The 72,089-nt window shown below is 37.7% G+C and overlaps 3 protein-coding genes and 1 pseudogene across 3 annotated transcripts; 1 reads left to right on the plus strand and 3 right to left on the minus strand.

Moving 5' to 3' along the window:
* Positions 1–15,221: 15,221 nt before the first annotated feature.
* LOC127102786 (glycosyl hydrolase 5 family protein-like) lies at positions 15,222–20,165 on the plus strand (annotated as a pseudogene).
* On the minus strand, positions 19,547–24,114 carry LOC127105188 (pentatricopeptide repeat-containing protein At2g17140). The gene is made up of 3 exons (XM_051042352.1): positions 21,471–24,114; positions 20,703–20,853; positions 19,547–20,086 (listed from the first exon to the last, which is right to left on the minus strand). Exons 1-2 carry the CDS (start codon positions 23,954–23,956, stop codon positions 20,742–20,744), a joined length of 2,598 nt encoding a protein of 865 aa, XP_050898309.1. The 5' UTR covers positions 23,957–24,114; the 3' UTR covers positions 19,547–20,086; positions 20,703–20,741.
* Positions 24,115–27,813: 3,699 nt separating this feature from the next.
* On the minus strand, positions 27,814–29,739 carry LOC127102787 (pentatricopeptide repeat-containing protein At1g63400-like). The gene is made up of 2 exons (XM_051040119.1): positions 29,379–29,739; positions 27,814–28,154 (listed from the first exon to the last, which is right to left on the minus strand). Exons 1-2 carry the CDS (start codon positions 29,737–29,739, stop codon positions 27,814–27,816), a joined length of 702 nt encoding a protein of 233 aa, XP_050896076.1.
* A 4,217-nt stretch (positions 29,740–33,956) lies between these two features.
* On the minus strand, positions 33,957–37,486 carry LOC127105192 (G-type lectin S-receptor-like serine/threonine-protein kinase B120). The gene is made up of 7 exons (XM_051042357.1): positions 35,939–37,486; positions 35,726–35,836; positions 35,384–35,622; positions 35,092–35,302; positions 34,744–34,981; positions 34,500–34,647; positions 33,957–34,391 (listed from the first exon to the last, which is right to left on the minus strand). Exons 1-7 carry the CDS (start codon positions 37,236–37,238, stop codon positions 34,095–34,097), a joined length of 2,544 nt encoding a protein of 847 aa, XP_050898314.1. The 5' UTR covers positions 37,239–37,486; the 3' UTR covers positions 33,957–34,094.
* Positions 37,487–72,089: the final 34,603 nt, after the last annotated feature.

The following is a 72,089-nucleotide window of genomic DNA, read 5'->3' on the forward strand; positions in this document are numbered from 1 at the left end:
TCTTCTTCAGCCTGATTGCTCGGATTGTCGAAGTCATATGAGGGGTAACCAAATTGTTATCAACGAGATCCGGAGAATTATTTTTCGACTTTGGGACGAGACAAATCAAAAAGGAAAAATGAAAATAAACATTGCCATTTTTATTTGTTTTTAAACTGCAAAAATAAAAGAAAGACAGGGAACACCGTTTTTTGACTGAAAAACATCCATTTATTAATGATGCAGAAATGCAAATTATGAACATGAGGTGGCCCTTACAATGGACCATTACGTGTCGGGCAACACGTATGGCTTTCATGCAAATAAAACTGAAAACAAGAAATATTACTCTTCCGGACGAGTGACAGTGATGATCCTTTAGGCCTTCCAGTTCTGGATTCCCATCCCTGATACGCACGGCTTTATCCAACCACTGAACTTGCAGTCACTGTTGTTCTCTTCCCCCATCACACAGACGTGATCCGAATCTTCAACAACTGCACTCATCATCGCCTGACCATGTGCCGGCATGGGATTGGCATTAACGTTTGGAGATGGTGCAAAGTTAATAGCCTTTGAATCCACCAGGTCTTGGACTACGTGCTTAAAAGCTTTGCAGTCCTCTACGCTGTGCCCGGGAGCACCCGAATGGAATTCACATTTGACATTTTCATCAAAATTGGCTGGCCTTTGATCAGGTCCCATAGGTGCCAAAGTCCTCAACTGTACCAGCCCCATATCTTTCAACTTTTTCAATAGGACAGAGTATGTCACAGGAGGCCTGTCAAAATGCCGATCACTCATCCTCCTCCGTACTGGATATCCTACCCTCGGAGACCTCCGCTGAAATGGCTGACGCTGCTGTTGCTGTTGTGCAGGCTGATTGTCAGCAGGAATAGTTACCGCAGCGGTGTGCTGGTAGTAACGACCCCTACCGTGTCCTCTCTGGGCGTACACGGCACTCGATTCACCCTCATCCTTGTGCTGGTCATTACCAAAAGATTTCTTCGGTCCAGACGATGAAGCGTTTCCTTGCATGTTCCCCATCTTCAGCCAGTCTTCAATCCTCCCCACCTTTTCGGCAATTACTTTCTGCCCCAAGGCGAACTCTTGCATGACATTGATCAGCTCTCCCATCTTCTCTTTCAGTTCGAGGATGTCAGCGTTGGGAGGATCCATCAGTTTGGATTTGTTGCCCCCAGCAGGATATCTGAGCAAACAAGCTATGCGCACCGGTTGACACCTACAAAACAGCAAATGGGTTAATATGCATGAATGCAACATCTATCCATATGAGGAAGACTCTGTCCTTTGATTCTGGTTTCATTGAGACAGACAACATTTTGACATCCACATTCTGAAATTCAAGATGTCTCTCAACCAGATTCTCAATCAATAATGCTCCCCATATGGCTAAACGTAGTTTAGGTGCAGATGAATGCAAACTGAGAATGATGCAGATGAATGAATGCAATGCATTGCCATCCTCCAAGTCATCTGATCATCTGTTGCTCTGAAACCTGGTCTCTGAACTAATCATAACCATCTGAAGAAACAAGTAACCACCAATCCAACTTATGGGTTCCGAAATAAACGGAAGACAGATACATCATCATCATCATCATCAATCTCTGAGCAGATACCCATCATCATTTGAATCGGCCCGGGGAATCCTGAAATAAACGGATCCCCACTGATAAATAACTCGGCCCGGGGAATCCTGAAATAAACGGATCCCCACTGATAAATCACGGACAGCACTCCGGCGTCTCAGAAATAAACGGCCATAAATCCGACTCATAAATAGGACCCACGGAACACAAGTCACCATCTGAGTCACCATCTGAACATGCATCTGAAAGAATCAACCCTCCCCTCACAGGTAAATTCTAATCAGGTCACCCTAAGGCGGATAATAGTCTCGACAATCGGGCAGAGATACTCAATGGGTTTGCCCTTTCGGGTGTGCCATTGCAGCTCTCCTGAGATCGTCTGAACCAAAGATCCGGGAAATGATCGGTCACCAGAGTCAACAGCCCAAAAGAGATAACCCAACCAAAGTGGAAAATCCCACTGGAAGAGCATTTCTCAGATGAACCTCGTCCGGCTTGTGGTATGTCACGTCGCAACATCATGCCCAACCGACATGTGAGCGACGCGAGACCACACTAATCCTAGGTGTATACTCGGGCCTGGGTTTTAGCCCCACTCAGAACACCCACCCCAAACAGAGGAAACACCTGCACCGAGGACGGCAACAACATGATAGTATGATGCATGCAGACATTAATGCAAATATATACACACTGGTTAGAATAATAAATGCAATAAATAACACACAATAAGCAACCCAAACCAATCCTAGAACGCTAGGAGAGACTCGCTTAGGGAAGATGGACCAGCACAGGTCTACATCAGATGACTCCCCAGCAGAGTCGCCAGCTGTCGCATCCTGCGAAAAATCAACCGGCGAAGCTCAAAAGAAAACACACACAGAGCCGCCACTGCGCGTTATTTATCCCAAGATAGGGAAAGGAAACGCTCAGAGAAACCTGGAAAGGAAATGGTCTTGCGACCAGAGAGAAAGGGTAAGGGAGTCGGTTACGCAAGGGGAAGGTATTAGCACCCCTCACGTCCGTCGTACTCGACGGGATCCACGTCCTAGAATAAAGAAAAGGTTGCTAAACATCACACACACACAGGGAACGCAGGTGGGGTTAAGAGAAGGGAGCTCGATAAGGTATCGCACCTTATGCCTACATATCTTGTCTGGAACAAGAATCAGAGCCACTGTAGTTCGGCTTACGCACGCCAAACAACACAAAACAATCAAACAAACAAAGGTGGCAAACATGGAGCCCGACAACCACTTGATGGAATTACGTCGGCATCCGATCCAAAACATACTCAAAAGGGCAAACGTGGAGCCCGACTGCCAATCACTGGGCTTACGTCGGCATCCGAACCAAAACGCACTCAAAAGGGGCAAACATGGAGCCCAACTGCCAATCACTGGGCTTACGTCGGCATCCGAACCAAAACGCACAGTCAGATAACAAGTAAACACACGCAAAAAAGAAAAAGGTTGCCCGGAGTGGTCTCGCACGACCACCTGCCTACATACCTCGTCTGGAACGAGGATCAGGGCGATGTAGTTCCCCTGAAAGGGACTAAATTCTCCTAACCAGAAACAGAGGGGAAAACACGACACTAGGGAGCTGAGACTCGAGCCTAATGTTGTCATGCAAAGTCACCCTAAGTTCAGGTTTCTACCTACTTGCATCAGTGCAATCTAATCCTAACCAGGAAAGAAGAAAGCATACAAGCATACATCATATATCAAATGAGAACAGGCATCTCAAACAAGCATGTCAATCAGAGATTCACAGAGCACACGCTATAACCAAACAAGAGGCTCAATCAAAGGGGTTTGACCGCCGAAGCGAGTCGTCTGTACATGGTTTTGATTTGCTCTTAACCTTGCCATTACGAGGCTAAGGTGAAGCAGATGAAGAGGTGAAGTGAGGATCAGACCTCACAGCTCTTATCCCTAACCAGGGAGAACTTTTGACAAATGAGCATGGGTCCAGAATAGGGGAACCCTTCTATACTCGATGACTCAGACACAATGTGCACGGCACAGGATCTTGGGCTTTTGATCTCAATGCTACAACCATGTAATGGGAGCAAGGAGAAGACTCACAGAATAGTGGGGGGTAGACTGCATACCCCTACCTTCCACCAATTTCCTTATTTAAAGGACTTTCACCTGCTTGGCACGAAAAAATAAACAACCACAATCATTGCCTCTTAAGGAGGACTTCAGACATTTATTTGCCCGACCCGGTAACAGCCGGGTCTCCAGACTACATGAAGCCAAGAGGACCTACCTCAATGCAAGTTGCTTAAGCAACGCAAAGCAAAAGTTCACAAGGAACTGAGCAACTAAAGTACCTGGAAACAATCCAACACAGTTAGTACTCAGACAGACAAAACCAAACAGCAAGTGTTCAATCAATCAAACTATACAACTCAATGCACAACAAGGCAAACTCAAAGCTTAAGCCCAAACTTCACAACCTACAAAACAATGTTATGTTAGTGTACAAACATCAAACAACATCAATTGAATTGATTTGGATCATTCTCCATGTTCATTATGCCTTTGATCCTGAAAAATCAAGCAAACATTAGCAACTAGACCACTAGGCCAAGCCTAGGGTCCAAAGCAAGAAAAAAATCCTTAAACAGCAAGGCATTCACAAACCAAACTCAAATTAATGTCAAACAAGAGCAAACATCATTGGTCTCATGTTTATATCATTCATCATGTTCATGCTATGCACAAAATAAGGCAAACTAGTCCAAATGAGGCACCAAGCGTACAAACAGAATTATTGCATTCAAATCCACATCAAAACAAATCTAAAAATTATCAAATAAATTACACCTAAACAGGGGATCTTCAAGGTATACCATGTCAAATTTGAGCTCAATTGGGCAAATAGAACCATGTCAATGAAAATCAACAAAAACAGTCACAATTTCATGCTTCAAACCACAACATCAATGCATACATCCACTTCAAAAATTCATAACTCAATGAAGACAAAAAAGAAATGGATGAGACCAAAACAGGAATGTCACATCATGTGTCTATTACAAGCATGCCAAATTTCATGATCATACAGTACCACATGAGCATTTCTCAATCAATCTACCAACATGTATCATATGAGCTTGCACAATTGGTTAACAGAAATGAAAAATCACAATCAATTCGAAAATGCAATGAAAAATTCCACAAAAATTCACAAAGCATCTTAACATGTTAACTAACCATCATGCAAAATTTCATTTCATTCTAACAAGTATAGACCACTCAATTAAATCCAGCAAGTTGACATCAAGAGGTGTGACACAAATTGTCACACCTAAGTTCCATAATTTGCTGCTCAATGACCAGGTATCAAAAATTCATGAAATTTACATGGAAATGAGCATCAATCAGTCAAGAATCATCACAAAAATTTTCAAGAATTTATTCAACACTATGAGCATTTCATGAACCAAATGGTAAAATGTATCAATTTTGAGCACATGTGAAATAAGTCTAGGTCAAACAATATTTTTGCCATGCACAACTTTGACCAATAGGTCAAAAAGATCCTAAAGTCAACAACAAAGTCAACACAACAATTTCCATATTTTTCTGATTTTTCTACTATTTTTTATGAATTTTTAAAGGTCATGTGAATTTTTTAGAATTAAACAAATAAATTAAATTAACACAATGGCAGTTTGGTAATTAATTATTGGCGCGGGAGGGAAACACTTTTTCAAATTTTCAAATGATGTTTTGGATCTACAGCGCTTATCTTCATCGTTCTCACCACAACTTTCCCAGAATTTCACAAAATGGATGAACACAAAATCTTCATGAAAATTGGCAAGCTTATAACCGTTCTAACCGTCTAATCGAGCACAACACGAATATCAACTTGATTTTGGCTAAATGTTTCTAAATCAAACGAATCGAAGAAGTTAGGGTTTATGTTCATAACTTCAAACCTAGATTTCTCATGCTACAGTCATCCATTCCTAAAACTAAGGACATCATCATCATCACCGTTTCATGCTCTTCTAAACACATATGAACATTAAACATTTCTTGAGATTCGAATTTGACCAACCTGGAAATGGCAGCTTTGAAACCGATGCTTTTAGAGCTCAATTCTTTAAAACAGCAACAGTAGAGGGATAGAGAAGGTGATTAGAGGTGCTAGCTTCAATTGCCATGGCTTCTATTGCTTGAATTCACCATTTCACCATGGATGCTCTTGAAGATGCAGTCGCGATTCAATGCTCCTCATGCTCCAATCTTCCAAAACAGTTGATGTTGATGATGATGTGAGTTCAGATCAAAAGAAATTTCGAAAAATGGTTGAGAATTGGTGATGAATTTTGGAAATGAAGGTTTTGTGTTCTTGAGAGAAAACTTGAGAATGTGAGAGATTTCAGATCCAACTTGGGGAATTGTGATTTCTGTTATGATTAACAAGTGTTTTTGATTATATATGGTAGCTTAATCATCCACTAATCATGTTAATTAGCCAAATGCAATTGTAAGTGAAATGGCTAATTTTGCAAATGAGGGCAAAAGTGTAATTTCCATATACAGCTCATTGCCACCTGTTAACAGCTCATGCAACCTCCAAATACCATATGTGAGCTGTAGAAACTTGCCTCAACTTCATTGGATGCTTATTTCTCAAAATCACCATGTGACACCATTTGTCCATTTTTAGCACTTTCACTTTTCAAGCCAAATCTCATACCATATGCTTTAGCCATGAAATGATGATTCCAACAAGTTTAAAATGCCATTTATGAGGTGTAGCAAAAAGTCCCATCTCAAAATTCCAATTATTTTGACAGTTGGACAATTTTGCCCCTGGTCCAATTCAACTGTCCAGTTGAAAAGTGACTTTTTGCCTTGGACATTTTTGGACAAATCCAATGATGCACCATGAAAGTACATGTCAAATGGAGTTTGTGCATATAAAGAACTTGCAATTTGGACAAAGTATGTGGAAATTATGGCCTCCTGATTACGGGTCATTTTTGAAATTCACTGAGCCATAACTTTCCAACCATACATTGGATTTTCAAGTTCTTGGACTTTTTGGAAAGGTGAGAACAAGATCTACAACTTTCATGTTGAACAAATTTTCATTTGAATCTTCCTTGGACACGTGGCTTTGAGGTCCAAAACTTTCCATTTTTGGAAACTTCAATTACAAGTCACTTTCTATTTTTGGCAGTTTTTGTCCTGACTTGATTTTCTTCATTCTTAAGCTTTGAGATGTCATTTAACACTTGTTCCAACATGAATGAAGTGTGTCTAACTCATTTCCACCTCCACATCCATCAGATCATGTACAGTTGACCACAGTTGACTTTTCATCTGACAGATGAATTTGTCAATGCATAGATCAATCTGAGCCCCAATCTCCAACTGAAATGGCTCAAGGGTGAAACCCTAACCTCAATAAGCACAATATAATCACAAAATGAACCCCATAACCATCAGAAACCTCATCTCCTGATCCAGCCCTGATTGGCCCAATACAACTGATTAGGGTTGACCAGTGGTCAAAACCCTAATCTCAAGGAATCTTCTTCAATCTCCTGATGACATCCAACCATGATGATGATGATGTATCAATTCAATCAAGATGAAGACCAATATCCATTGAGAATCACAAAACCCTAATCCATAGCCCCAATCCTCAGATGGCCCATGATCAATCAATAAAACCCTGGCTTGCACCTTCTGACTTCCTATCTCCTGATTAAGACTTGGGAAGATGGCTTGCATAATGTAACCACATGATATGCAACATGAAATGCCTAATGTCCTAATAATGAAATGCAAATATGTTAATGCTAGTCCCAAGAGAGGAGGGCAAATTTTGAGGTGTTACAATACCGCTGGACCTTCCACCGAACCTTCACACCAGCCACCATTGGATCATGTCAGCACTCAGAAACCCTAAACATCTCAGGAAAATCATGGGAGACCTCGAAGGCAGACTAACGCACCTTAATGTGGAACAAGGGGACGTTTCGATCGGGGCGGTCATTGAATTTTTTATCAATTTCATGTAATTTTTATTATAACATAAATATATTTTTTTCAATATTTTATTTAATTAATTGTTAAATTAACCAATAAATTTAAAAAAACTAAGATGTATGCGCCAGATGAATTGGCGCATACACCAATGCATACGCTCATGTGCCATGGTTACTAGCGCCTACATGCAATACTTTGAAAGCATGGTCCATCATCAGTGGCGCCTCCTCTTCATGTTAAATGGATGCCCAGTTGATTTGACGCATCTGTTTGAAAATGTGGTTGTTTCGGTAATTTTTTTGAAAAATTGATTATTTCAGAAATTAATTTGAAAAATGTGGTTATTTTAAAAAAATCTTGGTTGTTTATGCTTTGTTAATTTTTTCTCACAAACATATTTGGATGTTATTTAAGGATGACAAAATATTTGTTGGTCTTACTATAAATATAATTTAATTTTGTTATATGGTCTTTATTTTATTATAATTTTTGCAATTTTTTAATAAATTATTTAATAAATATTTTTCACTCCACCAACTACAAATTTAGTCATTTTTCATGTCCATAACTTTGATTTCATCACATGTTTAACATAGTACAACTATAAAAATGAATACTTAACAATTGATATTATTTATTTTTAATTTAATTATAATTTTGATCCTCTATTTTATTTGATATATAAAATTGATTGCTCTTTTTTAAATTTAAATAATTTTGGTCTCTCTCATATTTTTATATTTAAAATTAAAAATATTTTTATTCTTAAATAATAAATTTCTTTTAAAACATGATCAATTATAGTATAGAAATATATTGTAAAACTTATTTTATAGATAAAAATAATGGAGAGTCCACCGATTTTGTGTGAAAAGATTACAAAATCTAATTATATTTATTATCTTGAAACATTGATATTATATTTCTTAAAGTAATATTTTATTTCCAATAAAAATGAAGTAATATGTGATTTTTCCCCTCATTATATGATTATTTCTAGGTGATTTTCTTTGCTTAACCCTTAGTTAAGTGAAAATCTTATTTAATTTTTTTTCATTTTTTATTTAAGCATCTATAACCTTAAAAGTGTTTTTATACGAGGAATGAGTTCATTAGTAGTTCTCCTACGATTTTATACTATTCAGCTTGTAACATCCCTCTTACTATTTTTACTCGTTTTATTTCTTAGTTGGTAGTTTTATCTCAATCTCCATAATTCAGTAACATTCTCTTTCACATGCAAGTCATTTGTGACAGTTTACAACTTCTAAAGCATGAAACATGTGAATGATAATTGCTAAGACAATAAGACAATTTGTCTTTTATTATGTGTATTCATTGTTTTTGACTTGTATGTTTTGTGGCGGAGATTTGTAAATGTGTGGGGAAAATGAATTAGTTAATGATTTCTAGCTGACTTTTTATCTAGAGCATTTGAGTACTGCATCGAGAAGCTACAATGTATTTAGTTTCGGTAGTTGATAGTGTTATTGTTGATTGTCTCTTGTTGGACCATGAGATCAAGTTATCTCCCAGAAACGGATAGCTTCCAGAAGTGTTTTTTCTCTCTACTATGTCTCCAGCATAGTCAGCATCACAATAATCCACTAGCTTGTAGTCTTTAAATTTTCTATAATACAAGCCAAGGTTAATCGTACCGTTCAGATACCTGAAGATCCTCTTAACAGTTGTTAAATGGGATTCTCTAGATCTGATTGGAAGCGAGCACATAAACAGACACTAAATAAAATGTCAGGTCTAGAAGTAGTTAAGTATAAGAGAGAATCAATCATACATCTGTATATATTTTGCTCTACCTTAGCACTTACTTCATCCTTTTAAAGAATACATGTAGGATGCATTAGAGTCTTTGATGACTTGCATTCTGACATGTCAAACTTCTTCAAAAGTTCTTTGGTGTATTTTCTCTTATGGATGTATGTTCCTTCTGGACTTTGATTGATCTGAATTCCTAGAAAGAACTTGAGTTCTCCCATCAGACTCATCTCAAAGTTTGTCTGCATAGACTTAGCAAATTCCTTGCACAAAGCAGCATTAACAGAACCAAATTTGATATCATCTATATAAATTTAAATAACAAGGATATCATTTTTGAATGATTTTCAGAATAAAGTTGTATTAACCTTTCCTGTGGTGAAATCATTTTCTAAAAGAAAATTGCTTAGTCTTTCATATCATGCTCTAGGAGCTTGTTTCAAACCATACAATGATTTCTTAAGTTTGAAAACAAAATCTGGATTTTTAGGATTTTCAAAATCAGGAGGTTGGTGTACATACACTTATTGAGTAATGTAACAATTCAAAAATGCACTCTTAACATCCATATGATATAAGATGTTGCTATGATTAACAACAAAGGAAATTAAGAGGCGAATAGACTTTAACTTGGAAAGTGGTGCAAAGGTTTATGTATAGTTAATCCCCTCTTTCTAACTATGACCTTATACAACCAGTCTGGCCTTGTTTCTTACTACCTCTCCTTGTTTCTGAAGACCCACTTTGTTCCAATAGCGGGAATTCATTTGGGCCTTGGCACAAGATCTCACACGTCATTTCTGGAGAATTGATTAAGTTCTTCTTGCATATCCAAAATCCACTATGTATCCAGAAGCGCTTCATCAACTGGTGTAGGCTCTATAACACCAAACTCATAAGCGTCTCTTCATAAAGTTTGAATGAGGATCCGGTTCTGATTGGTTCAAATTTATCTTCCATAATCAATTCTTCAGAATGAGAAGATCTTTCTTTGTGCTTCCCTCAGAGGAGTTTGAACTTCATCAGCTTCAGGTTGAGTAGCTTTAGAGTCTTTTTTCTTAGCATCTTTTACCTTTAGAACCTGAATAAGTGATCTCCATATCTGCAAATTTCTTAAATAGCTTTGACTTTTCAGAGTCAAGCTTATCATCGAATCTGATATGTTTGAGTCTTAGTGTTATATACTCTAGAGCCTTTTGAGTGTTCAAAGTATCCTAACATGATGCACTTTTGTGCCTTAGAATCAAACTTGTGCAGATTGTCCTTGGTGTTCAACATAAATCAAGAACATCCAAAAGGATGAAAGTATGAAATGTTGGGCTTCTGATTCTTCCACAATTCATAGGGAGTCTTGCCCAAAATAGGTCTTATAGAAATCCTGTTTCGAATGTAACATGTTGTATTGACGCTTGTGCCCAAAAATTCTTAGCCATGTTAGTCTCATTGATCATGGTTCTAGCCATCTCTTGCAGAGTTATATTCTTCCTCCCTACAATCCATTTTGTTATGGAGTTCTAGGGCAGGAGAAATCATGGGAAATGTCATTTGCATCAAAAGGTTTTTCAAAATCTTTGTTTTTAAATTCTTCATCATGATCACTTCTGACTTTAACAATTATGAGATCCTTCTCAATTTGCATTTGAGAGCAGATGGTAGAAAACACATAATGTGACTCATCCTTGTGTCTAAGAAATTTCACCCATGTCGATCTGCTATAGTCGTCACAATGACTAGTCCATACTTTTTACCATTGACAAAAGCAATTTTCATTGGTCCAAAGAGATCAATGTGCATAAGTTCCAATGGTATGGAGGTGGAAACAATATTTTTAGCTTTTAAATATTTTTAGAAAATTTTACTTTCTGACATGCTTCACAAAGAGCATCTGAAGCAAACTTCATATTTGGCAGGCCTCTAACTAAAATAAGCTTATTTAGCGAAGAAATCATCCTCATGCTAACATGGTCCAATCGTATATGCCACATTCATTGCTCTTCATTTACAAACATAATACATTTTACATTTTGAGTTTTCAAATTATAAATTCTTATCTTATAAATGTTGTTCTTCCTCTTTCCATTGAAAATAACTGAGTCATCCTTCTGACTGACAACTTTACAGGACTTTTGATTGAAAATAATGTCATAACCATTGTCACTTAATTGACTTATGGACAAAAGGTTATGCATTAATCCTTTAACTAATAAAACATTAGTAGTGGAAGGGAGAGAACCATTACCTATTATTCGGGAGCCAATGATCTTCCCTTTCTGATCATCTCTGAAACCAACGATGCCTCCAGGATTAAGTTCTAGGATTTGGAACATATGCCTTCTTCCCGTCATGTGTCGCGAGCATCCAGATTCCAGGTACCATGACCGATGTCTCAACTGCGTTGCTAAGGATGTCTGCAACATATATTATCTTATCCTTAGGTACCTACAACTTCCTGGGTCTTTTTTGGTTAGTCTTCCTAGAGTTTTTAACAAACTTGAGTTCATGTGCAGGATATTTATACATGTATGCATAGTTGAAACATGAATGGGCTTTTGCTTTAGCATTAGGTTTTGAAAAAGTTTTGCCTTTAGGCACAACACCGTTTTTTTACCAGAAGGGGAAAAATGGGAATGAAGAGTTTTTGGTTTATCATCTTTTTCAGAATTAGATTCTTCATCAGAATCATAACCAATTTCTCTTGTTCCGTTTCTAATTATGTCATAAATCATTGAAGCCATTATGCTTCTATTTAGGCTTCTAGTAAGAAATTTCTAGAATGACTTATCATATTTCTTTATGACAATCCCAAAGTCTGTAGAGGCTTCTAAAAGACTTTTCTTCTCAAGTTTGGAACTCTTGCTCTGAAGCACAAAGTTATTGTTTTTCAAAATAAAGTTTTCTTCACTTAAACTTGAGAAATCTTTCTTAAGCTTACAATATGCTTCTGACTTAGATACATGAATCTTTTTAGATCCTTTTATTTATTCAAAAGCTTATGATACTTATCCAGAACTTATGATAACTAGATTCAAGTTCAGAATGAGAGAGTTCAACAAATACTTCTTAAGAATCTGACTCAGATTTTGATTCTGATTGAATCTTCTCAGCAGGAGCTTTTATGCACGCCATCAGCGCCACATTAGCTTGTTATTCCTCAAAGTCGTCTCCTGAGGATTTTAAATCATCCTAGGTAGCCATCAAAAACTTCTTCTTTCCTCTAAATTCCTTCTTCTTAGGCCTGTCTTTCTTCAGCTTGGGACATTCATTCTTGAAATGGCCAAGCTCCTTGCATTCAAAGCAAGTGATGTCATTATTGGCTTCATCTTTCTTGAATCCAGAAGTAGACTCAGAACAACAACATGTCCTTCTTTGTCCTCTGAATTTTTCTTGTATTTTCTTCTAGAGTTGATTGACACGTATGGAGAGAAGAGAAAAATCTTCTTCTTCTTCTGATTCCTTTCAGAATCTTCACCTTCTTTAGCTTGAAGAGCTTTTGTCTTTTCAGACTTTCCCAAAGACTTCAGAGCAACATATCTTCTCTTTCTCTTGGGCTCATCTTCTTCAAGCTCAATTTCATGACTTTTTAAAGAACTAGCGAGTTCTTCAAGAGAGGTGTTGTTCAGATCCTTTGATAACTTCAAAGCAGTTATCATAGGTCTCTACCTTTTAGGTAGACTTATGATGATCTTCTTCACATGATTAGTAGTAGAATACCATTTGTCCAGAACCTTAAGTCATGCAACAAGAGTTTGAAACCTTGAGAACATGTTCTCAATAGTCTCATCATCTTCCATCTTGAACGTTTCATATTTCTGAATCAAGATAAAAGCCTTAGTTTCTTTGACTTGGGTGTTCCCTTCGTGATTCATCCTCAGAGAACCAAATATGGACTTTACAGTATCTTTGTTGGTGATATTTTCATACTCAACGTATGCAATGGCGTTCAACAAGATAGTTGTATCTTTGTGATGATTTTTATAATCTTTTTGTTGTTGTTCTGTCATCACTCTTCTTTCTACTTTATTGTCACTTGCATCCACAAGGTGTATGTAGCCATCAACTATCATATTTCATTGATCAATATCTTGACCTAGAAAGAAGCTTTATATTCTATCTTTCCAATAATCAAATCTATCTCCATCGCATGAGGTTTAACGTTATAATGATCTATATCATTTATAGGAGCAGCTGGTGGTGGGAGAGTAGCCATTTTGTTTCACACTAGATCTTTGTCTAACACTATTAAGTGTTTGATAATCTTATCAATACCAGAACCGGAGCTCTGATTCCAATTGAAGGTGGCAAGAAACAAAAGAAATGGGGTTTTGAATTGGATTTCTAAAAATGAAATCTTTTCAAAACCAACACAATCAAATAGTAAACACGAACAAGAAAAATAACACATTTACTTTTATATTGGTTTATTGTTAACTAAGCTACCTCCAGTCCACCCGCCAATGTGATTTTGCCTTCTCAACAAGGACTTAATCCACTATAACTAAAACTGATTACAGACACACAAAAACTACCCGCCTTTGTCTTCTTGGGTCTATCTGACTAAAACCCTAGTCACTTAAGGAATACAACTTAAAAAAATGAGATTACTAGAATATGTTTACAAGATTGCTTCCAAGAAAGCAGTATAACACAAGGTTAGTATAATGAATTTCCCACACAGTAACGAACAAAAGCTTTATGCGTGTTTCTATTTTCTATACACAATAATATATAGTTCAACAAAAGCGTTGTGCAATAGTGTAGTGAATAGTAGTGTGAATTAGCAAAGTGAATGAGCATTAGCAACATTTCCAATCTTTCAAGTCTCCTTTATATAGGAAATGAAAATATTTGTTGGAGAGTAGAATTGGAATACCAAAATATAGTTGTAACCATGCATAACGATATGCATAATGGGAGGCAAAATGATACAATAGTACAATCCTTAGCCCACAAAATCAGCATAATGGAAGGAATATTGATCTTGTATTGTGTATTATTTTACTTACGCAAAACCTTTTGATTTTATCTTTTAATCTTCATAGGCTTTTGAATAAATAATATTGAAGCATGTTTAGAAGGATCAAGATATTGGTTGAGAGTATCTTCAGAACCTTGGTCTTCAGAGTCTTGACACAGTTCCTCAGAACCTGGTCTTCAGAGTCTTCAGATCTTGTTCTTTAGAATCTTCAAAACTTTAGCACAGAATCTTGAAGTCAGCCAAACCTTCAGAGGCTCTTCTATCAGATTCATAGTCAGAAGCTTTAGCACAAACTTTCATCAGAACCATTGTCGAAAAGCGTTTTAGAACTTGACATCTTCTTGTAAAGCACTTTTGCATCTCTTCAGAGTCAGAGTGTGTTGAGTCCAGAATCTGATGATGTCTCATGCCAGATCTTCAGAATCAGAATTTGTTAGCAAAATCTACACACCAGACAAAACCATTAGGGTACAAAATTATTCTCTAAGAAACAATGCATTGTTATCATCAAAACTAAATGTTAGATGCAAAACCAAATCTTATTATTACAAAAACGAGCTGATACAAGAGTAAGTGATATAAGAGAGACGAATGCATGGATGCATGGAATTATATCGCTTTGATGATGATGGTGTCATGAAAAATAGTAAATCAAATACCTCTTTATTGATCGAATGACAAGTGATACAAGAGATATTTTTGAAAGCCGATGACAATATGAAACTCCACATCAAAGAATAATTGAGAAATATTGCTTATCCAGAAACCACTGACTTGAAACCATCCTCTCAACCGGTAAAAACAAAAGGTGCTATGAGGAAGGTCAAGCCTACACCGAGTGTCAACCCAACGATGCAGTCTCCTTCGTATTTTGAACATATTGACAAAGTTTTTTCGGACTCACTAACTCTAAAGTCTCAAAAAATTGTTTTTAATGGAACTCGTATTAGCAAACCACCTTATTCACCGCATCCACCAAAAGTTTCATTCATTGACCAGATGTCAGTTTTTATGCACAAATACATCGAATGGGTCATCAATGTTAAAGGTGGTGGTAATTACAGGTTTTGAGATGTTTAGACTTTGCCCGATAAAGGAGAAGATGACCACACACTTGTCTGCCATCAACTTATCCATGAGTTGATGACCCATAAAGAATCATACACACGACTTTATAGAAAGAGATAAAATTTTGATGTGATTTATGAGTCTCTTGTTCCTTGCATTGGTGGACCGACATCGGAGGAAAAATGGATGCGCTTTCTTGAAATGAGTCATCTCATAGCAAATGTGTATGATAAAGTGTGTATTGATCTTACAAGATACAGTTTTTCTGAAACTTTTTTCTCACTGCGCACTGCCCCACCTCAAAATCCAAATGATTGTATTATGTGTATTTGGTGACTTTCAAAATCACAGCACTTTGTTCAAGTTTTTTTTGAAATCGGGATGCCATGTACCACTTACGTCAGTGGAGTGGACGACTCATTCAACAACAAAATTTGAGACTTGACCGAACCGAATTGTAGAAAGGATGCAAGAGTTTACCAAATTGAGCGACATTGAAAGAGAATCAAATGCACAAAAGTTAAAGGGGGGACCACTCATACTTATAGATTTAGCCAGTGACAAATCTTTCGATTCATTTTAGTTTTTCGTCATCAATTAATTGTATGTAATTATGTATTAATATTAATGAAGTGTAATATATACAATTTCAAATATTTTAATACATTTTGATGTTTACCCAAAAATTTGTCCATTTGCTAAATAAAACACACAGGTTTTGTTTCGTGTCTAAATCAAGAAAGGTTTCGGAGATGCATCTTCGGAATAATAAAATATGGTGGTACTAGAGATACATCTTCGAAACCTCCACTGATACAATATAGAATTTATTTAGGTCCAGATTTGTCTACAACTATTATAAATACAGGCTCTTGTATCATATTTCATACAAATAGAAAATGTCGTAAGTGTCACAAATGAATATCATTTGATATGTTGCAAATGTCTACTTTTCCAACACGAAACCCAGACAAGAATTTAAGATCAATGAGTACACCCCTTTTGCATATCTGCAATACAAAGTGAAAAATCTCCTATCTTGTAGAGATAATCGAAAAATTGTGAAGCTTGAGTACCGTTCACCGTCAATTAACAACGAAGGCAAGACTGAGTTCAGCAACTATGAGTTCAAGACAGATGCAATTGTAAGGACTATGTGGAATGCATTTTTCTGTTTCGAAACAAAAGTTTTGATCGAGGTGGAAGCGACGATTTCAGAATCGGTCGAAGATATTGTGAAGATGTTGAAGCGTCCACCTTGACATTGAAATGTAATGTTTGATTTTATGTTAACATCACTTATGTAATATTGATTTTATGTTATAAATGCTAATTTTATTTTGTTAAAATACAACTTTCTGGTTTTCTGCTTTTGTTTCTATTTCAGTATGCTATGAAGATGCATCTACTGACAGATTACGGAGATGCATCTCCAGATCTAAAAAAGTCACACTCCTAGGGCGTGGCTCAAAATTGGTTTATGGTGTGTGTGTTTGGGGTATGTCCGAAGATGCATCTTCGGAATCTTAGGACATTTTTTTTCATTTTCACGTGGTGCCCTAGTAATATATATGGTGCGTTAAGAAATGCCCATTTTTCCTGGCATTGCCTTTTTAAAAATTTGATCTGAAAGCATATTTAAAAACATATTTCACATTAAGGCTTTCAAATAATCTAATTTATATATGAAACCTTATAGACAGACATATATATATATATATATATATATATATATATATATATATATATATATATATATATATATATATATATATATATATATATATATATATATATATATATATATATATATATATATATATATATATATATATATGTCTATTTAATCTACTTTTAATATATATGAATATATAAGCCGACCTATAATATTTTATAGGCTTTTTAAATAGCGTAGGTCTGGCCCATTTAAGTAGATAGACTTTTAAAATAATCTAAATCTAACATATTTATTAAATAGGTTTGACTTGACCTGATCCTTAAATAGACTAAGTTATAGACGACCGATTTAGTATATTCGCATCTATATATTAGTTACCATTATTAGTTGAATTTTGATACGACCTTTTAACCTTAAACATGCGGTAAAATATATAGTATAATTTTAGCTACCATTAAGGCGGTAAAATAGAAGCTAATTTCTAAAACTATCAATTCCTTAAGAAAAAATCAATTATATTTATAAAAAGTTGAATTTGAAAATTTTCTTTCTAACTAATGACTCTGATAAGATCAATTAGATAAAAGTCGTAACTTTGATATGAGAGCTAATAATCCAAACATCTTGTTTCTTGTTTGAGAGTTTAAAGGGAATGAGAGGAGTTTAAAGATGAGGGAAATGGAGGACTTCATAAAAAAAATTTAAAAATATTTAACATATTTTAAAAAGGAAATTTTATATAAAATAATAAAAGAGTTTTTTATCGTTAATATATTTTTAATTTTCAAAATACTATAAATAGATATTTAAACAATTTATCTAAACCCTCCAAATATAACCTAATCTTTTTACTTAAAAAAAAGTTGAAAACCTTTAACGGCACTTAATTATCTAGTTTTGTTAATTTAGCAAATATACCTCTAGTCGAAATTATATATCACTCCATCGTCAAGTTTTATAGATTGAATTTCAAACCCTAAAATTGATTATATAAACACACGACCGGAGTAAAGAAAACATTATAAATTGGTTGAAAGGTAAAGAAAGCTGTTAGTAAAAACATGAGAAAATCTCCATTTCTTTTTTAGTTTCAATGATTCTCATTGCCATAATATTAACCTCGTACTGTTGTAACTCAATGCCACTCTGAACTCAAAAGAGATGGATCATAGACGATACAAAGGGGAAAAGGGTGAAACTAACTTGTCACATTGGGTAGCTCATATGAAACCAAAGCTTGTTGAAGGTCTTGACAAATTGCCAATACAAGACATAGCTACTCATGTTGCTAATTCAGGATTCACAAACCCTAAACCCTAAATCACACTGTTCGTGATACACTTTCTAGTCTTGATACACCCGAGGTTAATGTGTCAGCTGTTAAGAAACATAATCCGTTAATCTTGAATATAACACATGTTCAAGCTTATGAAGCTGCTATTGATGCTCTTGGAGAAAAAGGTGTGATGGTACTTATTGATGTTAGTATGCCGATGTGGTGTTGTGATAATAATGATCAGAACGGGTTCTTTGGTGATAGGCATTTTCATCCTTGTGAAATGGCTTCAAGGTTTAACTTTTATAGCTAAGCACTTCAAGGGAAAACACAATGTAAGTAATCACATGATATTAAAAAACTATGATCAAGTTTACTTTAGCATGAATATACCTTATGCTTTACCACAAGGTCTGGTGTATAGTGTATGAATGTTGTAAACATACCCTATGCTTTACCACAAAGCCATGGCCTTGTGGAATGAACTAAGAGGTGGAGGCCAAAATTAGCCTGATTGGTACAAGTACGTAGCCAAGGAGCAAAAACGATTCACTAATCGTTAGTTCAGGGTTAAACTTTGTCAGTGTCCTTTCATTCTTGAAGAAGAGGACCCTTGATCTAAACTTCACTAACAAATTGGTATAAGAGGCACACATTTATCCCTTCCCAGGAAACCAAAATAGGTGGAATTTGCTACCAGTGAATTGGGTATGTTCCTCTGTCTGTTGATACCTTAAACGACCAAGCAAGTTTTCTCACAAGTGGTAACAATCCAGTACCTTTATTCATAAGTGAATTTGAGTATGACATGACTGGTGTCAGTTTCGTGGACAACAAATTCTTGCCACGCTTTGTGTCTTATGCTTCTTCTGTTGACTTGGACTGGAACTTGTGAGCTTTTGGTGGAAGCTACTATTATAGAGAAGGCACTGTTGGGGCTGGTGAGCCATATGCTGTTATGGACTACGATCGGAAAAATTTCAGAGACCCAAAATTCCCTGAGAAATTTCAGCTTATCCAAAAGAAGGTTCAAAGTACATATGATATCATATAAATACATACTTCACATTATCACATTCACATAACATTTTTGTACAAAAAAAAAACATTATCTGCACAAGTAATTACACGTATGTGTAGTGTGTTTGACTGATTAGCTTAAATAAGTGCTCACTGAAACAAGATCAAAACGACGTATGAACACATCAAAATCTATTTTCATAATCATTTACAAACAGACCCACAAGTGGTTATATTCTACCATAAATCTAAGTTTAAATATGCTTTTTCAAATGCACTAAGACTATATGCCTAAAAAGTGTGTTTATGTGATTTACTTACACAGATCCAAGTTCAAACCTGTCGAATTCCTATATGATGTTCCATCCATTGACTGGTAAGTGCGCTCATGTGAATAAGAGCAACAATGAACTTGTGTTGGGTGATTGTAAGAGTCATAACCAGTGGAGTTCTGACGGAAATGGTTCTCCAATAAGGTTGATGGATTCTGCTGTGTGTAAAGGCAGAAGGTGAAGAACTTCCTGCAAGTCTCTCAGAACATTGCTTGTCGTAGCAAAGTTCATGGAAATCTGTTTCAAAGACTGATCTTCACTTGGCCACCTCTGATGGGAATGGATCATTTTTGTGTTTGGAAATGCATTCAGATTCTTCCGAGATAGTGACCAGAAAATGCATCTGCATAGATGATTATGATTCTTCATGTTTAGACAATCCCCAAAGCCAATGGTTCCAACTTATTTCAACCAATGTTTAGTTATGAATTAGGATCATGCAAATTAGATTTTGAAGGAATCTGGAGTGTGTTTGTTTGGTTTGTATCTAGTTAGTAACTACATATTTTTCAGTGGTAGTAATGTCATTTAGGTAATAGTGTTATTGTCTATGGCCCCAATTAAGATGCTATATTAGTAGAAAATGAATATTAATATTTATTGTCTACAATACCTCATCCATGAAAAATAATAAAGACGCGCAGAAAAGTTAGAATATTAACATGGTTACTCGGAATATTTTAGAATCATGGGTCATATGAGAAAAAAGTTCTAGAATACAGCCGTGACCTTTTTTATTTTTTGTTCAAATATTATTTTTCTTAGATTAAATCATTTCAGACCAACAATTTTCAAACAAATTTTCTGTAACATACAATTATCATTGCCATACAAGATGGAGAAAAGTTTACAGTCAATGTTCATGGAAATCATAAAGTGGACTTTGAATTAATATTTGCGTTGCTTATCTTAGGATTGACAGGAATGATAAATAAAAAATTAAAACTTGCTTTACTTACAAGTTGGTCTTCAGTATCTCCAACCGAACTGCTACCTTATTAGTAATCAAGAAAATCATTCTTTTGAGGCAGCAAACTCAATATACTTCCTTGACCCCAGCCTTTTTCTACACGCTTCAGAGTTTTCAATGCGATTCCACTGCCAACATCCCTGTCAAGTAATAGGTAACAGATCATTAGGAAATATTGAAGAATATGCGGCCTAAAGAAATGGTAATTGCAATAATTAAAAAGCCACAGACATAACTCATGACAAGAAAAAATTCCAAGATCCGGATCCATGTTTGTATTTAATTTGATAGAACTAATATATTTGAAATGGAAGCAAACAATAATAAGAGATAATTTGTAGACGTCGCGCGGTAAAGCAACTTTTTCAAAGATGGAGACAATTCAAACAATATAATCATATATCTTCATGTGAGATTCTCAATCCGGTTGAGTTAGAAACTGACAAACAAATAAGGTATAGCAATGAATGCAAGCATTTTATCTCATGGTAGTCTTCAACTCATCTAATAAACATGATTTTCTGAGAAAATTCAGTAATTGGAAACGTCAATACTCATAAGCTCAAGAAGTAATTACACAGAGCATGTTTAAGGAGAACAATTAGTCACATTTAGAAATTAATGGTGTGGAGTTTTGAATTAGTAGCCCTAACAGCGTAAATAATTAATCCAAGACAACCCAAACAATCTAGCATAGAAGAAGAACAGAACCCCGAAGTGGAATGAAAAGATTATCTTCACTACCATATGGTAATACCTGTTAATTATATCCTGCCAATCACTTCCACCATCCTTGTGTAATTTTCGACGAAAGACGGTGTTTCCATTTCGACAAGTCCTATCTGCATCTCTACCTTCTAAAGCCAATTCCATTATCCTTGCTAGCTCATCAGCTTGCTGTTTATTTCCCCTTTTACTTAAGCCATCAATCACAGGTATGAATGATGAGTGGTCGAAGTCATATCCCTTATCAATCAACTTCTGAAGAAGGAAGTGGGCATCATCTAACCTTTCATTCTTGCAAAGTTTGTCAATCAAATCTTTATACATGAAATTCTTCGATAAGAGAGATCTTTCTAAAGAAGCTTCAAGTAGCTCCTTTGCGTCAGAGAGTTTTCCACCGGTAAGTAATTCGTTGAACATCAAACTGTACAAAGCTTCTTTATGGCCACATACACTCAAAGCTACGTCAAAAAGTTCACAGGCTACTTTAAAATCTCCAGACTTGCAGAAGGCTTTAATCAATATTTTGAAGGAAGATACATTGGGAGATATGCCCTTATCTAGCAGTTCATGTAAAAGAGAAGTGGCATCCTTTGCTTTCCCTACTTCACAGAGACAACTAATCATATTATTGTAAGTGCAAATATCTGGACGTATTCCTCTTTCTCTCATCTCATCCATCAATCCATATATTTCAAATATTTGCCCTTTACTTCCTAACCCCCATATTAGTGAATTATAAGTTTGAAGAGTCTTGCTGCAACCATTTCTCTCCATATCTTTCAATACACGTAACGCCGATGATATCTTACCTTGCTTACAAAAACTCAGTACAAACGTATCGTAAGTCACAGAATCAGGGTGCAAGTTTTTCGCCATCATCTCAATAAATTTCTTTTTGGCTTCCTCCAGCCTCCCAACCTTGCAAAGTCCACTAATTAAGGTTGTGTAAGTGATTACATCAGGCATGCTGGTTGGTACATTGTGGACTGAATTAACTAGGCCAGCAAATGAGTTTTCTTTACCAATGGAATCTGTTCCATCGGTCCACATCTCACTTACAACTTCACTTGCTTTCTCCAATTCCCCGTTTCTACACAGACCATTGACCACAATATTGCAGGTCACAGTATCTAACTGATAATTCTTTTCATTCATCTTTTGCAGCATTTCCTCGGCCTCTACTTTTCTCCCTTGTTTCCACAGGCTATTCAACAGCGTGTTGCAAGTATAAGTATTTGGATGACAGCCTTTCCTAATCATTTCATTAAGAACAGCTTTAGCTTCAAAAACCTTCCCTTTGCTACAATACCCATGTAAGAGAGTAGTGTAAGTAACAGTATCCGGGTAAACGCCATTACTTACCATCAAATCCATCAACCTTCTGGCATCCAACATCATATGATTCCTGCACAATCCATCCATCACAATATTATACGAATAAATATTCGGTTCAATACCATTATCCACCATTTCATCAAGAACCGATCGAGCCTCCAACAACTTTCCATTTCTAAGCAAACCCAACAACCATGTATTATAACTTTCCAAATTTACAAAATTTCCTCCTTTCTTCATGGTTTCAACCAAAGACCTGGCTTCCTCCATCATCCCTTGCTGGCAAAACCCCTTAAGCATCAAATTAAAAGTTACAACATTAGGCTTCGGAAGTCCCAATTCTCCATCCATCTGCATATCCCTGAAAATCCTGGACGCCTCGAAAACCTTCCCTGCTCTACAAAGCGCAGATATCCTAGAATTAAAAGTAACAACATCAGGAAACAGACCCTTCTCTCTCATCCTCTCGACCAATTTCTCAGCCTCGTCATTCATATCCTGTTTACAGAAGCTAGACACAAGAGTGTTAAACACAACCCTGTTAACATTAAAACATAACTTGTTATCAATAAACTCCAAAGCCTCTTTAGTTTTGCCTGCTCGACAAAACCCGCGAACAAGAATCCCAGCAGTGAACTCATTAGGGTAACATCCTTTTTCAGACATTTTATCAAACAGTTGGAGGGCATGGTCAAGAGCGTTAGACTCACAAAGGGATTGAAGCAAAAGATTAAAAGTGTAGGTTTGAGGACTAACCCCTGATTGAATCATGTCAGTGTACAAAGAAGTAACGAAATGTGGACGGTTGTTTTGGAGGCTTGAACGGAGGAGGAGGTGGTAGAGTGGAAGAGGGAGAGGAGTTGATGGGAATTGGGTTCTGAGGGATTTGAAATGGGAGAAAGCCGAATCAATGTGGTGGGGTGATTGGGCCAATATACGGAGAATTGAAATGAGGGAATGATGAGCAATGTTGGGGTGGTTGGAGGTGATGAGTTGGGTTAGATTGTCGATTTCGTGGTGCATGTTGGCGGCGAGGAGAATGCGTGTGATGGTGGGGATGTGGTGGTGAGTTGAAGTGGAAGTGGAAGGAGAAGAGAGGATTCGCTTGAAGAGATGCCATGCCAATTTGGGGTTGGTGCTGTTTTGATGAACGGCTTTCATTAGCTTCCTTGTTTCTTCCATGTTTCCAAGGGAATGAGGATCATAGTTCAGGTAGTAGAGTTGACATGTTGTGAACGAAGTTGCTGATAGTAATGAGCACGGTATTCATCAAAAATTTAACGTTGAAATTTTTTATTTTAACACCAATTTTTACACTTAATTTTAAATTATAATTTTTTTTTTCTTTCCGTTTAAAACCATTTTAGTTAATGGTGTAAATTTTTTTGATTAACACACTATATAGTTTGGTTATTATGTGTCTGTTTGATCGAGAGATCTCATGATGAAATGAAGTTTAGATGAGGGTGAACCATAGAGAAGAAGAGAGTGAGAGAGAGATATCGAATGGTACAAGATTTTCTTACTATCAACTTTGTATTATCATCATCATAGCATAGCATGGTGTCCATGTCTTTATACAGGATGTTAGTTACACTCTATAATAAGTTAACTAACTTCTAACTATCACAACTATCTCTCAATTAACTATATTCTAAGACTCTAATACACCTCCTCAAGTTACAGGTGATGGTTTGAAGGAAGTATTTTTATTGGGTAAAAAGATGGGGTAGTGAAAAGGTCTAAAGGGGGGTTAATAGACATTTTAATTTTTTTTCTAAAATTTGACTGATTCACCAAAATTGATTATCAAAGGTTTTACAAATATGCACAAAGGAAGGTTTAAAGCGAAAATGTAAATATTATATTTTTGTAGGAACTTTATCACGTTAATATTTAACCAATTCACAAATACCAAAGATAGTTTTATGATGATACATAAATGGTAATCAATTGATTAAATTGTATATTTCACGAGGTGTGTTTGCATAACCGTTCAATATAAATTAATTTAAATCTCAATAGTTTCTTAGAATTTAATCACTATTAAAACTCGATTAGGAACTAATTATAACAAAATCTAACCTTAAGTAATAAATCACTATCAATTGAATAAACGATAAACTGCGCTAAGAATGGAAAACTTAAGCATGCAATATACTACGAAAATTAAATGCAAAAGTGTGTGTATTTGTGTGTGTGCGTGTGTTCTTGTGGATTTGTGTGTGTATGTGTGTGTATGCGTTCGTGTGTGTGTGTGTGTATGTATGCGTTCGTGTGTGTGTGTGTGCACGCGCGTGTGTGTGTGTGAGTGAGAGAGAGTACATCGAAATATATAGTGGTTTGGTGTTCATCCTCACTTTGCCTACTTCACTCTTCAATGATTTCTTATTGGAATATGTTATGTTCCTTTTTATTTTGACAAATATCACAAGAGGTCATACAATCACTAATCCATAGCAATGCTGAGAAAAATAAATCTTTTATCTGAATCTTGACTTGTATACAACTTAATGTCAAACTCTTATGTGTAATCTTTACTCGATTCACGCTTCTTGAATCTTCTAGCTTCACCAATCTTCTCACAGTCTTCATGTGTAGCAATCACCCATTGATCCCATTGATTTCTTGAGCGATGAACTTTTTGAAGATTTAAGAAGAAATCCATATTATTTGTAGTCTTACACACAGTCACTACCAAGGTAATCTAGAGAGAAGAACCTCATTTTTTTCACTAGAATTTGTCAACACCTATTACAACAACCTCATTCTTACAAGCTATCTAAAAATTTCAACCAAATCTTCAAGAACGATTAGTTTCAAGATGACATATCCCTCAATCAATTATAAATCTAAAATGAAATCAAAACTAGAGGTTGAAGATGAAAGAAATTTGTATGCAAGAGTTTTTGAACTTTCAAAAAGAGAGGGTGTTGATTTTTCACAAAAACACAATGTAAAAGTTGTGTAAATTGTAATGGGTTTTTTATGTGTAAAATGATGACAATTTTTTTTTATATGTGCTTGAGATTAAGCACAAAAAATGGTGAAAAAATCAAGTAGTGTAAAACAATATCTCATGAAGAAAAGTGACCCATTTTCTTATGATCTGAATCAGGTTAAAAGTGTGATTCGAGTCACACAGGTTCATGATTTGAATTATGTGTTAAGCCTGTTTCAAATCAGATAAGTCAGTGGCTTCCAGAATGTCTGTGATTTGAGTCATGCGAAAACTGTGATTCAAGGCACAAAGTTGAATGATTCGAATCAGACAATTGACTTAAACCATCATGATCAAATCTCAAACATAACAATTGATTTATGCATGCTTAAAAGCGAATCGATTTAAACTTGATTTAGAGATGTGCAATCATGAAGGATGTTAAACGAAGGCGAAGATCTAGAAGGGGGTGAATAGATCACAATAAAAAATTTCTTCGATTAAAAACCAGTTTTAAAAATATTTACTATGGCAAGCAGAAGCAATTCCGGATCGACAGTCGTCTATCCCGAACCGTTATCGGAAGAATCAGATATGCGTTTAAACCGTAACGAAATGTAAACTGATGATGAGAAAGTGAATCAATATGTATTACAAAACACGTTTGAACTAAATGACACAATGATAATCAATTTCCAATGAAAATAGAAAACTAAAATTGATAAAGACAATTTATCGAACACTTCGTGTGAAATAAATACCAAGCTTATTTCCCTTTGTGTCGATAGTATGAAAATCTAATTGCAATTGTTTTACCAAAATGGTTTGAGAAACTTCAACACAACCAGAATTTTTCAACTAAACAAATTTGCATTCTAAGTTCAATATCAAAATGTAAAGAGAGTGAGTGAGTGTGTGAGTGTGTGCGTGCATGTGTGTGTGTGTGTGTGTATGTGAGTGTGTGTGTGTGTATGTGTGTGTGTGTGTGTGTGTCTGAGAGAGAGAGAGAGAGATAACACCAAGATTTGTTTAGGCAGTTCCCCAATTGTCCTTGCTATGGGTATGTCTGGCCCCAATTCCAAATAGAATTGAGATATGTGAAATTAACCTTTACAAGTTTAGTTTACAAGAGAAAAAGTAGCAATCCAAACCCCCAAACCCTATGTTTGATTTTGATCATAACTTTTTATCTCCCCTTGATCTTAAGCAATATCAAATGACCCAAGACTTCCAAGTCTATCTTGCGGTTACCGCTACTCCTTTGACCGAACCTCCTGCTCTTTAAAGCTTTCACTCGGCTGAATCCTTGTTGCGAAGTCTTGTACAAAACCCCCAAATCAATCATTGATCTTAGAGGAAAAAACCTGACTAGTTTTATCAAAGAAATCCCCAAAGACTACTCAACCTAATTATGATTACAATAATCCTAAATTGGACCTTACCAATATATTATAGATGACAATTAACAAGAATGATTATGTATAATTGTTGAATGTGTGAAGAAAAAGATCAAAGATGAAGAGAAAATTTTAAGTGTGTTCTTGGTTTCAATAACAAGAAATTATGCATGAATGCATATTTATATGTATGTGGGTGTGTAGAAAGAAATAAAAAAAAACAAATTTTTAGTAAAATATTACAAGGATATGAAAAGATTGAGCGAGTGCACATATTGACTCCAAAAAGGATGTATTAACTCCAAATTTGTATGAGTTAATACATCAGGCCCTATGTATCAATACATGAGAGGCATAGCCAAATTCCTTAAAAAAACTTTCAGTTTGAGTCGACTCTAACCATGGATGAGTTGACTCATTCGCAACTTGTATCGATCCATACAAGGCATGGATGAGCACAAAAAAACTTCCTTAAAAAAACTTCCAGATTGAGTCGACTCATTCTCCACTTATATCGACTCATAGAAGGCAAGGTTATGTTTTTAATCATTCTCCATTATGTAGTAACTCATAGGCTTGATGTATTGACTCATAATAATCCTGTATCGTCTCATTTACCTATTTTTCATGAAAAATCATAGTTTTTACTTGTAATAGCTAATCTAATCTTATTTTAAATATCCTATTATGATAATTCACATTTACACATAGAAAATAACATCAGGAAATAAACCCTTCTCTCTCATCCTCTCAACTAATTTCTCAGCCTCGTCATTCATATCCTTTTTACCGAAGCTAGACACAAGAGTGTTATACACAACCCTATTAACATTAAAACATAACTTGCTATCAATAAACTCCAAAGCCTCTTTAGTTTTGCCTGCTCGACAAAACCCGCGAACAAGAGTGCCAACAGTGAACTCATTAGGATAACGTCCCTTTTCAGATATTTTATTAAACAGTTGGAGGGCATGGTCAAGAATGTTATGTTCACAAAGAGATTGAAGCAAAAGATTAAAAGTGTAGGTTTGAGGACTAACCCCTGATTGAATCATGTCAGTGTATAAAGAAGTAACGAAATGTGGACGGTTGTTTTTAAGGCTTGAACGGAGGAGGAGGTGGTAGAGTGGAAGAGGAAGATGAGTTAATGGAAATTGGGTTATGGGGGATTTGAAATGGGAGAAATCTGAATCAATGTGGTGGGGTGATTAGGCCAATATACAGAGAATTGAAATGAGGGAATGATGAGCGGTATTGGGGTGGTTGGAGGTGATGATTTAGGTTAGATGCTGGATTTCGTGGTGCGTGTTAGAGGCGAGGAAAATGCATGTGATTGTGGGGATGTGATGGTGAGTTGAAGTGCAAGTGGAAGGAGAATAGAGGATTCACTTGAAGAGATGCCATGCCAATTTGGGGTTGGTGCTATTTTGATGAATAACTTTCATTAGATTTCTTGTTTCTTCCATGTTTCCAAGGGAATGAGGATGGTGCAAGATTCTCTTTCTATCAAGTTTGTATTATCATCATCATAGCATGGTGAAATCATCCATGTTCTTATATACACGATGTTAGTTACACTCTATAACTAACTTAACTAACTTTTAACTATCACAACTAACTCTCTCAACTAACTCTAGTCTAATAATCAAATACGCCCTTTGAAACTACTAATGGTTTGAAGGAAGCCATTTTTGTTAAGTGAGAATATGGAGTAGTGAAACAGTTTAAAGGAGGATTAATAGACCCTTTAAGAACAATTCTAAAATTTGACTGAATCACCAAAATTGATTATAAGAGGTTTTACAAATATGCGCAATGGAAGATTAAAGCGAAAATGTGAAGATTATATTTTTGTTGGAACTTTATCACGTTAACACTACCAATTCACAAATACCAAAGATGGTTTTATGATGATACACAAATGGTAATAAATTGATTCAATTGTATTGTTCTTGAGGTGTGTTTGTATAACGATTAAATATCAATGAATTCTAACATCAAAAGTTTCTCAGAATTTAATCACCACTAAAGCTCGATTCTGCACCAATTATAACAAAACATAATCTTATGTAATAAATCGCTGCCAATTGAATAAACGATAAACTACGCTAAGAATTGAAAACTTAAGCATGCAATATCCTATGAAAATTAAATTCAAAAGTGTATGTGTATGTGTGTGTGTGTGTGTGAGAGAGAGAGAGAGAGAGAAAGAGAGAGAGAGAGAGAGAGAGAGAGAGAGAGAGAGAGAGTACATCAAAATATATACTGGTTTGACGTTCTTCCTTACTTTCCATACTCCACTCTTCAATGGTTTCCCATTGGAATCTGTTGTGTTCCTTATTATTTTGACAAATATTCCAAGAGCTCATAGAATCACTAATCCACACAATGTTGAGAAAAATAAATCTCATATCTATATCTTGACTAGTATACAACTTAATGCCAAACTCTTCTGCATAATCTTTACTCGATTCACGCTTCTTGAATCTTCCAGCTTCACCAATCTGTTCACAGTCTTCGTGTGTAGCAATCACCCCTTGATCCCACTGATTCCTTGAGTGGTGAACTTTTTGAAGATTTGAGAAGAATTCCACCTTATCCATAGCCTTACACACACTCACTACCATGGTAATATAGAGAGAAAAACCTTCTTTTTTTCACAAGAATTTGTCAGCACCAATGACACCAACTTTAATCTTGCAAGCTATCTAAAAATCTCAACCAAATCTTCAAGAACGACTAGTTTTAAGATGTCGTCTCCCTCAATCAATTACAAATCTCTATTGATCAACATCTGAAATCAAAACTAAGGGTTGATGATGAAAGAAATTCGTATGCAAGAGTTTTTGAACTTTCAAAAAGAGATGGTGTTGATTTCTCACAGAAACACAATGTAAAAGTTGTTTAAATTGTAAAGGCTATTTATGTGTAAAATGATGACAAAAATATTTTATATGTGCTTGATATTAAGCACAAAAAAGGGTGGAAATGTTGGTTAGATTTGAGTCAAGAGCATTACATGATATGAGTCAAATGAGTAAGTAATATGAAACAAGATCTCATCAAGAAAAGTGACCCATTTTCTTGTGATTCGAATTAGGTTAAAAGTGTGATTTGAGTCACATAGGTTCATGATTCGAATCATGTGTTAAGCCTGATTCGAATCAGACAGGTCAGTGACTTCCAGGATGTCTGTGATTCGAGTCATGCACCAACTAGGATTCGAGCCACAGAGTTGAATGATTTGAATCAGGTATAAATTGTGAGTCGAATCATAGATACTAAAATTTTCCTTTTCACCTCTATTTTGCTTGATTTGAGTCATGGATTGTGAGTGATTCGAATCACAAACAAAAAATCTCAAATTTTCAAGTTTTTCAAAATAGTTTAAGATTCCACTTCCCACATGAATTGAATTAATATCACATATGGTTCTTGTTTCATTAACTCAAGAAATTGACTTAAATCATCATGATCAAATCTCAAACATAACAATTGATTTATGCATGCTTAAAAACGAATCGATTTAAACTTGATTCAGAGATGTGCAATCTTGAAGGAGACTCAACAAACAATAATGAATAAAAGAGATAAGAAAAGAAATAAAAAAACGTATTGGGGTTATCCACCTAAATGTGTTAGGGAAATGCAACCTCAACTTTGAGCTTGTCATATAAACTTGAGAAGAGATTAGTTGGAAGCGATTTTGCGGGGATGTCAGCTATTTGTGAATGCTTCGGTACATGTTGAATCTGCAAGCGTTATGATACAACTCTTTCTTAAACAAAATGGATAGAAAATGAAACTAAAAAAAATTGTCATTCTTTTTAAAGTACAAGGAATCTAAGATTCCCAAATTCCTAGAGATCTTGTGAAAAGGTTCCGATGACAATGGTTTTATAAAAGGTCACCAAGCTGACTTTTAGTGTCAACATATTCAAAAACAACATCCCCTTTTTCAACATGATCTCTAAGAAAAAGATGTTGGATCTCAATGTGCTTAGTTCGTGAATGGAGTACTGGGTTTTTAATGAGGCTTATTGCACTAGTACTATCTCACTTAATTGGAATGCAACCAGGTTTTAAATCATAATCTAGCCATTTTTTCTTTAGCCATAAGACTTGTGCACAACAACTACCAGTGGCTACATATTCATACTCGGAGGTAGAAAGAGCAACGTTGTGCTGCTTCTTATTGTGCCAAGAGCAACTACCAGTGGCTTCACATTGAGAAATAAGTCGGAAAAAATAGAATAAGTCACAATAAGCTGAATAAATCGCAGAAAACACAAGAGAGTATTGGTCATCTTGTTTCACGCATAACTTAGTCTCATAAGTCCGTTTGAGGTGCGGTCAGTTGCTTTGAAAAGTTAAGACATAGATCTTTCTTAAGGTAATGAATTCATGAGGCTTAAATGTGTATATGATGTCGTGATTATCGTAATCCCTCATGATGTTATTACGTGTGAATGATGTTGTGAATATGGTATATTCTTACGATGTTTATATGAATAATATTGTGGAAAGTAGTAATTATGTACATGATGTGATTTAGTGTTGAAATTGAATTAATTTGAGAAATTAGATGTCAAACCAATGGTATATGATGATTAGCATTAATAGGAGATGTTTAGTAATATGTGTAAAAAAACTAATGTTGTTACCATATGTCGATTAATTTCTGCAACTTGCAGGTAATATACCTTGTTAGTCAATTGCCTATAATTTTAGTTACTTATACCTTTTAATAATCAAACTTAGATCGTTAGAAACTAGACAAGATTTAGCACGAGATAGACTTCTATCTAAATCGATTTCGTTGTGGCAAAGACTAGAAACTGAATTGCAAGTTTAGTTAATGTTTTGAAAACTCTGCAGCATAACTATTTGACATGTTGTTAGTAATTTAGACACAAATCACTCTACATAAGTCCTTTGAGAGTAAATCTTATATCATAAGAAAATATGCAAATTTACTACATATTAGAATTAATAAGCATTTCATTTTACCAAGTTCAGTAGGAGAAATACTAGTTATAAGTCTGACAAAAACATTCTGCCCGGTGCCTGTACCAGTTCCTATTATTTGACTATATTGTATCGATTGGGATCTTAAGTCCTAAAATAAAAATCATAGTATTAAAATAAACTCTTTAATATTTCCTAAATATATTCATTTGTTTGATTCCGACTTTGTTTGGTATTCTAAATAAATATTCGAATTTGATGTATGACTTGCAGGAAATATGATTTTGGGGTTGTTTTGATAATATGTTATGTGAATTAAGTTGTTAATGTTTTAGGACATTGACCCGATGTTTTGATGATATATTTATGTGAAATAAGATGTGGATATGTTTAGTACTTTGCTCCAATGTCTTGATAATATGTATGCAAGTTAAGTTGTTAAAGTTTTGACACAAGTCCGATATTGATGTGATTTATGTTTAGGTTCGAAAGAACCAGTGTTGAGATGTTTAGGTTCAGGAGAGTCAGGTGTGACGTGACCTTACATTGGAAATAATTTGATGATGATGTATTTAGGTTTGAAAGAACCATGACGTGTATGACTTATGTCAAGTGACGAGGATTGGAGTTGGAGGATTGTGGATGTCGATTTGCATTAATTGTATCATTCATCCATCATGTGCATCTGAGATAGGTAGGACTTCGGTACAATGGAGAGTAGCATTTCGGTCCAGTGTTGAGTATGCCTTCAATTCAGTGACGGATTGGATACATCAGTAACATACCTCTGATATCCAAGAGATTGATACCACATCCATGAGAGAAGAATAGATGAATATTGCATGCATAATTATCTATGTTATTTGATTGTGTGATTGTAATTTGATTGTATATGATGATTATATTATCCTTGTTGTTTTAACACTGTTTGATTTGTGGAATGTATTCTCACCCATTTCTTCTTGTTTCTATGTTGTCCTATATGTATATTCTGCATATGCCCAAGTTGAGATTGATGAGTAGTTGTTGTGCTTAATGGTGAAGGATGACGTAGTTAGCCTCTTTGTTGCTTTACTTACCGTTTTATGTCCGCCACATTATTGTCGGCTATTTAGTATTTCTCTTGTCGCTTCGATAGTGTAACACTAGATTGAGAATACCATGTTTCCTTTCTAAGTTGCTTACTTGAATAATGACATTATGTTGTTTCGAAGTAAATTCCGCATTTTGAATTAAAGATTGAATGTTGAGAGATATGTGTGACTCCATGTTTTATTTTATCTTCATATTTTCTGCATTCGTTTGTATAAAATATATGTTGGGGGTTAGGGTGTTACAATTCTCACAGACTATGCCACAGTTTCGTTAGAGAAGCATAAATGTGTAGTAAAGTGGTGAAGTGAAGACTTGGAGAAGTGGAACAAATTTTCAGTACGATAGGGTACGATAGGGAGGGAGTGGACCTGCAAGGTTAGCATTTCATCACTCAAATCATTTACTTGATGAAAAGTGGTATGAGATGGAAAAAATTGAATACCTAACATGGCGTAATCTGGTCTTTATATAGTATAGACGGTTAACACTGTCCACACGTAATTCGTCTCCTTGTGCGGATGGCCATTCGGTTAGATAATAACAGTGAGAGATGTGACAAAGGATGCGATCATGTATCTTTGACAGAGATGAGGGTCCACGTTCGATGCATCTTTCCCTTAGACGCTTATTATTGGGCCTTCTTCGTAGGTCTTGGGAACGGAAAATAATTATAATCAAACAATACAAAATATACCCCTAAATTTGTTAGTAGATTTTTTGCCACTACAATCCCCTTAACTCTGAAAAATTGTCAATGTCTTCCAACGTGTTTTCTCCACTCTTGTTTTAAAAGTTAAATAATGTAATAAAAGTGAAGTGGAAATGACATCATGAAACGAGCACTCAATAATAATGTATAATCAAATGAGACATGTACATATTGCTATGCTATTACTATACATGGACCAAATTGTATGCTTTATCTTCCTGTCACTGTAAGATCAACTGTGGATTCAAAGGGTTCAGTATGAAACTCTTCTGTATCATCATATCTCCTCATTGAAGTAAACAAAGGTTGAATAGGCAATGGAAGAGTTGTTGCCTCACTTTCCAGCATCAATACCACTGAGGACATGTTTGGTCTATTAGATGCTGAATCTTGCACACATAACATCCCTATGTGTATGCATCTCAAAGCTTTACTCTTTCTACATGATTCACGGATAGAAGGATCAACAAGCTCCATTACTCTATCTTCATTCCATAGACGCCACGCCTACGCTCATTTCATCACAAAAGAAAACATTATTATCTTTGTTCCAAAATAACTGTCATAGCTAATTAACTTGAAATTTATCAGTAGTGTAAAATAGGAGTTACTCACATATCCTATGAGACTTGGATCATAAGAATCGCGAAAGCTAGTGTTTTTGCGGCCACTCACAATCTCTAATAGTAGTACCCCAAAACTATAGACATCAGATTTAACTGAAAATAGTCCTTCCATCGCATATTCTGGAGACATGTAACCACTACAGCACGTACAAATAGTGTTATATTGCGATTAGTCTAGTTCAAGAAAGAATTAAAATGGTGATTTTTGTATACAAGTAAGATAGTATACTTACTATGTACCAACCACTCTCGTTGTATTGTCTTCATTTTGGTTTCCGCCAAATATCCTTGCCAAACCAAAGTCGGATATTTTTGGATTCATATTTTCGTCCAACAAAATGTTGCTTGCTTTTAGATCCCGATGAATTATTCTAAGCCGTGAATCGCGGTGCAGATAAAGTAGTCCTCTTGCAATGCCCTCAATGATTTCAGAACGTTTTGTCCAATCTAGTTTTGTTTGCTTGATTGGATCTGCAACGACGTTAACCATAAAAACCAATTGTTATGCAAAAGCACTAATAATTTCTGTTTCACACTTATGCAGATGAAAATGCTGAAAACTTTAATGTAAAGAAACATACCAAATAAAAAGAAGTCCAAACTTTTGTTTGGCATGTATTCATATACCAGTAACTTCTCTTCCTCTAGAATTGAACATCCTAATAGTCTAACAAGATTTCTATGTTGTAATTTGGCTATTAGCATCATCTCATTCTTGAACTCATCTAAACCTTGGCTAGACTTTCGAGAAAGCCTCTTAACCGCGATTTCTTCTCCCCCGGGAAGCTTTCCCTGATAAACGGAATAAAAGTACTTTAAATATGTTTTGGCTTTCTATTACATTACAATCATATTAACAGTTACATAGTTTACCTTGTAGACAGGACCGAATCCTCCTTGTCCAAGCTTATTTTCGTCTGAGAAATTGTTTGTTGCTATTACAATGCTACTAAAATTGAAGAATGAAAGTTCTGCATTATTTAGAGGATTCGCTTCCGAATTAAGATCAACTGATCCTGAAAATTCTGCTGGTAGTAATAAGTTTGTACTCTTGGATGGTTCAGAAACTGTCACATTACCAATGTTTCTGTTGGGAGAAGAAGTTGAAGAGACTGGGAAAAACAGAAAGGAATAGAGAGTTATAATGTCAACATTGAGAAACAGTATATAAATATAATACACAGTGATTCATCAAACACAAAATCACTATATTACCTTTGAGTTTTCCCTTAAATCTCCATAGCAGCCATGCAAAGAATCCAAGGCAGATAAGCCCCATTACAACACCTAATGTTATCCAAATCTTGGTCTTTTTCTTCCCATCATCTGTGTTTTTCGACACACAAATTTATGGTAATTACAACCTCACATCAAAATTGATAAACTAATACATGGAAATAAGGACAAATGATGTTTTTCTTTCTTTACCTAAATCAGAATCAGCGAGCCGAATGTTGAGTGTATTTCCATAGTTTTCTAGTCTTTGAACATCAACTAACTCTCCAAACCAAACCATACATCCGAATCCAATAGCATTTATGTACGCGGTACAAGAACTATTCTGCAGACAATTTCTTTCACAGTCCTTGCTATCAACAACATTAACCAAATGCGCGAAATCAGGCAACTTCAAACCCCTTTGCACCGAAAAACCATCTTCTCCAACAGAACTATTAGTACTAGTTCTCTCACCATTCAGTGGATTCATCCTCTTACACCCTTTTGACCAATTCCCATTTTTCCAACTTATCATATCCTTTGGCTCAAACCCTTTAAAGCACTTACACAAAACTGAATCAGATTCATCACATATTGCAAAACTACCACATGAATTATAAAACTCGCACTTCTTATAAGGCAAACTTTGTATCACATTCCATTCTTTTTCATCTTCATTCCACCTGAACTGTCTCTCAAATCCATCATAACCAATCTGAAACCTTATCTTATCACTACTATTCAATGCTTCATAGACAAAATACCTTTCGCCTTTATCGTCCGTGTTAAGCCTAAAACCAAAAAGATAACTTCCTGTCATATTTGGTACACCTGAGAAAACTCTACCATCCCAATAACCACTTCTCCACCTTCTTTTCTCTCCTTCCATAATAACTATCTGCGGAGATGCTTCCGAATCAACACTCATCGTGTAGTTTCCGAATGAAGGATCCTTGTCTGATTTCCACGCACGAAAGGTAGGATCCTTCCCGATTCCACTTCCACTACTCGCAGGAACTTTCATACCAGGAAGATATGTATCAGTTGGATGTTCAAAGGTTTTCCAAATCTCTTTGTTAGTTTCTCTATCTAAAAGAACAAGGTTTCCATCATTACGAAGAACAGCTTGTGAGTTTTTAATAGAAACTGATATATTACTCGACCAAACCTCGTTGTTCTCTCCATCAAGAACAACCAAGTTACCATCACTTTTCATTGTAATAGAACCTTGTCTGTTTTTTATAGGATTTTCTCTGTTTGCAACCCACACGTATGCTGAAACTGGAACGTTATGATACCAAATCCCAACGTATCTGGAAGAGTTGTCAAAACTGAAGAAACCCATTTCGAATTTGAGACCTTCTGAGACCAAAGTAGAACCATCTTTGATAGATTCATTCTGTGTAATGGAGTAGGCAGCATGCAAAAACAAAGGATAAAAACATAGGAAAGACAAGAACAATAACAACAACATAAAAAATGAAACATTGAATCCTATGATCATGCCCATGTTCTTGAGAATAGTATACAGTTTGTTTTTATTTTTTGTTGACAATATTAATGGTCAAATATGAAAGGAGAAGAAGTATCAAAGTTGAAACGTGTTACATGACTAAGAAGGAGAAAAGATGGAGAATGGGTTTGACAAGTTGAATATTCATGTGCGCCATAGAGATAGTTAGGTGAAAAAACGTAAGGAAATTGATAAAGCAAAGTTGAAATTTAAAATGAGAAGAATCTTTGTAAAAAGTGTTACTTATTAGTTAACTATTTTAATGCAATTAGTTGAGTCAAGTTTAAGTAATTGAATATAAAGTAGTTAGGTTTTATTGTTTTGTATCACTTTTGTTTTAGCGGTGGGGTGGAGATATTTTCTTTTCCAGCGGTTTACATTAAACCTGGTTTTTCAATCATTATCTTTGTAAGGAGGCTTTATTCATACATGTTTGACTGAGATATATGGAGGGAAAAATAGTAAAAATTATTGGAAAGTTGAGAGAGGAAAAGAATTATAAAACATCAAGTACTCAAAGTCTAGAGATGATATTCGTAGAAGGAGGCTGTAGAACGCAACAAGTTGGTATCGGTAACATGTTTGTCCACCCTGCCTAATATTTCGTCACATTCCATGACGCCATGAGTTACGGTGTTTTTAAGACGTCTTTGACACCATAGGATATTAGTAATTCATTATAAAAAAAAAGAAAAATAGGATTGTTAAGAATATGTTATCAATCAATTAGTATTGATTGATATTCAATTAAACTGTAATTGATATTATTTCCTATTGTATATTTCCTATTCGCATATAAATATACACCATGTGTAATCATATTAGACACACAGACATACAATTACAATATGGTATCTAGAGCTGGTTGACCTACTGTCTTCCACAAAATAAAAATAAATAAAAAAATTCCTTTTTTTTCCGGCCATCCACAGCGCCGCCGCCGTCTCCGCCGCTCCTGTCGACTTTTCGACGAGATTCCTATACGCCGGAATCGTCTCCTACAGATCGGCCAGATTCACTGCCTTCCGCCGCCGCACGCGTCCGCACACGTCTCTCCTTCATCGCACGTGAATCTCACGCGCCGGACAATCAGTCGCGCATCCGCTGCCCCCAGCCGTCGCCGTTTTTCCAGATCTGCTCTCTGTTTTTCGTTCCGAGCCATCAAATATCATGGGAGATACTGATTCATATGATTTCCTCCAATACAAAGCAGCCCATCAACAATCATCATCTGCCGCTGCCGCTCAGTCGGGTAATCCTGTAGCTTTTGTCTCTACACCTTCACTTGGTCCTTGGGTCCTTGACTCGGATGCATCTGATCATATGACTGGTAATAAATCTCTTTTATCTCATTTGTCTTATTCTGATTCTTTGCCTTCTGTCACTGTGGCGGATGGTTCTAAAGCCAAAGTTCAAGGCCTTGGTCAGGCACATCCACTTCCAAACTTGTCTTTAGAGTCTGTCCTTTACATTCCTGGTTGTCCCTTTAATCTAATATCTGTTCACAAGCTTATTCGTACTCTTGATTGTTCAGTTCTTTTTAATGCTAATTCTGTTCATATCCAGGGTCGACGTACATGACGGACGATTGGAGCAGGGAGTGAAGCTGGAGGATTATATCATCTTTCTCCACCGGTGGCCTGTGCTTCTATTGCTTCTCAAGAACTCACACATCAACGTTTGGGTCACCCTAGTCAAAATAAAATGCGTCTTTTAGTTCCTAGTCTTTCTAAGATTTCTTCTTTTGAGTGTCAGTCCTGTCAATTAGGCAAACATACTCGTAGTACTTATTGTCAACGAGTAAATAAAAGTGTTGCATCACCTTTTGCTTTAGTTCACTCTGATATTTGGGGTCCTAGTCATGTGAAGTCTACTTTAGGATACTATTACTTTATAACGTTCATCAACGATTACTCACGATGCACTTGGTTATTTCTAATGAAAAATCGTTCAGATGTTTTCCGTATATTCCAAGAGTTTTATGCTGAAATTAAAACCAATTTAATACTACCATTAAAATTTTACGCACAGATAATGCTCGTGAATATATGTCATCCCAGTTTCAATCTTTTTTAACATTACAGGGAATTATTCACCAATCATCATGTGCTCATACACCACAACAGAACGGTGTTGCTGAACGGAAGAATCGTCATTTAGTTGAAACTGCACGGACCCTTCTTCTTCACCACAATGTACCCTCTCGTTTTTGGGGTGATGCTCTCCTCACCGCATGTCACCTTATCAACCGAATGCCTTCCTCGGTCCTTCAAGATCAGATTCCATACTCTATCTTGAATCCGGAACACGATCTCTACCCCATTCCCCTTCGTGTGTTTGGTTGCACATGCTTTGTTCATGATCTTAATCCAGGTAAAGACAAACTTTTCGCTAAATCTCTCAAATGCATTTTTCTAGGCTACTCACGTATACAAAAGGGATATCGTTGTTTTTGTCCTCAACTTCAACGGTACATTGTCTCTTCCGATGTAACATTTTTTGAAGGTTTTCCTTTTTTCTCTGCCTCTTCGTCCTCCCAGGAGATTTGTAATTTAGATGATAAAGATATCCCTTCTGTCATCCCCACACCCATTAAACCTCCTTTGCAGGTATATCAGCGACGCACAACGCGTCCATCGGCAGTTAGAGATGATATTGATCCACCAATACCATCTCATACTCCAATTGTTCCTCCAGCTACGTCACCTGAACTTGACCTTCCAATAGCATTACGAAAAGGTATTCGATCTCATAATCCAAATCCTAAATATGTATGTGCTTTAAATTATGACCGTCTATCTACTTCCTATGTTTCTTTTGTATCTGCTTTGGATTCTGTGTCTATTCCTAAGTCTACAGGCGAAGCTATGCCTGACCCCAATTGGCGTCAGGCGATGGTAGAAGAAATGACTGCATTTCATTCAAATAACACTTGGGACATTGTTCCTTTACCTCTAGACAAAACTACAGTGGGCTGTCGATGGGTTTATACAGTGAAAATTGGACCAGATGGTCAGATTGATCGTTTTAAAGCTCGTTTGGTAGCCAAGGGATACACACAAATATTTGGCCTTGATTATGGTGACACCTTTTCTCCAGTGGCCAAGATTAGTTCAGTCCGTCTCTTCCTTGCATTGGCTGCTATTAATCATTGGTCGCTTCATCAGTTGGATATTAAAAATGCATTCTTACACGGAGAATTGGAGGAGGAAGTGTATATGGATCAACCTTCAGGTTTTACTATTCCTGGTAATTCAAGATTTGTTTGTCGGCTCAATCGATCTCTTTATGGGATAAAACAATCTCCACGTGCTTGGTTTGGCCGCTTCAGCTCTGCCTTGATACAGTTTGGTATGACTAGATGTGAAGCAGATCATTCTGTTTTCTTCCTTCACTCTTCCAACGGACAACACATCTTTCTTGTGGTTTATGTTGATGACATTGTTATCACTGGAGACGATACATACGGTATTCAGCGACTCAAAACTCATCTTTTCAAAAACTTTCAGACAAAAGATTTGGGTCCACTCATATACTTCTTAGGTATTGAGGTTGCATAATCCTCATCAGGCATTACAATTAACCAACGTAAGTATGCATTAGACATCCTAACTGAAACTGGTATGCTTGACTGTCGTCCGATTGATACTCCTATGGATCCCAATGTCAAGCTTCTTCCGGGTAAGGGGGAGTTGTTGAAAGACCCGGGAAGATATCGACGTCTAGTGGGTAGACTCAATTATCTTACCGTCACCAGACCGGATATTACTTTTGCAGTGAGTATTGTGAGTCAATTCCTTAATGCTCCTTGTGATACTCATTGGAATGTCGTTATTCGGATTCTCAGATATATAAAGAATGCACCAGGAAAAGGCCTATTATATGAAGATAAGGGTGATGCTAAAATCACTTGTTACTCAGATGCAGATTGGGCAGGATCACCGTCGGATAGGAGATCCACTTCTGGATATTGTGTTCTTATTGGAGGAAATACGATCTCATGGAGAAGCAAGAAACAAAACCCAGTTGCATTATCTAGTGCTGAAGCTGAATATCGGGCTATGGCAGCAGCCTCAAAAGAACTTGCTTGGCTTAAGAATTTGCTCTCAGAACTTAGGTTCGGTGACCTTCAGAACACAAAACTCATATGCGACAATCAAGCGGCACTCCACATTGCGTCCAATCCGGTTTTCCATGAACGGACCAAGCACATAGAAATAGATTGTCACTATGTAAGAGACAAGGTACTGTCGGGAGAAATAACCACGGAATTTGTAAAATCTGAAGATCAATTGGCTGATATGTTTACCAAGTCTCTCAAGGGTTCTCGAGTGAATTATATTTGTAACAAGCTCGGATCATACAATATATACGATCCGGCTTGAGGGGGAGTGTTAAGAATATGTTATCAATCAATTAGTATTGATTGATATTCAATTAGTCATAACTGTAATTGATATTATTTCCTATTGTATATTCCCTATTTGCATATAAATATACACCATGTGTGATCATATTAGACACACAGAGATATAATTATAATAAGGATGAATCAGAACATTTAACACTAAGAGACACACAAAGGTTGGCGTAGCCTTGCTCTATTTTCTCTCTCTTATCAATGCTGTTTTTATTTATTTATCTGTTTTTGATGAAGTTTCAACCATTGGATGAATTACAGGAGGAAAGGCTAACATAAAAAAAATGGAGACGATCTATTTTCCAAAAATATATATACAACCGAAGTCTGTAAGTTCTAATTTGAGTAACAATATTGATATTTGTATCATATCTATTTTGATTGAGATTAGAAATTAGAAATGTTAGATTTGTATAAGTGAGTTTGAGGGATGCTTAATGCACTTGATGTGAGTATAACAAATATTACTAGTTGGTTTCAATAAGGAGCATACAAAATTTTTAGATTCGTTAGCGTGTTGTCTTGTCTTAAATAAATAATATATCCACTTTCGTTGGGATAGTTTATTTGTTTAAGATTGATTTTCGCACATCTATCAAAAATGAGATTTTCTCAATTGAGTTTGAGACACTTTTGTCACCTCGAGCTTAGTTTCTTGTAAGTTCACATTTAGATACTGAAACACACCTTTTTAGCATAATGTCCTCGCATTTGTAAAGACATCTAAGTGGAAGTATTTGAGTTCCGAAATGATTTAAGTTTTATTTCTCGTAATAGAACAATAAAGAGTTCACATGAGGTATGTCACAAGACAATCCTCATGACCCTTAGTCCCTAGGAGACTACTCAGACATAGCAATTGGTAACATAGAAAAATCATACGTGGCATACATAATAACAAACACAATAACAACAGTAATTAGATTTAGAAACTAAATAAAGCAAAAAATATTTAAATTAAAATACTCCAATGGACACTTGATCAGTACAACAAAAGTAGTAGTTTTGGAAACAAAATGCAATGAACAAAATAGAAAGTAAAAATTGAAATCTAAAGTCTTATGTTTGTTTCTCTCCAAATTCTGGCCACCTATAAGCACTCACAAATGATTACAACATTCAATTAACATTATTGGCCTTCAAGAGACGTTTTCCATAGAATAAAACAGTTAGAATGGGAAGAGACGTGAGAAAAGCGTTTTAGAAAAAGGAATCCGCAACGAACTAGCGAGGCCACTACGACTTGTAGCATGTTTTACGACCTGAACGTAGCAGCTCACTACTTTCTATAAAGGGGGAGTATTGGAGGCCACTACAGTCTGTAGCAGGTGCTACGACCAGACCGTACTCGGCCTCTGGTTTTTGTATAGGATAATGTCCCTTCGATGAATTTTGTTCCTTTGATCCCTTTTGGCTTTATTTTGTCCCGAATAGTCCTTTTAGACTTAAAAGCACAGAAAACACACAAACAAGCGTAAAAGTAAAAAAACAAAGATTAAACAAGTTAAATTTAAATATAAAAAATACTCAAAAGCAGTCTAAAAGCCAATGATCAAACTCCTCATACTTGAATCATTGATTGCCCTCAAGCAATTTGACTTGCATTGAAAGAATTTTTAATAAAGTCAATATTAAAAGAGAAAAATTCATGAAAAAATTAGCACTGATACTCATACGGGAACCTAGATCATACCAGCTAAGGGTTGATTCATTTGGGACTCATTCAACACTAAGGATATTATGAGAACATAGTAAAGTCTCCCTCAAACATTATCAATTCCATCATAAGTCAATGCACTTTGATTTTGTCTTCCTTTAAAACTACTCAAAATATTCATTTTAAGACATTTAGAATAAAGATTGTCATCACGCAAAGGTTTCAATTGGATTGAGGGGAGATTTTATTTTGATTTATTCACATCACATACACAAACTAACGTTTGGGAAGGATGACCTTTTTAGGGTGACCCCAACTTACTCCAATTAGTATTTTCTTTATTTGTACACTCATATGCACAATTTCACATATTTTTGCGGAATTGGGGATCAACCACATTAGATTGACTAACCAGTTGAGGGTTACCTAACTTAATAGGTGCAGTTGCCTTTTGTTGGACTTGAGAGTTCACACAAAAGAGGGGGTGAATTATGTGGTTTATAAAATCTTGGTTTTTAACAAACTTGGGAAATAAAATCAGATTTTAAAAATATTTTCAAAACCTTAGCAGCGGAAAAATAAACAGCAGAAAATAAATTGCAGAAATTAAAGGAGTTTAAGGGAAAAAGATGAACACCAAGATGTATAAATGTTCGATCAAAAATAAAAATACCTATTCATCTGCATAAGAATTTATTTTAAGAGTTCCCAATAATAATTGAGAGATTTTAGTAGGAAAGACTCACGAACCCCCTTATACAAGGAAATGGTGGTTAACCTCCAACCAAATAATACAAGACGATAGATTTAGCTTGTGCTTCTTCTCTTGGTGAGTTGAAGCGGTTAGTCTTCTTCTCCACAAATGGTAGATTGAAGCGGTTAGTCTTCTTTCCACAAATTTTATAAGCTTTTACAAGGGGTGAACTTATGAACTTTAATCCTTGGTTTTATATGGGATAACCAATAACTTGTGAGATTTTATACTGGGCTGATCTCGAACCTTCAAAGCTTTTACATGAGATGAGCTTGAACCTGATGAAAGCTTTTATACGGGATGAACTTTCAAACTTAATCTTGGTTTTAATATCGGGCTAGCTGTAATACCTCAAAATTTGCCCCCCTAATTCATGCATTCATTTTTAGGTCATTTAACATTTCATATTGCATTTCATCATGTCAATCGGAATTAGATCCAAGAAGCTTGAATATCATCCAAGACACTTTGTGGGTCCTATCTAGGTGATCAGTCAACACAAGGGAATGACTTGAGATACTTCCAACATGTTCAAATGGGGTCTATTCATCAGTCAAAAAGTTAATCTTGAAGGAGCAAAAGTTTGTTCATGAGTTGTCATGCTCGCTAGGCGAGCAGAATGGGTCGCCTAGCGAGTCCCAAGAAAAGCCACCAGAATCACCTACGCTCAGAGGAATTTCTTGAACTGTCATGCTCGCTAAGCGAAGCCCACGCTGTAAGACCCCAATTTTGGCCCTAAGATCCCTCATGGCCCATATCATATCATATCATGGCCTCAAGGATCAATGCATACCTTAGCTGCCCTCCTAGTGGGTGGGATACCTTGTGAGTGTGTTTCTTGATCACCAAGCATGTATAGCATATTGTATGTCATTGCTTTTCATATGTTTACTAACCAAAAGTACAAAAATATTGTCATTTAACCATGTTTCTTGCAGCTGAAGCAATCATCAGTCAATCAGTCAAATCAGGCATTGAGCAATAGATGGTGGCCATTCTTGAAGAATTTGGACACCATGATCATTCATAAAGAGTTCATATAACTTGTGATATCATTTGGAAGCAAGATCTCAATTGAAAGAGACTTGGAATTCATCAGAACTTGGCCCAGTCAGACAAAAGTCAACAAAAGTCAACTGTGGTCAACTGTGGATTTAATCAGTGATTTGATGATTGGAATTGATTGGAAAAGTCTCATTCATGTCTAGATAAACTTCATTTGGGAATTTCAAAGGCCAAGGTTGAAGGAACTGAAGTCAGACAGACAGTTTCCCGAAATGGCAAGTGGACCTGTAATTTCAGCTGCCCAAAATGGAAAGTTTTTCTCCCCAAATATTACGTGTCCATACAAGCTTCAAATCAAAATTTGTCCAACATGAAAGTTGAAGATCTTGTTCTCACAGTTCCAAAAAGTCCAAGAACTCAAAAATCCAATGTGTGGTTTGCAAGATATGATCAGATGAATTTCAAAAAAGACCCGTAATCGGGAGGGCATAACTACCACATGGTTTGTCCAAATTGCAAGTTCTTTATATGCACAAACTCCATTTAATGTGTACTTCAAGGGTGCATAATTGGATTTCTTTGAAAAGGCTCAGTGCAAAAGCTCATTTTTGAAGTGAACTAATTAAAGAGGGAGGGGCAAAATCGTCCAAAATGAGAAATATGGGGAATTTGAAAATAAGGCCAATACCATTAGCTTCCAAATGATTTTTGTGATTGGTTCCAAGTGACAATTTTCTGCTACATTGCTTCTAAAGAGAAAAGAGCTTAAAGTCCAAAATGCATTACATAAGCTATTTTACTCTAATCTCCTTTTCTTCACTAATTGGGATTAAGGAGGGATTAAGAAATCCATATATATTGTTAATCTAACAGAATTTTAAACACTAATCATTTTTCACAAATCTAACAGAAAATCAAAAGAGAAAACTCTCATATTCTCCCATTTTGCTCAAAAACTTTCCTAACACTTTTTTTGATCAATTCACAAATTGCCACTGATTTAGTGTTAATTCTTGGCAAATCCATCATCCATATGCATTGTCGAATTGCTGTTTGCAGGTTTTGAGCGAAATTCGAGCAAGAAATCGCAGCTGCTACAAGGTGGCATTTCCACGGCAGTCAACGAATCTTCTTGTTCCGTGCATCCCTGAGCTGCAAGAACATCATCATTCGTCTCCTGGATCATCATACTCTACCTGTTTGAACGAAACGAAGCTCGAAACCTCACCGAGTCGCTACTGCACTCCAAGAAGAGGTTGGATTCCGATCTCGTAATCGCTTAAATTGTGTTAGGGATTTGGTAGAATGCTGTTTGTAGATTATGTATCAACCGGTAGATTGTGATTTCGCTGTAAATTGAACGAGTTATTGCCGTTTAAACTTTGATACGCTAAACTGTTTTGGCTCGATCCTTGAAATATGTTTAGAATTAAGTTGTTTACTTGCTAGATTCATGTTCTGCGTTGCTAGACGGTTACAACGGTATATTATTTGCTTGATTTGGTTGAGAAACGGCCATAACCGAAGCCGGTGTTATCGAACCCGTAGAATGCATGCGAAGAAGATGCAGCTTTTCTGGAAATTTCTGCCGTGTAGATCTGCTTCCATCCGTTTTCATTTCTTTTTAGTGTTTTTGGATCGCCAGGACCAATCCGGTAGTGCCACATCACTTTAGCCATGCGCTGCGTTTCGGACTGTGGCTTAAGAATTGCAGCATCGCCATTTAGCTTCTAATTAATTAATGAAATCATCTTAAAATCCTAATAAATATGCAATAAATATTTAAATACTTCAAAATTCATATAATCTTCAATAATAATCCAAATAAATCAGAGTTTTTTTTGTTAATCTTTATTTTTTCTCTACTTTTTTATAAAAATCAAAAATAAAATGTTGCTTGGAAAAAAATGTAAATTGACCTAGAGATATCTTTAATGTATGCTATTTCCACATGATTTACCATTTTAATTATAGAATCAACATGCTTAACCCAAATTAATTGAAATTTTAGATACTAATTCCTAACTCATCCCTGGAATTTTTGACATAGGTTTCATAATTTTTGGGCCTGTGGTTTTTTAGATATGGATTATTGAATCTGAGTGTGTATATGTGTGACACCATTCGACATGCTGAGTTTCCCTAATTTTTCGCCATGCTTCCCATTGGCCAATGGCCTTAAATTTTTGCATGAAGCATCCTTAACATGTTAACTATCACTGTGATTTTTTGTGGATTTTTACAGTCCATTTCCTAATTAATTAAGATTTTTCTTGCTGCCTATCATTGTTGTGGCCTAACTTGTGTTACTATTGTTCATCATGTTGCCATATTCTCATACTTAATCCAATGACCATGAAAATTGATGACATAATTCCTAACATGTATAGCTACAATTTAGCTTTGGTCCCATGTATTTCTAATGTACCATTGCTGTTTACCATCTAATTGAAGTTGGTGTATAATTGTAGGCCTCATTTGATGTAGTTTTTGCATGCCTTGTCATGTTTAATTAATTCCTATTGATCTACTAGTCCAAATGACTTGAAAATTAACATGTGGCTTGCTGAATGCCTTCTGGTTAGAACATAATTTTTGTGGATTTTTTGGTGCCACTTTGGCATTTATTTGAATGTGATCTTGCCGGTTGTTTGTATGAGACTCCACATTGCATCTTTTGCCTTCCATGTTGCATAAATAGAAATGTGTGCATAGTTTGAACATGGGACCAATTGGGATCCCTTTGTAATTGATATAGCTTGACTTTGATCATGATTAGCTTGCTGTTTTAACATTTTTCCATCTTTTTGACCCTAGGCTAGTCCTAGTGGTCATGTTACTTACCTTTGAAGTTGATTGTGCCTTTTCAGGTTAAGGAGTTAATGATTAAGGAATTTGCTCCACATTATGGATTGTGTTACATGACACATATGACTAATGTATTTGTTTTGTAGGATGTTTGGTTCATGTGAGCCTTGTGCTATGCACATCATTATTTGTATAATTGTACTTTGTTAATTGATTCTTATGTTGTTGTCTGATTATGAATAGGATGCTGATTTTATTGGATTGTTTTCAGGTACCCTTTAGTCGCTCAGTTCTCTTAAGAACTTGCTTTGCTTTGCTTAAATAGCAACTTGCATTGAGGTATAGAACCTTCTTCTTCATGTAGTCTGGAGACCCGGCCCGTTATTTGGCCGGGCAAATTGTCTGAAGTCCTCCTTAAGAGGCATTGATTGTGATTGTTTATGTTTGTCCCAAGCAGGAAAAGTCCTCATTTGAGGCAATTGGTGGAAGGTAGAGATAAGTAGCCTATCTCCCACTATTCAGTGAGTCTTCTCATTGCTCCCATTACATGGTTGTAGCATTGAGATCCAAACCCAAGATCTATCGAGTCTAATTGGGGAAAGAGTTCCATCTTTCTGAACTCCCCCACATTCTTATATTTACATGCTCTCTCGGACATGAGATAGAAGCAATGAGGCACACCCCTCATATCCTTTCATCTGCTTCACCTGAGCCCCTCAATGGCCAGGTTAAGAGCGACACTTACCTCTTACAGTGGACTTTCATAGTCAAACCCTTTTGCTTGAGCCTCATGAATGGTTATAGCGTGTGCTACTTGAATTTATGTGATTGATTACTTGATTCATTTATACATGATTACTTGATTGCCATTGTGCATTTACTATCATTGATTGCCATTGTGCATTTATCATCTTTGTTTGCCATTAGTGCATGATCACTTCTTTTGTCCTAGTGACATTGATGTTTTCCCATTGAGGAACCAGTTATAAGTCCCTGTGAGTTGGCATCTGTTCCCATGACATGGAAGAGATAGAGTGTAAGACCTCATTGGTCACTCATATCTTCTTTGCTCTTTGTTTGAGCATTGTTGTTGTATGTGAGGAATCATTGTAAGTCCCTGTGATGTGGCATTTGTAGTCCTAGGATCATACTGTGGAGGTTAACATAAGTCCAGATAGATTGGCAGTTGACTTCCCTGTTTTGTTTTTTTGTTTTATTTTGATGGAGATTAGTGTAAGTCCATAGAGTGGCTTCTGATATCCTTACTTGTTTTAGGAGACAGGTGTAAGACCATTGAGTGGCATCCAGTATCCGCTTTTATTTACTTTCATCTGTTACCATGTTCATATCATTGCTCAGTTGTAGCCTATTCCTAAGGACACACTTGAATCATCTTCTATATGATTTCAAGAGGTGAACCTTCTAAGAAGTTTTACATTCCACATTATCCATTCATTCCATTGTGTCCTACCTTTTCACACATACTTTTAAAAAACTTGAAATAAGTGTTGTGCAAACCTTCTCACCTCTTTCCAAATTAGAAACTTGGACCTTAAGTCCATGATTTTCAAAACTTCATTTTGTAAATACTTCATTTTGAATTGACTTTAAGCATACTCTGACCCTTTTTGTAAATAATCCAAATAACTTCACCCATTCAAATGATTTTGTGGCTTTGTCCATGTTTGTTAAGTTTTCATACATTAGCTATAGGTTTGATTTACCCTAGTTGGTTGATATTAATCTCACCTATTTGTCCTTAGTAGACGAATTGTAAGTCTTCCTTGCCTATTATAGGGTTAACCCCTCTCTGGTAAGTTGAAGCTTTTCTCACATGGTGGACTAGTTGTTATATAAGGTTGAGTTTTCTCCCGTGGGTAACGTAAGACCTTTGAGCTTGTGTTTTAAAATTGAATCCACTAACTTTTGGAAGTTTTTAGCCGAACTACGGCGTTTTGATCCTTACCTTTGATGGAAGGTACGTAGGCAGCGGGTTCATCCGTTCAAACCCAATAATTAATTTGTACATTCTTTCCTCATCATCCCAATCGTGTTTGCACATCACTTATGTCATGACAAATAATAATTTTCAAACAACAAAGTGTGAAAAGGGCTCCCTAGGAGTACCTAGGACGCATTGGGTGCCTAACACCTTCCCTTTGCGTAATTTACCCCTTACCCCGATCTCTGATCTTTTTCATTAGTTTTCTACGTGTAAAACTTCTTAGGTTTTTGTTCGCTTTTTAACCAGTCCTTAGGATAAATAAAAGTGCGGTGGCGACTCTATATTCATTGTATACTTTGCTTATGATTTAACCAATAAATCATATAGTAACGAATACACCGCTACAGAAAAGTGGCGACTCTGCTGGGGACAAAAATTTCCTTGGTGGTATTGCCTACTTTTCACCTTTGTGTGATATATTATTATTTGTTATTTGACATATTCTTGTACAATTTGGGATAACTGTATTGATTGTAATGTTTGAATTGCTTGATATACAATTGCTGTTTGCTTTGGTGATCTCTGTGAGATGAGTTCTATACCCGAACTCGAGTGCACTCTAGGATAGGAGAATGGCATAGTCTTGTCGACTGGTGTGGAGTAGTCCTTAGCCAGTTGACTTGCGAGTCCATTCACTTGGTGGAGGTCATGTTGGATTAATAATGTCACACAAGTTATTTGTGGTTAGGCATTATTCTTTCAATCATGTGCCTTAGAAGCCAAGGACCTTAGTTTACCAAACCCATCTTGGCCTATTTTTAGGACGTAGTGCGGAGGTCGTTCAGATGTCAGTTCTGATGCGATTGTTACGCGATACTACACTCGTGAGAGTTTCTCTTGAGAATATTTTTGGAATACGAGTATTTGTTCCTCCGATAATATTCGAAAGATGGAACGATGATTATGGGAACCTCTGATAGAACATGTCTGGCAGGTTTAAACCCTAGTACACTCCCTTTGGGTGGTTCTTAACCAAGACTTCATGCTCGTGACTCTCAGCAAACCCGTGATTCGTGGTTGAGTCGTTCAAACATCGTTAATATCAATGGATCCCGGATCAGGGGTAAAACCTAAAATCCACCAAAGCGGCTGGTTGATATTAAGGATGTTTGAGCTGGTTCATGTATCGTTAATATCAATGGAACTTGGGTGTCGATAAGGTGAAAAACCTAAATCCACCAAAATGGATGATTGATATTAGGGATACAATGAGCTTTCCCATGACCTTTGTTTGGTGTGCTTTGCTTGATCCTTGAGTGTGATTGTTGCATTCATGCATTCATGCATTCATCTGCATCCATGTCATCAGAAAAAGAAAATTTTCAAGGAACTCAAAGGAGTTTATTTGCAAAAAATTTCAAACATGAAAAAACCGGGAAATTTTTTTCACCTGATCTATCTGATGAGATATTCTCATATACGATCAAAATGTAAATATTTCAAAGTTTGCAAATAGAACCCTCGAGTTCCTTTGAAATAAAAAACAAGCATATGCATAAACACTTCATGCATCATGTGCATAAGCGGGTGTTTTGTTCCGGTCTCCCGTCCTGTGGTGTGACCCTGCGATCTTCATTTATTTTGGAGACGCACCTCGCCGGTATTATACCAGAGCCGATTCTTCCAGATTGATGGATCATCCTGGGCAAGAGAGTTGTGAATTCAGAGAGGATTTTGCCGGACTAAGCGCTGTTGATGGATTTATTCCTGGTTAACCGATCCCGGGATGGCATTGGCTTTTGTTCTGGGGCATATAATGAGCAAGGTTTGTTCACGAGTGGAGGATTCATCCATGATGATCAGTCTATAGAAGAGGAAGCTGCTGCTATCTTAGAAGAGGATACAGAGGATTTGAATAACTTTGTTATCCCTGGCGGTGTCTGCCACAATTGGGTCGCTGTAGATGTTCCTACGGTCATCCATAAGTCAGAGTAATTGTTCACTTTGTTTAAAACCCTTCTCCCATGCCAAAAGGAGAAGTGATGACATTATTGGCTCATATATACAATGATGTTTTCATTCAATTAATGCATTGTTAAACATTTGTTTTTCCATTTGTTTTCACTTTTTGCTTTTTTCATGAAATCAGTGATCACAAAAAACCTGAAAAACAAGAAAACAACTTTTTCATCTGCATAAATGATTTGCTTGTTTAAATACCAAAGCTTTTCGTTATCCAGAATCATTATGCAGGGATTTCTAAACCCATTGAACATAATGATCCAACGCCATCTCCCAAATTTGAATTCCTTGTATTCGAGGCAAAGGAAGATGATGTTGAAGGGGATTCCTGATGAGATTACCCGAACACTTGAGCAATGAAAAGCAGATCATTCAGTTGCGTCTCAAGAACCCAGCAACAGTCAAACTGGGGCATTACAAATGTAATGTAAAAAAAAAAAGAGAGAGAAGAGGGTGAAAAATCAAAGTAAAAGCAAAAATCAGGAAAATTTTTTCAAATAGAAAAAAGAATAAAAGAAGCCTGATACCCTCAAAGTCCCTAGTTGACTGATGCTGAATGGGTTCAGAGTCGTTATGACCAACTGAATTTGATTGAAGAGAAGAGATTAACTGCCATGTGTCATGGTCAGTTATATCAGCAGAGAATGAAGAAAGCATTCGATAAGAAGGTCAAGCCTCGCGTGTTCAGAGAAGGTGACCTCGTGCTCAAGAAAGTCTTATCTTTCGTGCCCGATTCCAGGGGCAAGTGGACTCCGAACTACGAGGGTCCATATGTTGTTAAGAGAGCCTTTTCAGGCGGTGCTTTGATGCTTACAACAATGGATGGGGAGGATTTCGCTCGTCCTGTGAATTCAGATGCAGTTAAGAGATACTTTGCCTAAAAAAAAAAAGTATATGCAAAGGAAAAACAGAATAGCTTGCTAAGTTGAAAACCCGAAAGGGCGGCTTAGGCAAAAATGAGCGTCTCGGTGGAGAACCTGCAAGGGTAATCCAGGCAAAAGTTAGAGACTTGATAAAAAAGCATATTTGCATCCCGCTAGATTGAGTACCTCACTCTGGGGCAATCTAGGCAAAAATTAGGGATCAGGCAAGTAACTGCACCCTGACAAGACTTTCTGTCCACCAGCTGTCATTTTCGTCAGAGGATTCTCGATTCGTCGTCAACTGAAGCTTCGAATACATCGAGATTCAAATTGGTAGAGAAAGGATCATTATGTTCAATGTAGCCCTCTTCCAATATATATCACTGATTTCAAATTTGTACAGATCTATGGGGTCTTGCCATTTGCAGGCTACCATTCCATCAAATAAATTTGAGCTTTTATCCAATTGTTTGCACTCTTATTTGTTTCAATTCAACAAATGTTTTGCATGTTTTAATTGATAAAAATATCATTGTTTTAAAAAAAAAACAAAATTTTTTCAAAGATTATTGTTTTAAACAAAGTGAACATTCACAATGACAAAAGGATACTCAAAGAATTTCTCAGTGCTCTCCCAAGGGTGGCATGATTTCCAACAGGTAAGACATTTGTTCATACTCCTGGTTGGGTTTGTATCCTTCTTCTCCAGATTTGATTGTTGGGGTTGTTCCCCAAGTAGAGATTTGGTTGTTGGGGTTGTTCCCTAAGCAGAGATTCTGTGGATTTTGACTCCCCGAAGCAGAATTGTGAATGGAAGACTCAGTCTGTTCTCCAGCAGTAGTCTCTCCCCGGCTTGATTGCTCAGTCGTTCAGGATATTTGTGGATGGTGGGTTGATATCCCCGTATCCCGCATTTCTCCCCAAGTGAGTTGCCAGCATGATTGCAAGTCGAGTTGTTGGCGGGGTTGTTCCCCAAGCAGAGTGTTGTTGAAGATTCAATTTTCTCCAACAGCAGTTTTCCCTTATCATGGATGCTTTCCTTGTGGAAGATTCGGCAGTTGATGGTTTGTCACCTTGGTGCCCCGCCACTTTCTCCAGTGGGTCGCTATCCCCAGACTTTATTTGTCTCCTTGGAACAGTAGAGCTGTTATTGATATCCCCATTGCAGTCGCGAGCAGAGTTGTTGTCACTCTCCCCAGCGCAGTTGCCAACAGATTTGTCTGTTTTCTCAGCACGGTCACTTTCCTTTTGGAAGACTCGGTAAGTCAGTGGTTTGATACCCGGTACTTTACCTTTTCCCCGGCGCAGTCGCGAGCGGAGTGTTTACTTTCGCTCCATCATAATGCTTGTTTTTCTCAGCAGAGCAGGATTTATTTTCCTACTCAGTGGTTGATTGGGCTGATATCCCGTGTTTTTCATCCAACTTTCTCCAGCATTTGTCTGCAGAGCGGTTGTTGTGGCGGTATTGCCTGTTGAATCTCTTTCAATCCCCGTATGGTTGGTCGATAGCTCCGTCATCCAGAGATTGTATTGATTTCCTGATTACTTTTCGATCCTCAGTAGAGCGGATTTTGTTGCATAATCTACTGATGTGATCCATCAGATGTGTGTTCGCCCCGAGTAGAGTGGTTTGTTGCAGAATCTACTTGTTTGGTGTTTTCCTTCCTCAGTGGGTTATTCCCCAAGAGAGTAGTTGATGATATCCCCAGTAGAGTTGCTTGTGCAGCCAAACTCTATCCGGGTGACCTTTGCTCCCTCAGTGGGTTGTTCCCCGATGGAGTTATGTTGGATCCGTTCCACAGTAGTGTCTGCTAGGATCCCCTGCAGGACTTTGAGATTTCCTCTTGTTCCCCAACAGATTTGTCTTTGTGGCACTTTGCCTGTTGCGACTTTCTGTGCCCCGGTTGGGACGATCGCTGATCCATTGCTCAGATTTGGTATTCTCCAGATATTTCTGATTCTTTTGTTTCTGCTTCCCAGCAGTACCCGCAAATCTTTGCTTTATGGCATGTAGATCTCCAGCAGAATTGGCTTTCCATTTGGTTTTCCCCTGGAAATATAATACCGGGCGTTTGATTCCTGGACCTGTTGTGTTAGATATGTCTGTTTTGTCAGCATTCATCAAACATAAATCATGCATATTCATGCATATTCATAAAACATTCAGATATTCATGTTGCATTTTTGCCATATATCCTTTGTTTGTTGTTCCCTGCTATGGTGATATAGATCTTTATAGATCTCCCTAAGCAGATGTCGGGTGTTAAATCTCACCATATAGAGTCAGCCCATAAGCAGAAAGTGTCTGTCTTTCCTTCTGCAGTTCCCCACTGAGATATACCCTCGTGGATGACGGTTTCTTCCGTTTCCTCCCAACACATATATTGGGATGGAGGTTCCTATTTGATTTATATCCTCATTAGGACGTGTCTTGATTCAGTCTGTCTTTTCGGATCTTTCCTGAATTGACATTTGTCGTCTGTTCATTGTGCTTCCCTGTGGTGATTTTTAGCCCCAGCGGAGTTTCGGGCCTCTACCCTTATACCGGTAGTTGTAAGTCCTATTGTTCCTTGTCCTCTTGGCGGAATTTGTGGTTATATACCTTTCATTCCTCCGCAAGAGTCGATTTTGGCCTCTACCCTTATACCGGTGGTTGTAAGTCCTATTTTCCTGGCTTCTTGGCGGAAATTGTGGTTATATACCTTTTAGTTCCCAGCCGAAGTTGTTGGTTTTCTACCTGATAGTCGGTAGTCGTAAATCCTAATTCCCTACTCTCCAACAGAGTTTGTGGTCTGTTATACACCTCATTTTTGGTTTCTCGTGCGGATTCGTGATTTATTCTTTCCCCACGCAGAGTTTTTGGTTTTCTACCCCGTATTCGGTAGATGTAAACCCTAATTTGTGGTTATTCCCACCAGAGTATGGCTTCTACCCCGTATTCGGTAGTCGTAAGTCCTATCTCTTTTCCCCTAGCAGCGGTAACCTTTGTGGTTCGGTCTGGCTGATGGTGGATTTTCTGTTGTTGTGATTTTATCCCAAACAGAGTTCTGTTCCCTGTGGTGATTGGTATCCCCAGTGGAGTTTGTGGTCTTCTACCCCGTATTCGGTAGTTGTAAATCCTTTGTCGCTGTGATTTTTTCTCTCCAGCGGAGCTGTATCTTATGATACGTGTGGATAATTGCCGGTTGCTAGCAATTTTATCCTCAGCTGAGTCCTTGGTTTCTTACCCAGTAGTCGGTATTGTTAAACCCCTTGTTTTCTCAGCCAGATTTTGGTCTTCTGCCCCGTATTCGGTAGATGTAAACCCTAATTCCCTTTGTAGTTATCTTCATTCAATATTCGATGTTGATATTCCTCCCTGCTTTGGGTAGTTGCTCTTGAGTAAGCACTTGTATTCCCAGCAGTCTTCTGGATCATTGCCGGATGCTTGCAATGTTATCCTTTTGAAGTCGCCAGTGGGTCTTTTCACCGTTTGCTAGTGATTTGTTCCCCGGATCATTGACTGTTTATCAATGTATCCCCAGCCTTGCGGATAATTGCCGGATGCTTGCAATTTATCCCCAGTGAGTCTTTCATTTACCCTTTTGTTGGTAATGTTGTTACTCTCTTTGATTGGTCATCATTATATGCCTGTTTGGTATCCCGATGCCTTTCTTTTCGGTCGATTTATCCTTTATTAACCCTTATACCGGTTGTGGATAATCTTCCGTGCGAGTGTATTATTCACGGTCTGCCGGTAATGGATAATATATCTCATGCACTCTTCAGTCGAAGCCTTTCGTGTTTCCCTGATCGAGTAAGATTCGTTATTTCCCTTTGCGGAGTCGAATATTCTTTCTTGTTGTTGGATAATTGCCGGATGCTTGCAATTTATCCCCTCGAGTTGTCTTTCGTTTACCCGGATGCTTGGTAACGATTGTCTCTCTTTTTGGTTAGTCACCTATTATATACTTCGGTATCTCTGGTGTCTTTTCCTTTCGAGCATATTATTCACGGTCTGCCGGTAATGAATAATATGTCTCATGCGCTCTTTAGTTGGAGTCCTTTGTTGATTTTCCCCAACTGAGCAAGATTCGTATTCTTTGTAGAATCGAATATTCATCCTTTAACCTGTTTGTGTTTCGGATGTGTGTTTTGGCATATATACCAATTCACGTTTTCGGTAGATCACCTATTATATACTTCGGTATCTCTGGTGTTTCTTACCATGCGAGTTTATTATCTACGTTCTGACGGTAATAGATAATATGTCTCATGCGAGTATTATCCACGGTCTGCCGGTAATGGATATTATATCTCATGCACTCTTTGGGTTTGTGTCCCCAGTTGAGTAAGTTTCGTTTTCCCGTTGTGGATTCGAATGTTCCATCCTGTAAATTGTTTTGCTTTTTCAAGCCCTCCTTTCGGATGATGAGTGTCTTGGCATATATACCAATTCACGTTCTGTCGGTCACCTATTATATACCTCGGTATCCCTGGTGTTCCCTCCTTTCTACTCCCTATTATGACCTTGGTCCCCTGTGGAGTCAGATTTTCCTGAGCTTTGTACCCTTCGTTGGTCTTTCTCAGATGTTGGTTGATTGATATCTCTCACCCTTATACCGGTCTTAGATATTCATTCTTCCCGAGATTGTTACCCTTGTACCGGTAACACCTCATTTCCTGTTGCTTTTCCCAGGAGAGTCTCTTTGTTAGACATTCCCCTGCGGAGTTTCCTTTGGTGATTTTTACCCTTTGCTATATGGGTGTTTATTCCCCAATATATGCATTTTCCCGGCAGGGAGGTTCTATGTGAATCTTTTCCTGGTCTGAGTCCGGATTTTTATCCGAGGTATCCTTTATGGATAATTTGAGTCAGCTTGGGTCTTTCCAATGGATTTATTTTCCTCTGGAGTTCCTTATTCCCCGGTGTGAGTCCTTTGCTTCCCCAGCAAGTTCTCCAATCCGATGTCTGTTATCCCCACTCGGAGTCGTGTCTAGTTCACGCTGTGTCAGTTTTGTCATTACCCAATCAAAGTCGTGTCCTGCTCACGCATTCTTTTCTTTACTATCCCCTAGTGTAAGAGTCCCAATGAGAGTCTTATTAGTTGAGTATCTGTTCCTGGTGAGTGTATTACTCCGATGGATCGTCTTTTCTTCTGTGTGAATCATATATTCCCCACAGAATTTGCTTTTGCATGCATACATCTGCATCATGAGGTCTCTTAGGGACCAAAATTTGTCTCATTACTGTTATTTAAGCCCATTCTACCGCGTCGAGATGAAGATTTCTAAACTTCACTTCTCCGGCTAGAATGACCTTAAATAGGGGCATCTGTAAGACCCCAATTTTGGCCCTAAGATCCCTCATGGCCCATATCATATCATATCATGGCCTCAAGGATCAATGCATACCTTAGCTGCCCTCCTAGTGGGTGGGATACCTTGTGAGTGTGTTTCTTGATCACCAAGCATGTATAGCATATTGTATGTCATTGCTTTTCATATGTTTACTAACCAAAAGTACAAAAATATTGTCATTTAACCATGTTTCTTGCAGCTGAAGCAATCATCAGTCAATCAGTCAAATCAGGCATTGAGCAATAGATGGTGGCCATTCTTGAAGAATTTGGACACCATGATCATTCATAAAGAGTTCATATAACTTGTGATATCATTTGGAAGCAAGATCTCAATTGAAAGAGACTTGGAATTCATCAGAACTTGGCCCAGTCAGACAAAAGTCAACAAAAGTCAACTGTGGTCAACTGTGGATTTAATCAGTGATTTGATGATTGGAATTGATTGGAAAAGTCTCATTCATGTCTAGATAAACTTCATTTGGAATTTCAAAGGCCAAGGTTGAAGGAACTGAAGTCAGACAGACAGTTTCCCGAAATGGCAAGTGGACCTGTAATTTCAGCTGCCCAAAATGGAAAGTTTTTCTCCCCAAATATTACGTGTCCATACAAGCTTCAAATCAAAATTTGTCCAACATGAAAGTTGAAGATCTTGTTCTCACAGTTCCAAAAAGTCCAAGAACTCAAAAATCCAATGTGTGGTTTGCAAGATATGATCAGATGAATTTCAAAAAAGACCCGTAATCGGGAGGGCATAACTACCACATGGTTTGTCCAAATTGCAAGTTCTTTATATGCACAAACTCCATTTAATGTGTACTTCAAGGTTGCATAATTGGATTTCTTTGAAAAGGCTCAGTGCAAAAGCTCATTTTTGAAGTGAACTAATTAAAGAGGGAGGGGCAAAATCGTCCAAAATGAGAAATATGGGGAATTTGAAAATAAGGCCAATACCATTAGCTTCCAAATGATTTTTGTGATTGGTTCCAAGTGACAATTTTCTGCTACATTGCTTCTAAAGAGAAAAGAGCTTAAAGTCCAAAATGCATTACATAAGCTATTTTACTCTAATCTCCTTTTCTTCACTAATTGGGATTAAGGAGGGATTAAGAAATCCATATATATTGTTAATCTAACAGAATTTTAAACACTAATCATTTTTCACAAATCTAACAGAAAATCAAAAGAGAAAACTCTCATATTCTCCCATTTTGCTCAAAAACTTTCCTAACACTTTTTTTGATCAATTCACAAATTGCCACTGATTTAGTGTTAATTCTTGGCAAATCCATCATCCATATGCATTGTCGAATTGCTGTTTGCAGGTTTTGAGCGAAATTCGAGCAAGAAATCGCAGCTGCTACAAGGTGGCATTTCCACGGCAGTCAACGAATCTTCTTGTTCCGTGCATCCCTGAGCTGCAAGAACATCATCATTCGTCTCCTGGATCATCATACTCTACCTGTTTGAACGAAACGAAGCTCGAAACCTCACCGAGTCGCTACTGCACTCCAAGAAGAGGTTGGATTCCGATCTCGTAATCGCTTAAATTGTGTTAGGGATTTGGTAGAATGCTGTTTGTAGATTATGTATCAACCGGTAGATTGTGATTTCGCTGTAAATTGAACGAGTTATTGCCGTTTAAACTTTGATACGCTAAACTGTTTTGGCTCGATCCTTGAAATATGTTTAGAATTAAGTTGTTTACTTGCTAGATTCATGTTCTGCGTTGCTAGACGGTTACAACGGTATATTATTTGCTTGATTTGGTTGAGAAACGGCCATAACCGAAGCCGGTGTTATCGAACCCGTAGAATGCATGCGAAGAAGATGCAGCTTTTCTGGAAATTTCTGCCGTGTAGATCTGCTTCCATCCGTTTTCATTTCTTTTTAGTGTTTTTGGATCGCCAGGACCAATCCGGTAGTGCCACATCACTTTAGCCATGCGCTGCGTTTCGGACTGTGGCTTAAGAATTGCAGCATCGCCATTTAGCTTCTAATTAATTAATGAAATCATCTTAAAATCCTAATAAATATGCAATAAATATTTAAATACTTCAAAATTCATATAATCTTCAATAATAATCCAAATAAATCAGAGTTTTTTTTGTTAATCTTTATTTTTTCTCTACTTTTTTATAAAAATCAAAATAAAATGTTGCTTGGAAAAAAATGTAAATTGACCTAGAGATATCTTTAATGTATGCTATTTCCACATGATTTACCATTTTAATTATAGAATCAACATGCTTAACCCAAATTAATTGAAATTTTAGATACTAATTCCTAACTCATCCCTGGAATTTTTGACATAGGTTTCATAATTTTTGGGCCTGTGGTTTTTTAGATATGGATTATTGAATCTGAGTGTGTATATGTGTGACACCATTCGACATGCTGAGTTTCCCTAATTTTTCGCCATGCTTCCCATTGGCCAATGGCCTTAAATTTTTGCATGAAGCATCCTTAACATGTTAACTATCACTGTGATTTTTTGTGGATTTTTACAGTCCATTTCCTAATTAATTAAGATTTTTCTTGCTGCCTATCATTGTTGTGGCCTAACTTGTGTTACTATTGTTCATCATGTTGCCATATTCTCATACTTAATCCAATGACCATGAAAATTGATGACATAATTCCTAACATGTATAGCTACAATTTAGCTTTGGTCCCATGTATTTCTAATGTACCATTGCTGTTTACCATCTAATTGAAGTTGGTGTATAATTGTAGGCCTCATTTGATGTAGTTTTTTCATGCCTTGTCATGTTTAATTAATTCCTATTGATCTACTAGTCCAAATGACTTGAAAATTAACATGTGGCTTGCTGAATGCCTTCTGGTTAGAACATAATTTTTGTGGATTTTTTGGTGCCACTTTGGCATTTATTTGAATGTGATCTTGCCGGTTGTTTGTATGAGACTCCACATTGCATCTTTTGCCTTCCATGTTGCATAAATAGAAATGTGTGCATAGTTTGAACATGGGACCAATTGGGATCCCTTTGTAATTGATATAGCTTGACTTTGATCATGATTAGCTTGCTGTTTTAACATTTTTCCATCTTTTTGACCCTAGGCTAGTCCTAGTGGTCATGTTACTTACCTTTGAAGTTGATTGTGCCTTTTCAGGTTAAGGAGTTAATGATTAAGGAATTTGCTCCACATTATGGATTGTGTTACTTGACACATATGACTAATGTATTTGTTTTGTAGGATGTTTGGTTCATGTGAGCCTTGTGCTATGCACATCATTATTTGTATAATTGTACTTTGTTAATTGATTCTTATGTTGTTGTCTGATTATGAATAGGATGCTGATTTTATTGGATTGTTTTCAGGTACCCTTTAGTCGCTCAGTTCTCTTAAGAACTTGCTTTGCTTTGCTTAAATAGCAACTTGCATTGAGGTATAGAACCTTCTTCTTCATGTAGTCTGGAGACCCGGCCCGTTATTTGGCCGGGCAAATTGTCTGAAGTCCTCCTTAAGAGGCATTGATTGTGATTGTTTATGTTTGTCCCAAGCAGGAAAAGTCCTCATTTGAGGCAATTGGTGGAAGGTAGAGATAAGTAGCCTATCTCCCACTATTCAGTGAGTCTTCTCATTGCTCCCATTACATGGTTGTAGCATTGAGATCCAAACCCAAGATCTATCGAGTCTAATTGGGGAAAGAGTTCCATCTTTCTGAACTCCCCCACATTCTTATATTTACATGCTCTCTCGGACATGAGATAGAAGCAATGAGGCACACCCCTCATATCCTTTCATCTGCTTCACCTGAGCCCCTCAATGGCCAGGTTAAGAGCGACACTTACCTCTTACAGTGGACTTTCATAGTCAAACCCTTTTGCTTGAGCCTCATGAATGGTTATAGCGTGTGCTACTTGAATTTATGTGATTGATTACTTGATTCATTTATACATGATTACTTGATTGCCATTGTGCATTTACTATCATTGATTGCCATTGTGCATTTATCATCTTTGTTTGCCATTAGTGCATGATCACTTCTTTTGTCCTAGTGACATTGATGTTTTCCCATTGAGGAACCAGTTATAAGTCCCTGTGAGTTGGCATCTGTTCCCATGACATAGAAGAGATAGAGTGTAAGACCTCATTGGTCACTCATATCTTCTTTGCTCTTTGTTTGAGCATTGTTGTTGTATGTGAGGAATCATTGTAAGTCCCTGTGATGTTGCATTTGTAGTCCTAGGATCATACTGTGGAGGTTAACATAAGTCCAGATAGATTGGCAGTTGACTTCCCTGTTTTGTTTTTTTGTTTTATTTTGATGGAGATTAGTGTAAGTCCATAGAGTGGCTTCTGATATCCTTACTTGTTTTAGGAGACAGGTGTAAGACCATTGAGTGGCATCCAGTATCCGCTTTTATTTACTTTCATCTGTTACCATGTTCATATCATTGCTCAGTTGTAGCCTATTCCTAAGGACACACTTGAATCATCTTCTATATGATTTCAAGAGGTGAACCTTCTAAGAAGTTTTACATTCCACATTATCCATTCATTCCATTGTGTCCTACCTTTTCACACATACTTTTAAAAAACTTGAAATAAGTGTTGTGCAAACCTTCTCACCTCTTTCCAAATTAGAAACTTGGACCTTAAGTCCATGATTTTCAAAACTTCATTTTGTAAATACTTCATTTTGAATTGACTTTAAGCATACTCTGACCCTTTTTGTAAATAATCCAAATAACTTCACCCATTCAAATGATTTTGTGGCTTTGTCCATGTTTGTTAAGTTTTCATACATTAGCTATAGGTTTGATTTACCCTAGTTGGTTGATATTAATCTCACCTATTTGTCCTTAGTAGACGAATTGTAAGTCTTCCTTGCCTATTATAGGGTTAACCCCTCTCTGGTAAGTTGAAGCTTTTCTCACATGGTGGACTAGTTGTTATATAAGGTTGAGTTTTCTCCCGTGGGTAACGTAAGACCTTTGAGCTTGTGTTTTAAAATTGAATCCACTAACTTTTGGAAGTTTTTAGCCGAACTACGGCGTTTTGATCCTTACCTTTGATGGAAGGTACGTAGGCAGCGGGTTCATCCGTTCAAACCCAATAATTAATTTGTACATTCTTTCCTCATCATCCCAATCGTGTTTGCACATCACTTATGTCATGACAAATAATAATTTTCAAACAACAAAGTGTGAAAAGGGCTCCCTAGGAGTACCTAGGACGCATTGGGTGCCTAACACCTTCCCTTTGCGTAATTTACCCCTTACCCCGATCTCTGATCTTTTTCATTAGTTTTCTACGTGTAAAACTTCTTAGGTTTTTGTTCGCTTTTTAACCAGTCCTTAGGATAAATAAAAGTGCGGTGGCGACTCTATATTCATTGTATACTTTGCTTATGATTTAACCAATAAATCATATAGTAACGAATACACCGCTACACACGCGTTTTGAAAATAAAAAATAAAATAAAAAATAAAAAAATAAAAACGAAAAAAAAACGAAAAACAAAAAATAAATAAATAAATAAATAAATAAAATATAACAGAAAAATCTTGGACTTGGACCTCTCTCATTTGAGCCCACAAAGCCACGAAAATCAGGTTATAAATTCTAAAAAAAATTCAGTGGAAAAACCCTAGAGAGATTCTAACTAATTCAGAGCAACCTCCAAAGACTGAAGGGAACTCATCTGCAAAGAACAATTCCCTCTCATATAAACCCTAAGATTATTCTGCAAAGTCAACGGTGCAATTCAATTTCAATCGATCCTCCCCAATAAGGGCTCACATGACTCCTGAAAGGATAGCTTGCTTGGCATTCCACTTTATTTGTGGGATACCATTTGGAGATTTATTCTGATTACCTGTATTGACTTGCTTTCTTTGATGGTGCCAGCTAGAGAGATCTATGGGTTTCTTATTTATTTAGCTGTTATTACTTCGGATCTTTATCCGTGTGGTAGATCTCTTGATCCTTTATCTTTCCCGCATTTTACCGCTTTCTTAGCTGGAAGACCTCAATAGGAGGCAATGTTTTCTTTTGTTTGTTTACTTTTGTGCCCAAAGACCTCCAAGAAGAGGCATCAGTGCTAAAGACCTCCCTGAAGAGGCAATTGACGGATAAAAGGGATTAGTAATCAATCCCCTGTTATTCAGTGTGTCGTTCTTTATGCTCGTACTACGTGTCGATGCTTTAGAACAAAAGCCCAAGATCTTTTGTCCGGTCAGTCAGTGGAGAGGGTTCCACCTTTCTGAATCCCCACTTGTTGTCATGAGCTCACCCTGTCCAGGGTTAAGAGCTATGAGGTCTTATCCTCATTACCCTTTTGATTTGCTCATCCTGACGATCAATGTCAGTGGTTAAGAGCCCATTTGATTACCTATTCCATGGCTTGTTTGTCGAGGTTGATATGACCCCTCTTGACTAAAGCCCTACCCATATATGTTTGAACCCCCTTGTTGGCATTTTACTTTATGCATGTTTGTTTTGTATGGTGTGATCGTCTCCCCATAGGATTGCTAGGCTTCGTATAGTCGCTCGTTTGCATGTCAATTAAGGTAGCATTGTTCCTTCGTCTAGGACTTCCTTTTTTGCATGAGCATTCCTAAAATACAAACAAACTCATTGATTTTTCTTCTCCTAAGAACACGTTAACTCCTTCTACTACAAGCGAGTAAGTCTCCAAAGGTCGAGCATCCGGTAGATTGCGTAGTAACGTCGTTCATCTAAAAAACACAACCCTTAACCCGTAGTTAGCCGAACTACGGCTTGCTCTGATTCTCATTCCAGATGAGATACGTAGGCATAAGACGTGATGTCTTAGCGAGCACACTCCTCTTTAACCCATAGGTAGCCGAGCTACGAAGACTCTGATTCTCATGTTCAGATGAGATACGTATGCAGTGGATGCGACATCCGTGCGAGTCATTTTCTTTTGACCCTTCTTTTAGTAGATAGTACATTAGATAAACTCACGCCCTTTAGACAAGAACAACAAGAGTGGACCCCGTAGAGTACTATGGATGCGTAGGGGTGCTAATACCTTCCCTTCGCATAATCGACTCCCGAACCCAAGATTTGGTTGCGAGACCTTGTCTTTTCCTTTCCCTTTTCCAGGTTTACTTCGAGCGTTTCCTTTCCCTCCTTCGGGATAAATAATGCACGGTGGTGACTCTTCTGTCATTTCTTTCTCGCCGGTTGTTTTTTCGCATCTCCTTTTTCAGGTTGCGACAGCTGGCGACTCTGCTGGGGACCCTGGTTTCCCTGAGTGAGTCCCTCCTAGCTTTTGTAGGTTGTTTGTTTATTGGGTGTTCATTCTTTTGTACAGTTATTTATTTTTCATCATTTACGTGCTTCATTGCATTGTGTACATATCATTGTTGTATCTGTTGGCTCTGCTGTTGGTTTGTTTGTTTGTTGGGATGGGGTGTTCTATGAGAGATAAGCCCATTACCCAGGCTTGAGTGTACACACAGGTTTTAGAGTGGATAGTCATGAGGCTTGCGTGGCGTGTTGCTACGTTAAGTCGTTCATGAAGACCCACATCCAGATGAGGTTTCTTTTGGATATATTATGTCCTATGGATGTTCCATAACGGCAGATGTTCCTCTAGAAATCGTCGACTCTGGTGACCATTTCCCGAGAACTCAGTCAAGGCCTCTCCTCCGAGACGTGATTATGTTAGCTCTGGTGGGCGCATTCTCGCTGATCAATCCGAGGACCCCGAGACTGGGAACTTGCTATTAGGATGTCCTGTTGAGGGGAGTCAGTGGAGGTCTTTTATCCTGTAATAATGTCAAACCTTCAGCGGTAAACGTATTATTCTCGACCAAAGGGCCGAAGTTGACAAACTTCTGTTCTTAGAACCTACCAGTGAGGGGCGGGCTAAATTCAGGAAACCTTAACCTCCAACCAACCCGGTTTTCTGGAGCAAAGCTTTGATCTTGTATTATATTCTTCAGTGGGTTTCTCTTCTGATAGTGCAACCCGACAGATGTTCAAGCAGATACAACAATCCTGATTCCCATGTCACATCATTGCATCACATCATTTTGCATTCATATCATTTAACACATGTTTATCTATTTCTAGGGGGTTTACATCTTCCTCTTGATTCCGGTTGGGGTTTCTCTGGTTCTCTTAAGATGGATATTTGCAGAAAGAGACATGTCACCTACAAGTTTCCTGTGGTCTGTTTGGAGCCTATTCAACAACTGATGAAGTTAATGGATCCTGATTCTCTAGAAGGATTCCGAAAGGATTACGGTTTGATTCTAAGTTTCGTCACGGTTCTTTCCAAAGATCAACACGATGCTCTCTTTACATTGTTGCAGTTCTATGATCCTCCATTGAGGTGTTTCACATTCCCGGATTACATTCTGGTCCCTACTTTGGAGGAGGTTGCTAGTTTTCTCAGAATTCCTATCAAGCCGCAGTTGCTATTCTACAGTTCCGAGTTTCTGCCCGATCTCAGCATGGTTGCTTCAACCACATATTTGGGGGAATCAATCTTGAAGGCTAATATGTGTCAGAAGGGAGAAGTTAATGGTTTTCATCTGAGTTTCTTACTGGGAGAAGCAAAGAAGAAGCTTGAAGATGGTGACCAGAGGGGTTTCAATGCTGTGTTGGCTCTTTATGTGTATGGGATTGTCCTGTTTCCTAATGTGGCGAAATTTGTGGACGTAGACGCCATACGCCTCTTTGTGTTGGGAAATCCAGTGCCGACCTTGTTGGGAGATTTCTTTCATTCAGTGCATCACAGGAATGAGAATAGAAAAGGAGGAGTGGTGAATTGTTGTGCACCCTTGTTTCATAAGTGGTTCAGTTCCCACCTGCCCAAGTCAGGAGCGTTCGTTGATGTCAAGGACTCGTTGAGTTGGTCGAAGAGATTGATGGGGATAAGAGCTAAAGATATTTCTTGGTGGTCAGACCGGGGCTTGCTTGGGGCGGATATTATTCACAGTTGTGGGAACTTCCCGAATATACCGTTGGTAGGAAGAAGAGGAGGTATCAACTACAATCCTTCTTTGGTAGTCAGACAGTTTGGATATGCTTTAAAAACTCCGCCTTTGGAAAAGGATGTGGAAGAATCTTTGTTTTCCATTCTTCATCTGATCTGACTGTATCCCGTAAGGCAGCTGAGGCTTGGCTCAAGGTGATCAAGAGAGGAAGGACTGTGCTTGGAAAAGAAGATTGCAGGACTTACCCTCAGTATGAAGATTGGCTTCAAGGAAGAGTCGAAGAGTTTGGTCTGCCATTTCCTATTGAGGAACCTTTGTATCCACCTGCTCCTGAGCAGTCAACAATGGTGAACCGAGAAGAGTATGACAAATTGAAAAATGCCATGGAGGAGCTTCAATCTGAAAACTCGGAGTTAAGTGTGAAGCTGCAAGACTGTATGCATCAATTCCATGAGGCGAAATATCAGAAGAGGGAAGCCGTCAGATTGCAAGGGGAAGCAGAGAGGAAATTAGTTGTGGGGGTGGATTTCTTCAGGAAGACAGACGAAGCCTTGAGATCATCCAGTTCTGAGTTGAGGCGAGTCAAACAGTAGTTAGCAGATTCTCATGGTAAGTTAGCTAGTTGGCCAGAGCAATGGGATACATTTTTAGCTTCTCGGAAGGCAAAAGAGGAGGAGACGGTGGTCCAATTGACTGGTCAGATGGAGAAGTTGAAGATCCTGCTGAGGGAGAAGAACCATGAGCTGCTGTACGCTCGTTCAACCAATGGCTATATCACAAATCAGTTCAACAAAGCTCAAGGACAGATTGAGGAACTCAAAGTACTGGCAGGTTTGAAGAAATCCAGACTTGAAGAGGTATTCGGAGAAGATGATGGGAATTACTACAGAGAGCACATCAACGAGTTGGATGGAGTTATTCACAAAAGGAATTTGCTTATCCGGTGTTTGACAGAATCTCCAGATCGTCCTGACACAGTGGCACTACTGGATGAAGTAAGGAGCAGTCCTTATGGGTTGTATACAGGAGGTTGATTCCTGATTTTTTGTCCCTCTCTTTACTTATTGTATTGTAGTGATGATCCACAGGCTTGTTGTGGAGATCCTTTTTTATGTACTATTGGCTAAGGTCGTTTCCCTTCACGAACTCATTTATATGATGGTTTTCCTTATTGCATCTTGATCTTCGAAGCTTATCTACGACTCGGTATTCTTGCATGAGACTGGAATCAAGGGGGTAGAATACCCTTTGGAATCGATAAACGTGTCATTGCATTTACATGTTCATTTGCATATCTTGCATAACAGGTACTGCTGCGGTGTTCTCATATTATTTGTTGTTCCACTAGCAGGATAGCTGACTCAGGAATTCACCGGTACGGTACCCGCAGAAACCACCAGAGAGCAATGGAAAGCCTACAAGAAGAGCTCGCCGAGATGAAGATCCGCATGAACCAATTCATGGATGTGATTCAAGGGGTGGCTCAGGGACAGCAAGAGCTCAGGCAGATGATGCAGAGGAATCCCGCCACTACTCAACCAGAGACGTTGACTGATCCTCCAGCTGGAGAGGTTAACGGACCCAGTGGACCGGGGCCTACCCCGATCCTACATGTCACCTCTGGTCAACAACCCGTCCATGATGACCAGGAGGATCAGTTCCCCTTGCTTCAGGAAGACTTTGGTATGGGTCATGGTATGGACCCTATGTTTCAAAGACTGGAAGAGAGGTTGAAGGCAGTGGAAGGACAAAATCCTCTAGGAGTAGACGTTGCTGACTTGGGATTGGTCCCAGGCGTGAGGGTGCCACCGAAATTCAAGGTCCCGATATTTGACAAATACAGCGGCAACTCTTGCCTGAAGACCCATGTGCAAGCCTACTTCCGTAAAATGGTTGCATACTCTGACGATGAAAAGTTGCTTATGTACTTTTTCCAGGATAGCCTAGCTGGGGCATCCCTGGAATGGTATATGAGGCTGGACAGAGCCCACATCCGCTGCTGGAGGGATTTGACTGAGGCTTTCGTGAAGCAGTATCAGTATAATGCAGACATGGCTCCGGACAGAACTCAACTTCAGAATCTGTCTCTTAAAGGCAATGAGTGCTTCAGGGAATACGCTCAACGCTGGAGGGAGACAGCTTCCCGTGTTCAACCTCCTATGTTGGAGAAGGAAATGGCTAACATGTTCATGAACACTCTACCTGGACCTTATTTGGAGCGCCTGGTGGATTACAATGCCTCCAACTTTGCTGATGTAGTCTCTACCGGAGAGAGGGTGGAGAATTACCTGAAGACATACAAGACCCAGAGTGGAGGTGGATCTTTATCAGGGGTGAAGAAGTCGTTCATTCAGGGACAGAAGAGGAGAGAAGGGGATGCAAGTGCCGTATCTTCTTATCAGAACAGGGATAACCGGAGGAATAACTTTCAGAACTATCATCAGCAACCGTATGTTGCGGCTGTGACCATTCCAACTGCAGCACCACTACAACAACAACAACCCCAACTTCAACCAACTCAGTACCAACCACAACAACCGGGTAACAGACCCGCTTATCAATAGAGGCAAAGGATGATGGACCGACGTTTCGACACTCTTCCAATGTCGTACGCTCAGCTACTTTCTAGTCTTCAACAACTACAACTTGTGCAGTTACGCACTCTGACTCCTCCCGTTGGTAGACTTCCGATGGGTTACGACGCCAACGCTAGGTGTAGCTTCCACTTTGGGGCACCTGGCCACAATATTGAGAACTGCAAAGCTTTTAAGCACGTAGTTCAGGACCTCATAGATTCAAAGGCCATCGACCTTGCATCGGCTCCGAATGTTGTCAACAATCCCATGCCCCAGCATGGTGGCGCAAATGTTAATATGATGGAAGGGGAAGCCAGATCCGTCAAAGATACGTTGAAGCTGAAGACTCCGATGTCGGATATCAAGGGATACTTGTTGAAGGCCGATGTTTTCCTCGGTTGTGGGAAGGGTTGTGCTACTCAGAGTGGAGGTTGTTTGAAGCTACAGCAGGGTATCCAGGTCTTGCTCGACAAAGGTATCCTCCAGGTTGAAGATTTGTCTGTCCAAGAGTCTGCGGAAGGGGTTGAGGAAGAGATGGTTGAAGATGCTACTGACGAATTCGCAGATGTTGTTCCTACTGATTCTGTAATCCATGATGTAATTGAACTTGATTCCGATGTTTCGGATGCTTGCATTTCAATGAATGAGATTTCAGAGTATGACTATGATGTTGCTACTATCACCATTTTCTACCCAACTAATCAGATCAATGTACCAGAAGCGCAGCCGGTGCCACCAGCGCGACCATCCACTATGACCATCATGACCCCTGGTCCTTTACCTTTCACCAGCGAAAGGGCCATTCCTTGGCATTATGGGGGGAGTGTGTACACGCATGATCATGGGGCAGAGCGACCACTAAAGGTAGAAGAGGGTCAGAAGACTGAACTTGAAGTTAAAGGCCCCGCAGTGGACAATGTTGGTGGAATCGGGCGATTCACCAGGAGTGGTAGACTGTTCTCACCACCCGTTACCCAAGCTGATAGTGCTGATGCTGCGGCGAAAGCCAAAGGCAAGCAAGTCGTGAATGAGGGTGCCTCTACACCCCAGGCTGGTTTTGAGCCCACTTTCGCGAAGGATGTGGACGAGATCTTGAGGATCATAAAGAAAAGTGACTACAAGGTAGTCGATCAGTTGATTCAGACTCCGTCCAAGATATCCATTCTCTCACTCCTATTGTGTTCGGAGGCGCACAGGGAGGCACTGCTGAAAGTCCTAAATGCTGCATATGTGCCTCAGGAGATCTCAGTGAACCAACTGGAAGGAATCGTTGCAAATGTTCATGCAAGTAACGGGTTGGGTTTTACCGATTCTGACTTAACACCAGCTGGACGCAACCATAACAAGGCTTTGCATATCACGATGGAATGCAAAGGCGCGGTTTTGTCTCATGTTATGGTGGATACATGTTCCTCTCTCAACGTGCTACCCAAGAGAGCCCTGTCAAGGTTAGAAGTAGAGGGTTTGGTCCTGAAGCCTTCAGATCTTATTGTGAGAGCCTTCGATGGTTCTAAGAGGTCGGTGTTCAGAGAGGTAGAATTGCCAATTCAGATTGGATCACAAACCTTCAACACCGTCTTCTATGTGATGGATATCAGTCCTTCCTATAGTTGCCTGCTGGGTCGTCCTTGGATCCACAACGTTGGGGCAGTCTCTTCAACTTTACATCAGAAGGTTAAATTCCCAGTCAACAGGAGAATTATCACCGTCTGTGGTGAGGAGGACATTTTGGTCAGCAACCTGTCTACATTCAAGTATGTAGAGGTAGAAGGTGAATTTCATGAGACCTTATGTCAGGCCTTTGAGGCAGTTCAGATCAAGGATGCAGCTCCGGTGGAAGAAGTTAAAGCGGGTGCCTCTATCTCATCCTTCAAGCAGGCACAGGCCTTGGTAGATTCGGGCGTTGCCCCCGGTTGGGGACATCTGTTGATGTTACCAATGAAAGAAGACAAGTTCGGGATTGGGTATCAGCCAACTCTGACTTCTACAACTTCAACACTTCAGACTCGTCAGGGGTCGATTACTTTCTCCAGTGCTGGTATCATTCAGTATGGCCAGGTCTCTACGGTCAACGATGAAGATGGGGATAGCGATTACGACATCGATAACTGGGTGCGTCCGAGGATCCCAGGTGAAGTCATCAACAATTGGTCTTCTGAGGAGATTGTCCAAGTCACTTTTCTGAAGGAGTAATTTTCTTTGTTTATTCATGCATATCCAAGTCTTACGTTCCGCCCAGGGCGTAATGACTCATTGTAGAGCTCATCTATGCGAATACCGACATTTTTTATCATAAATAAAGGACGTCTTTTTGCATTCAAATATTTTGTTCACTGTCTTTCAATTTTTGCAGTTTTCAAAAATCAAAAAAATATATTTGGCAATGTTTTATTTAGTTTTCATTCCTTGTTCACACTCATAAGCACATACCATCACTCATGCAGATGCACATCACCGGGTCCTATTGATAACAGTTCTGCTATGGCTCGCTTCGACTTTGAAAATCCAATCTTT

The sequence above is a fragment of the Lathyrus oleraceus genome, chromosome 7 (assembly GCF_024323335.1).
Source record: "Lathyrus oleraceus cultivar Zhongwan6 chromosome 7, CAAS_Psat_ZW6_1.0, whole genome shotgun sequence".
Classification (NCBI taxonomy): domain Eukaryota; kingdom Viridiplantae; phylum Streptophyta; class Magnoliopsida; order Fabales; family Fabaceae; genus Lathyrus; species Lathyrus oleraceus.

What these genes read in the sequence shown, in the direction of transcription:
- LOC127105188 (XM_051042352.1), bottom strand. Translation starts at nt 23,956, where the DNA reads ATGGAAGAAACAAGGAAGCTAATGAAAGCCGTTCATCAAAACAGCACC. An exon ending in TGGCAGGATATAATTAACAG is followed by an intron (nt 20,854 to 21,470) that starts GTATTACCATAT and finishes ATTACTTGACAG; the next exon opens with GGATGTTGGCAGTGGAATCG.
- LOC127102787 (XM_051040119.1), bottom strand. Translation starts at nt 29,739, where the DNA reads ATGGTAGTGAGTGTGTGTAAGGCTATGGATAAGGTGGAATTCTTCTCA. An exon ending in TAAGGAAGAACGTCAAACCA is followed by an intron (nt 28,155 to 29,378) that starts GTATATATTTTG and finishes TGATTCAATCAG; the next exon opens with GGGTTAGTCCTCAAACCTAC.
- LOC127105192 (XM_051042357.1), bottom strand. Translation starts at nt 37,238, where the DNA reads ATGGGCATGATCATAGGATTCAATGTTTCATTTTTTATGTTGTTGTTA. An exon ending in ATTTAAGGGAAAACTCAAAG is followed by an intron (nt 35,623 to 35,725) that starts GTAATATAGTGA and finishes TGTTTTTCCCAG; the next exon opens with TCTCTTCAACTTCTTCTCCC. An exon ending in GATTCGGTCCTGTCTACAAG is followed by an intron (nt 35,303 to 35,383) that starts GTAAACTATGTA and finishes TCCGTTTATCAG; the next exon opens with GGAAAGCTTCCCGGGGGAGA.